The sequence below is a fragment of the Ictidomys tridecemlineatus genome, chromosome 3 (genome assembly GCF_052094955.1).
Source record: "Ictidomys tridecemlineatus isolate mIctTri1 chromosome 3, mIctTri1.hap1, whole genome shotgun sequence".
In the NCBI taxonomy this organism is placed as follows: Eukaryota; Metazoa; Chordata; class Mammalia; order Rodentia; family Sciuridae; genus Ictidomys; species Ictidomys tridecemlineatus.
In genome coordinates this window covers 72343559-72415647 of record NC_135479.1, presented here as the reverse complement: position 1 = coordinate 72415647, position 72089 = coordinate 72343559, and the positions used below count along the sequence as shown (strand labels likewise).

General features: G+C 36.8%; 1 long non-coding RNA gene and 1 other non-coding gene across 3 annotated transcripts; one reads left to right on the top strand and one right to left on the bottom strand.

Annotated features, from left to right (window-relative positions):
• The first annotated feature begins 29629 nt into the window (after positions 1 to 29629).
• Positions 29630 to 71889, top strand: LOC120884853 (uncharacterized). Of its 2 annotated transcripts, XR_013436471.1 has the most exons (5): positions 29630 to 29821; positions 60191 to 60312; positions 62308 to 62389; positions 70408 to 70620; positions 71150 to 71889. It is a non-coding gene; the product is annotated as an uncharacterized LOC120884853 (transcript). The 2 variants fall into 2 exon arrangements; XR_013436470.1 differs by lacking the exon at positions 60191 to 60312.
• LOC144375839 (uncharacterized) lies at positions 35573 to 47651 on the bottom strand. The gene is made up of 2 exons (XR_013435693.1): positions 45381 to 47651; positions 35573 to 36190 (listed from the first exon to the last, which is right to left on the bottom strand). It is a non-coding gene; the product is annotated as an uncharacterized LOC144375839 (long non-coding RNA).
• Positions 71890 to 72089: the final 200 nt, after the last annotated feature.

Genomic DNA, 72089 nt, shown 5'->3' with positions numbered 1-72089 from the left:
CACTCCCTGGGACTGCTGCGTCGGAAATGGTTGTGAGTCCAGGCTCAAGCTTGCAATAAAGACTCTTGTGTGATTGCATTGGATTTGGCTCCTCAAGGTCTATTGGGGTCCCATGAATATGGCATTACAGTAGAATATTAAAATTTGTAGGAAAGTCAGGACTGCTAATGAAACTGTATAGGTGTTTGGAGATTATATGACATAGCCAGGCATGGTGGCACAGGCCTGTAATCCAAGCGGCTCCAGAGGCTGAGGCAGAAGGATCAGGAGTACAAATGGAGCCTCAGCAATTGCGAGACACTAAGCAATTCAGACTCAGTGAGACCCAGTGTCTAAATAAATTACAAAATAGGGCTGAGGATGTGGCCCAGTGGTTGAATGCCTCTGAGTTCAATCCCCAGTATCAAAAATAAATAAGTAGAAAAAGATAGATAGATAGATAGATAGATAGATAGATAGATAGAATTAAAAACTGAAGATTATATAACATAAAATTACTTTAAAAAGAGTTAAAAATTGGACATTGCCAGGCGTGGTGGCAAATGCCTGTAATCCCAGATGCTCAGAAGGCTGAGATGGGAGGATTTCAAATTCAAAGCAGCCTCAGCAACTTGGTGAGGCCCTAAGGAACTTATTGAGACTCTGTCTCAAATATTCAATAAAAATAATGGGGATGTGGCTTAGTGGTTAAGGGCCCCTGGGTTCAATCCCTAGTACAAAAAAAGAAAAAAAAAAGAAAACAAAGTCAGCTTAAAGATTATTTGCATAATGCTTTTAACAAAAATTAATTTGTTCTAACTTTGCAATCTTGTTTATAGTAATGAATGGCTCTCAGCAGTATGTTATCGACAGGCACATATATATGTGTGTGTGTATATATATATATAAAATATATATATTATATATATATATATATATATATATTCTTTATGTAGATATATCATTTTATAAGCAATTGAGAAAAAAGTTGCTTTTTCTAAGAGTCTTGTAGAGTAAAAGAAGACATAAAAAATGTATATTTAAAATGTTACTACCACCATTAAATTTTTGTTGCCATAATAATTATTTCAATTTTATAGAAAATATTTTCATCTTTAGCCAAGTTTAAAAAATTGGAAACTATAACTGAAAGGGTAAAGTTTCTAAGCTGGAAGGCTTGAATTAAAATGTAAAAGATTAGGTATTATTGAGTTCCTCTGTTACACCCAGATTCCTGAGATAGTTAAGACAACACCCTACTAGCCATTTAGCCTAGGGCCCTGTGCAGTTTGTCACAGGGCCCGAACCAATCATTTGAATGTGTAACCCGCTTAGGAATGACCAATCATCTCCGCCCGACCTGTTCCCGCCAATGAATGTGCCAATCACGTCTCAGAGTTGTTGTTCAATTTCCCCGTGCCTCATGATGATTTGTTTTGATGTATGCAAAGCCCACCGCCCTCTCCAAAAAGTGTACTTAAGCTCTGCTTGACCTTTGCTCTGGGCTCTGGGCTGCTCTCCCTCCTTGAGTGAGCACAGAGTCCCAGCGCGCTGGAATGGATCCCCAATAAATCCACTTTTGCCAATTGCATGGAGTCAGTCTCTTGGGTGGTCTCTCCCTCTGACGTTTCGCCAGACCCTTACATAACATGTTATTTTGCAAATGAAGAATTTCAGAAATTTCTTTTTAACCAATTTTCTAAAGTTATTTAAATCCAACATCTTTCAATTAATTTGCTAAAACAATTGATTGACATTGGAGAAGACAAATGTTTTATCTAAGCTTCAATAAAAACCCTTGCATTGTTGATGAGCATAGTTTGAAAAACACACATCATGATTTAGTAAGGGCCTCAATGAAAGTTTTCTGAAATTGTGAAATGGCAATTTTGTTTATGCAACTTTGTGAAATATCTTTTCTAGCTCTACTATCCATTAGAAGCAAAACTTGAAGTTCAATTTAGAACAAAATAGTTTTAGTTCTTATTTAATTAATTTAGAATTACTCTAGCCTTCACAAAAATATTTTATTTACAGGGCTCTCACAGAAATCTGATATTAACTGGTATTTTAATGAGAAGAAAATATTTGGTATTGTTCGTAAATTGAGCAAAATGAAAAATAATAATTCTTTCTAAATTTTCTAAATTTTTTAATGTTTGATAAGTTATAAACTTGCTATTGTGCATACAGATTGTATAAGGAGTTTTAACTCATTTTAACTCTTTGGAATGTGTGCTTAGGAAAATATGTTGTAAGACCAATACCTTTGACACTGTTGCTGCCTTCTACATTCTCTCTGAGACTAATCATATGCTGGAACTCCACACCAATGTGAAGAGGGGGCAAACAAGGACTCCTCACCACAAACTCAAAACTTAAAGCTAGGCCATTAACACAAACACACAAATATTCTCACATTGAACAAGTGCAAAAGAAGTTCTATTGACAATAATATTGAATCTAGGTGTTACTGAAAGCTCTGTTGTGGTCCCTGATGCCAATCTAGCTTTGAGAAAAAGAAAAAGGAAGGTTTGTTGATTTGCAATCCAAGGAGAAACAAGGGATCTCCTGTCCCTGAGGCTGTGGTTCACCCCATCAGCAGGAACCTGAGGCTTTTAAAAGTGTTCTCCATCTGAGTTGTAATTCACTTGTTAATTTGAGAGAAAATCATTTCTGAGATCTTCTGGTACCATCACCCAAGTACTTTTATCCAGTGGTAGGTGTGTGCTCAAGAGAAATCTGCCTAGGATGGGGAAGAAAGGTAATCCTATTTCCCCAGAGATTAGGGAGGGGGGAAGATTAGGGAGGAGCAGGGAGATAGGAAGAAAAAGAAATATGTCCATTTTAAAATAACTGTCAGGGGCAGAGCTGCAAAGGCTATATTTGAAGCATAAAGTAGACCAACATTACACACACACACACACACACACACACACACACACACTAATTACACTGTAGTGTAATTACAGTACACTAATTACAACTACAGCACCAGCAGAGTATTCACTAAGTAAGAAATGTTTTAAAATTTCTGTTTGGGGCTGGGAATGTGGCTCAGGTGGTAGCGCGCTCGTCTGGCATGCGTGCGGCCCGGGTTCGATTCTCAGCACCACATACCAACAAAAATGTTGTGTCCGCCGAGAACTAAGAAATAAATATTAAAAAATTCTCTCTCTCTCTCTCTCTCCCCCCCTCTCTCCCCTCTCTCACTCTCTCTTAAAAAAAAATTCACTAAAAAAAAATAATTCACTAAAGTTTCTGTTTTACTATAAGTTTCTCTCTTTTACTATGACTTAGTTTTAATACAGTAGCTATTCTAACATGAAATTTATTCATGGTAGATATATTCTCTAGTTTCTATTCTTATTCATTTTATTCTAATATTTTCTTTATCATATTGTATACAGGAGCCCAGATTTTTTTTTTAAATGAAAGACTCAAAAGGGTTGATGTTGAATGAAAAAATAAAAAAGATGCTGAATACTGGTTCACCATGGGAACCATCCGGAACACAAAAATGTACACAGATTTTCAAAATACCCTTTCAAATCTTCAGTGCCATTAAAGGTGAATTTCATAGGTTTTCCCTCTTTGTACATATGCATAAACTGAGAATAGAAGCTATTCCCAGTAAGGATGCTTTTATACATATATCAAAGGATTTTGATGACATTATAGTAACCAGTAGAGTGGAGCTGGGGCAGTATATGATGATTTTAAAATCTCCAGACACTTACTTTCTATTATAAAATATTAATGAAACAGCTGACATGCTAACAAATAATAAAGGAGCATATCTTATAGGAAAGAAATTTTTTAGCAACGATTTCTACTCCAAATTGGGTTTTATGAAATCATAGTTATGGATATACCTATGTCGGCTTTTTGTTAGTTGAGTATTTAATTAAGAGATGCAAGGCTTTCATTGACAGACATCAATGTAGCCTCTTTCGAAAAGAAGGAAAAGAAAATAATATTATAATATTTTCTTTTCCTTCTTTTCTTTTTTTTTGGAAGCAGGGATAAAATGCTGGGGCACTTAACCACTGAGCCACACACCCCCTTTTTATTTTTTATTATGAGACAAGTTCTTACTAAGTTGCCGAGGGCCTTTCTAAATTGCTGAGGTTGGCTTTGAACATGCGATTTTCTGCTTCAGCCTCCAGAGTTTGGGGGATCACAGGTAAGCGCCACCACAACCAGCTTTACTTGAAATTTTTTTTTAAGTCCATCCCAAAGGAATTTTTTTTTTTAGAGTGAGAGAGGGGAGAGAGAGAGAGAGAGAGAGAGAGAGAGAGAGAGAGAGAGAGAGAGAGAGAGAGAATTTTTTAATATTTATTTTTTAGTTCTCGGCGGACACAACATCTTTGTTGGTATGTGGTGCTGAGGATCGAACCCGGGCCGCACGCATGCCAGACATGGCGCGCTACCGCTTGAGCCACATCCCCAGCCCCCAGCTTGAAATTCTTGATTGAAGAAGGAAATGCAGGGTATGGTATTTTTTATCAGGAATGGAAAATAAAAATACCTGATTGTGATCAGAAACAGTTTTATCCACACAGGGTGCAGTAGCACAAATTTCAAGAAGTTGACTCCTAAGTAATGGGAGCTACAAAGGGCTGGAAAAAGTACTGCCACAGAGGGTTTTTTTTTCCTTTCTTTCTTTCTTTCCCTTTTGTTCTTCATGTCACTCTTTGCCCTTTGCCAGAGCTCCAGGAATGGGGATGATGAGCTGAGTATTAAAAGTCGCCTACTGTCTGCTGTATACCAGGAAAGGACAACTTATCTCAGGTATATTCAAAACTATTCTGGATACTAATTCAGCACAGTTTCATCTATGCCCTGGTTGCTGTTGTTCCTCCTCCTCTTCCTCCTCCTCCTCTTCCTTCTCCTCCTCCTCCTCCTCCTCCTCTTCCTCCTCCTCCTCCTCCTCCTCTTCTTCTTCTTTTTCTTCTTCTTCTTCTTCTTCTTCTTCTTCTTCTTCTTCTTCTTCTTCTTCTTCTTCTTCTTCTTCTTCTTCTTCTTCTTCTTCTTCTTCTTCTTCTTTGTGTGTATGTGTATAAACAGGGAAATAAATACCAGTAATTTTCACAGGGTTTCCTTTGTGGTGCTGGGTCTTGCCTAAGTTAGTTAGAATATTTTTTCTTTGTAAACAGGATGTGCATCTGAAAACAAAAAGGCAGAGGCATAAGTCTGGAGAACTCCCATTACACAGAGGCACATGTGTCCAAAAAATTATGTTTATATGAATCCAAATTGTTTTCTAAGGTTTGACTTCAAAGTTGACTTCATTAGCACAATGATCTGAGAACCAGAATTAAGTACGCACATATATTAAATAATAATATCTCCAGTGATCTTTGAAGGCGTTTTGATGGAGAAAAAATGGTTTCAACAAAAAGTGCTAGAACAATTAGATATGAACATACAAATAAATAAATACACCTAAACCTTATGCTTTTTACAAAACTTAATTCAAAATATGTCATGGAACAGAATGTAAAATACAAAATTGTAAAACATCAGAAAAAAAACATGGAGGATATGTATGTGAATTTGATGATGAAGTTTTAGCTACAACACAAAGAACAGAACCCAAAAAGAAGAAGAATTAAAAAAAAAAAGCAGTGCCAGGCTTGGTGGTACACACCTGCAATCCCAGCAACTCTGTTGGATAAAGCAGAAGAATCTCAAGTTCAAAACCAGCCTGAACAATTCAGCGAGGCCATAAGGAACTTAGCAAGATCTCAAAATAAGAAATAAAAAAGAGCTGAAGATGTGGCTCAGTGGCTAAGCACCCCTGGATTCAATCCCTAGTACAAAAAAAAAGAAAAGAAACAGGGAGTTAGAATTAATTAAATGTAAAATTTCTGCTCTGAGAATGATTCTATTAAGAAGACAAAAGTCAAGTCACAGAGTAGGAAACACTATATGCAAAACACACATGAGATAAGGACTTACACTCAAAGTATGTAGAAAAAACAATCTTAAAACTCAACGAGAAAAAAAAGAAAATTGAACAAAAGATTTGCATCAACTTAACAGTTAGTCAAAGATCACATAGAGATGGCAAATAAGCATATAAAAGTGTTCAGCATCACTTGTCATTATGAAAATGCAAATTTAAAAAATGAGATACCAGGACACAACTATTTTGATGCCTAAAACCCAGAAAAACTGACAGTACCAATGCTGGCAAAGATGCAAAATACATAGGGATTTTCATTCATGACTGGAGCAAATGTAAAATTATACAGAATTCTTGAAAGACAGTTGGGCAGTGTCTTACAAAGAGAAAAAGTACTTTTGCCATATGGTCCGACAATAGCATTTCTAAGTATTTACCCAAATGAGTTGAAAATTTATGTTCAGACAATAATAAAATATTTATAGCAGTGTTATTTATTCACAATTGCCACAAATTAAGTAATGGAAATGCCATTCAACAGATGAATAAAGAAACAGTGTTGCATTCTTACAATGGAATATTATTCAGCAATAAAAAGGAAAGTTTCAAACCAAGAGAATATATGGATGAAATGTAAATGCATATTGCTCAGTGAATGAAGCCAGTGTGAATAAGTTAAATACCATATGATTCCAATTATAGAACATTCTGAAAAAGGGAAAAGTATAAAGACTGTAAACAGATAACTAACTTGTTGTCAGGGATCTGGGGAGGGACTGGTTTGAATTATATGAGGCATAGTGGATTTTTAGGGCAGTGAAACTATTAGGTATGATATTACATTGACGGATATATAACAGTATAGAACATCGATGAAGAACGCAAACTGTGACAAAGGGATTGACCACATCCTTGAAGGGATAGAGGGAAACATTGTTGACCTAGTTGACTTTTTTTTTTTAAATCTAATTAACTTTGAAAATGAGTGGAATTTATAAGACTAAAAAAAAAAATCTATACATAAGGACTGTGGTCTACTATTTCACTTGTTTTCCCCCCCTCCCCCTTATGGATATTATTTAACAATTCTGGCATAACTATGGGGGAATAATGGACTTGAACAATTAGGTAATTAGATAGAAGACAATGGAAGCCATTCATTTTATTGTTTTAAGAAAAGTTTACAAAGAAGCAAGGAGAGGAAACTAGAAGGATCTACTTGATAATGAATCAGAATTAGAGACATTACTGAGAGCTCATTTTTTTACTTAGTAAAAATTCAGATTGTACTTTCCAAAATATGAATAAGTATCTGAATGTATAGCACGGATTTTTCCCCAGAAAAAAAAATATTTCTGGCAGAAAAAAACATTTAGCACAGATAAACTGAGCCAGGCACATACCTGAGTGTCTGACAAGCAGTGATGGGCCAGAATATTGTGAGCAGGGTGGGTTATGGGAAATGAGATTAGACAGAGAAGAAGTATTCAGACTTGGCAGGTCTTGTAGGATATCTTAAGGATTTTGACTTTTCTTTGGAAATGAATTTGGGTCAAAAAGATAAAGATGTCCCTCAAGTCTGAAGGAGAAAAGAAAAAGACAACTCTAAATGTTCTGGCCTGAATAAACTGATAGAGACATCATATACTGAGAAATTAGAAGACTGGGTACAGTTGTGTGTGTGTGTGTGTGTGTGTGTTTTTAAAGAGAGAATGAGAGGAGAGAGAGAGAGAGAGAGAGAGAGAGAGAGAGAGAGAGAGAGAGAATTTTTTAATATTTATTTTTTAGTTCTCGGCGGACACAACATCTTTGTTGGTATGTGGTGCTGAGGATCGAACCCGGGCCGCAAGCATGCCAGGCGAGCGCGCTACCGCTTGAGCCACATCCCCAGCCCCTCCTGGAGCATCTTATACAGAAGTGCTCAAAAAATAAATAACAAAAACAAAATACAACGACAGAGACACAATAGTCATTCAAAGGAGTCCTTAATCACCCAAACTGGAAAACTGAACTACCAAAATCAATAATATTTTTTTGGATTGTACAAAGTATAAGAGAAATATCCATGACTCCATAGAGATATTAATAATTTACTGAACAAAGACAACAGGAGAATAACACATTTCTCAGGCAGAAGAAAACAAAAAATTTATGTACGTCCTGCACTTCTCAAGTGTTGCTATAAGTAGTGACTCTCTTCCAGAAAGTTCAGTGTGGAAAGAGATGGAAGGAAAAGAACTTTACCAAGGGGAAACCTGACAAACACGACCTGAAGGCTTACATCGGCAGTGATAAACCTTGCTCACAGTATGTACTATTGATGTCACATGATAAAAAATGGCAACTGGTCTTCCTCCCCAAAGCCATAATCTCATTCTAGTCATGATAAAACTATGAGACAGATGCCAAGAGAGGGACATCCTACAAAATAATTGAAAATGCCACTGACCAGTACTCTTCAAAACTGAAAGTCACCCAAAACAAAGAAAATCTGAGAAACTGTCACAACCCAGGGACAGACATGAAAGAGCTACAGTAACGCTATGTCATACAGGATACTTTATGGAATCCAGGGACAAAAAAAATGGACATTGACTATAAAACAATGGTAATATGGACAAAGTAAGCACTTTAGTAAATAACAATTTGTCCGTATTAACTAATCAATGTGACAAACACACCACAACAAGGTAAGATTAATTATGTGAGACTCTGGATTACGGTAACTGAGAACACTGTATATCTTTGTATATTTTCTATAAATTGAAAACTATTCTAGAATGTAAATTTTATTAAATAATAATTATCTCAAAGTTTCTAAGGAAATCAAAGACATGCTAGATTTGTTTTTCTTTTTTTTTGTTTTTTTTTTTTTTTTTTGCTTTTTTATTTTGGATTTGTTTTTCTAAGTAAATACAATTATTCACACACAAGAAGAAAACAAAGAGTATCCTTTTACAAATATTAGTGGTAAAAATGTTAATAATATAACTCAAGCTTTTTATGTAGCATCAATATTTAGAAAGAATGATACACATAAAAATACAAAGCTTTATTTTCACTCTTTAGCAAAAGTTAACTAATTTATAATAGAAGAAATGTATACTGTTGTGGCATGGTGCGCTTTCTTTGAGTAGGTGAAACTCAGCGACTTTGACTCATATTGCCTAAGGTTTCATCTCAGCATTGTTATTTGCAAGTTGTGTGACATTCTGTAACTTACTTCATCCTCAGCCTAGGTTCTTCATTGGTACAAAAGAAGTAATAATGGTCCATAACTCATAAATGTTTTAGTTAATTCTTCTTTTCCACATTTTCATAGGTGCATTGTGGTTGGACATGTTAACGGGATTTGTTATTATGTATTCATACACAAACACAATATAACAATATAATTGGATAAATATCTCTCCCCAGCTCTTCCCCTTCACTTTATGCTTCCCACCCTTTGTTCCCTTTCTACTACTGATCTCTCTTTGATTTTTAGGAGGTTCACCCAACTTCAGTTTCTCCTTTTTCTTTTCTAGCTTCCACATATGAGAGGAAACATAGGACTTTCTACTTATAATATTTTTATAGGTAACAAGTAAACAAAGTATCAATGCTATAATAAGTTATTAATAAATGTTAGTTATTTTGAAAATTAGCAAAACCTGAGGAACCACCCATTTCTACCTAATTGTTGTCCTTAAAATGAACAAATATTTCACTTTTTTGATACATAAAAGCAAGTCAATATAATTTCTTAATGTAAGAAACAGCCTTGCAAATTTAAAAGGTAGAAAATTCCTATTGATCATTCAGATATTGCAAGGGACAAGTCCAATTGCATCTCTTCTTTCCTTCACTCCTTTCTTTTTCACCTGTTCCTTTTCTATTCCTGCTCCATTTAAAGGTAGGAATGACAGGGATTATAAAAAAAATACAAGGATAAATGGAGGGATCACAGTGGAGTGTCCTGGCTTGAGATGGTTGAACTCAATTGGACTAGAGTGAGAATTATATTAGCTCGAGAGGTGGTATATAATCAATTATTTCTAACCAAATGTAATGCTGTTCAGAGATACGTTGTCTAAGCAAACTAAGTGAGTACAATAAATGCTGTCCTTGCTGCTTAGAAATGCATGTATTAGTTCATTTGACATTGACAGACACCTAGTGGGCACCATGTCCTGGGTTAATTACAGTAATGCAGTGCTGCCAAAAAAAGACATAGTTCCCTTCCTTAGAAAGTAACCAGTCAGTAGGGATCATACTGAGGGATGATTATTAAACAAAAGGGACATTTGAAGAAATAATGAATGAATGGACAAAGAAAATGTGGTATATACACACAATGGTACATTACTCAGCCATAGAGAAGAATGAAATTATGGCATTTGCCAGAAAATGGGTGGAACTGGAGAATATCATGCTAAGTGAAATAAGCCAATCCTCAAAACCCAAAGGCCAAATGTTTTCTCAGCTATGTGGAGCTAATTCACAATAAGAAAGGGGAAATTAGAGAAGAATAGAAGTACTTGAATCAGACAAAGGGGAATGAAGGAAAGGGAGAGGGAATGAGACTAAGAAAGATAGTAGAATGAATGGGACATTACTCTCCTATGTGCATATATGATTACACGACCAGTGTAACTCTATATCATGTACAACTGGAAGAATGAGAAGTTATACACCATATATGTATTATACACCAAAATACATTCTGCTATCATGCATAACTAATTAGAACAGATTTAAATTTTTTTAAAAGAAATAATGGATAAAGCATTTCCAAGTGAGAAGACAGTGAAAGCATGGGGACTGGGTAAGGATGGCTTATTAGAAACTTCATCCTCCCCTATTTGGGATAGAAATTGATAAGCTTGTTGAGAACCACGGCCAAGTGGGAATGGCCTTTTGCCAGAAGTAATGGTTGAGAGGCAAGCCATTAAGATAATGCTGGATTGATTCAATTGTATATAGACCCCTGCTGCCTGCCTCAGGTGCCAGCTACTTTGGAGTTTTAGCGGAATTTCCTGGGGAGTTCATGTTGGTTGGTGAAGTTCCAGAGGAGAGAGTTCCAGTTGGTGTGGTGTGCTAGAGAGGGACTGCGTGGGTGGCATTCAGGAGAGTTCCTGGGGAGTGTGCGTGGAGTGCTGTTGGAGTTCAGGCAATAAAGTTTCCTGTTTGAACATACAAGTGCTTTGTGGCAGCTGGGTGATTTGTGCCCAGCCAGACTGCGGCAAAGCTAATTTCAACCTTTATATGAAATTCAATTAAAACTGAATAGCTGTAGCAATTACGAAAAGAAGGAGGAGGAGGAGGAGGAGGAGGAGGAGGAGAAGGAGGAGGAGAGAAAAGGAAGAAGAAAGTTGGAGATTTTACTCTAGATGTTTTCAAAATTTGGAATATGCTACAGTAGTCAGAACAGGACAATATTGGTATAAGGACAAACAACATGTATCAATTAATAGTACAGAAAAGGTCATATAATCATATTTGTGCCAAGATGTTTCAATAGGGGAAAGGATAACCTCTACAACAAAGGTTTTGGAAAACAACTGCATATTCATATATCAGAAAAGTTAAAACTGATATTTTTATCTCACATGGTCAACAAAATCCATGCCATAATTCAAAATTAATCATATACATAAATTTAATAGCTGAAACTAGAATGCTTCTAGAAGAAAGCATAAGGTAAATATATGGCCTTAATTTAGGCAAAGTTTTCTTAAATATGATACTATCAGTGTATGTCACAGAAGAAAAATTGATAATTAGGTTTTATCAAAATTGCAATATTGGTCTCCAAAAGATACCATTAAGAAAATTTAAAAAGCCATAGGCTGAGGGGACTATCTATAAATTTTATATCTAATAAAAATCTTATGTTTAAAATATACCAAGAATTCTTAAAAATAAATATTAGGAAGAAAGATGACACACACAAAAAATAGGTAAATGTTTTCAATACAAATTTCACCAAAAAATATGGTGCAAATTTGGGAACATACGCCTAAAATAAAATGAATCAATTTGAAAACCTACATATAAATTTAACATAAGATATGATAATTTTACTTGAGACTATTTACCAAGAAAAATGAAAATGTGCTGGTGAAATTAATGTTTTATTTTTTATGAAAGTCAAACCTGAGGGGCTGGGGATGTGGCTCAAGTGGTAGTGCACTCGCCTGGCATGCGTGCGGCCCAGGTTCGATCCTCAGCCCCACATGCAAACAAAGATGTTGTGTCTGCCAAAAACTAAAAAATAAATATTAAAAAAAGAAAGTCAAACCTGAAATGTAACACACAGACATGTTTAATTTAACTTAAATTTCATGATGTATAATAAAGACATTTTAAGTTAGGAAACCAAGTGGTCAAAATGTGGCCATTTTTAAACTCAGTAACAGGTATCCAATCATAACTGCAGGTCTTTCTTGTGCTCTCCCCCACCTTTTTTTTTTTTGGTACTATGGGAATTGAACACAGGGACACTGAGCCACATCCCCAACTCTATTTTGTATTTTATTTAGAAACAGAGTTACTTAGCACCTCATTTTTGCTGAGGCTGTCTTTGAACTTGCCATCTTCCTGCCTCAGCTTCCCAAGCTGCTGGGATTACAGGCATGTGTCACCATGACTGACTGACTTCCTCAATTTTAAAGCAGCTAATCATGTAGATTGTAACACCCAAACTGTTCCTATCTGAGCAAAGAACAGTACTACCTTAGCAATAAAAGCAGGTGGACTACCAGCCCAGGTGTGCTTGCTGGCTGGATTCTTTGGGTGGCACACCCTTCTGTAGAAGTAAAGTTTGCCTTGCTGACTGAATTCTGAGCACATGTTTGGTTCCTTATGGCACCTGGGTACTTCCAACATGTCCACAACAAGGATTTACACCTGTGTTCTTAGCATTGTTTATAATAGCCCCAAACTGGAAATATTCTAAATGTTCTTCCACATTGATGAATAAATAACATGTTGTATATTCATAAGACTGGTTACGACTTAGAAATAAAAAAAACAACAAATTACTGATGCATGCAATAAAACAGACACATGTAAAATAGAATATGCTACATTAAAGAAGCTTGACATAAATCTTATACATTGTGTAATTCCACGCCCTTGGAGGTGGGAGGTCTGTTATAATTTAGGTATGAGGTATCCCCAAAAAACTCATGTGTGAGATGGTGCAAGAATGTTCAGAGGTGAAATGATCAGATTATGAGAACCTTAACCTAATCAGTGAATTAACTGAGCACTAACTATAGGCAGGTAGGGTAAGGTAAGAAATGGAAGTCACTAGGGTGTGCCTTTGGAGTTTATATTTTGTCCTTGGTGAATGGAGCCTTCTCTGTGCTTCCTGATTGCCAGGTCCTGAGCTGCTTTCCCCTGCCAAGAACTTCTGCCATGATGTACTGGCTCAGCTTGGCCCCAGAGCTATGGTGTCAGCACACCATGGACTGAACTTCTGAAACTGTGAGCCCAAACAAATTTTTTCTCCTCTAAGTTGTTCTTGTCAGTGTTTTTGGTCACAGACATGCAAAAGCTAACTAAAACAAGCTTCAAACAGACTGGGGATTCTATTGGGGGATGATGAAATGCTTGTAAAATCAGATTATTTTTGTACAAATGTACAAATTCACAAAAATAAAAACATTAAAGTATGTAGATACAGTTTCTAAATTAGTGGCATACAAATAGCACAAATTTAAAAATTCTAGTAACACTGATGAAAATTATGGAATTCAGAGAAATGAGACAGAATAAATAATCTTTCATATATAATACAAACTGAATTTGCTATAAAAAACCTTCACACATACACACAGACACACAATTACAATTACACTTCTACATAGTTTCAACAGTGAACTCTAAAGAAATAATACTAATTGCAGGGTGTGGTGGCACATTCCTGTAATCCTACTAACTCAGAATGCTGAGGCAGGAGGATCAAAAGTTTGAGACAAGCCTCAGCAATTTAGCAAGACCCTGTCTGAAAATGAAAAATAAAATAACTGGGGATGTAGCATAATGATAAAGCAACCCTGGGTTCAACTCCCAGTACCAAAGGGGGAGAAACAAAAAAATAAATAATACTAATTCAACAAAAATTCTTTCAGCATTTGGAATACAAAGGAGGAACAAACTTTCCAACTCATTTTATGAATTTACTGATGCATGACATATATATCTCAAAGATACTGAAAGAAAATTAAAAATAAATATTTTTAAAAATATTTATTTATTTTAGTTGTACACGATACTTTTGTTTTTATTTATTTATTTTTTTTATGTGGTGCTGAGGATGGAACCCAGGGCTTTGCACACACTAGGCAAGCGCTCTACCACTGAGCCACAACCCCAGCCCCTCCAAAATCAATATTTTTAAAAAACTTTCTTTTAGTTGTAGATGGATACAATCAATGACTTTATTTATTTATTTATTTATTGGTGCTGGTGATTGAACCTGGGCCTTGTGCATGCAAGGCAAGTACTCTACCAACTGAGATATATCCCCAACCCAATACCTTTTGTAAAAAATATTTATTTTATATGGTGCTAAGGATCAAACCCACAGCCTCACATGTGCTAGGCAAGTGCTCTACCACTTAGTTCAACTCCAGCAAAAATATCAATATTCATCCTGAGCATAAAGACAAAATTCATTAACAGAATACTAGAAAAACGAATCCAGCAACATATAACAACATACTTAAAACAACCACATGGGATTTATTGTAGAAATAGTTTTAAATTCAATGTGAAACACTATGTTAGCGGAAAATGGAGAAAAATCTTATGATATTCTCAAAGATGCAGAAAACCTTTTAATAAAATGTAAAGCCTACTTATGGGAGGTGAGGGGGAAGAACTGTTAGCTTTCTAGGAAAAGAAGAGAACATTCCTCAATCGGATAAATGGCATCTGCAAAAGTCATACAGCTAACATGATACCTAAGAGAAATATGTATCTCTTTAAGATTTGAAAACTGGATAAGTGTATTTCCTCTATCACTTGTATTCAGAATTATTTCAGATGTTCCAGCCAATGTAACAAAGCAAGAAAAAGAAATAAAATGCATTAACTCAGAAAATATAACATTGTTTATAAGCAATAAAATTATAAATACAGAAATTTTATAGTAATACTAATAAGTAAATTTGTCAGTTACTGTATACAAAATTGATATTTAAAAATCAATTTTTTTCTATGCATTATTAGACAAAATCCAAAAATCAAATCAAAATAATATTCCAAACAGCAAATAAGATATCAAGATGGGAGTAAATATAGCAAATATGTCTAAAAGTTCTATATTAAAATTTAAACACACACTAAGAAAAGTCAAATAAGTTACCCCCAAACAAATTCAACTTTATGGATATAACACTTTCAATACTGTCAATATACCCTTCATTTAAATTAGTCTATCTATTCAGTGTCATCCTTATAAAAATGTCTGATTCTTTGTATGGAAATGCAAGTATCTAGCAAATCTATAATGGACTTGAGAACTAACAAGAAAGTTTCAGGATTAACATACCTAATTTCAGGATTGCTATAAATCTGCAGTAATCAAGACTGTTTGTTATTGTTGTACATTTAGCCAAAGAGGTAAGTAGAATAAAATCAAAAGATGAGAAACAGAATCACACATGTGTGGTCAGTTGATATTTGAGCACATTTCCAATTCATTTCAGATAGTAAATGATAATAATAAATTACATAAAAATTTGGATCATTATCTTATTCTATATATAAAATTACTTGTAGTTAAATCATAGACAAAAATATAAAACCTAGAACATAAAGCTTCTAAAAAAAGTAGGAGAAGTCTTCTTGATATTAGGTAGTTAAGGATTTATTAGACTACCTGAAAGCCTTAATCATAAAATAAAACATATATATAAAATGGACTTCATTAAATGTACCAGACATCATTACAAAAATGAATAGGCAAAGTACTGATGGGAAAAAAATAATAATTTACTCATTTATGGTGATGGAAGTCTAGAAGTGCTTGTTTCTATAGGGGGTAAGTAATGACTGGAAATGACTGGAGATGACCTAAGGAAAGGTTCTGGAAACGTTCTGCACCTTGTTTTGAATGATAGTTATTAGGGTACATAAAATTATCCAAAGTCACCAAACTGAACACTTGAGACCTATGCATTTAATTTTAATTATACCCCAAGTAAAAAAAAAATAAACTTTTTTTTAAGAAATCTTACCAACATGAAAAACTCCTTGCCTGAATAGAGAACTCAGCAATAAGCCCATGAATAGCAAAGGGTGGAGGTAAAGTGGGCAGATAGTCTTATTAAATGAAAATTAACTGGATGATTATGGGTTAGGTAGGAAAGTTGTGATCAAGATATTTTGTATCTTTCTCCAGTGTTAATCACCTCTTGGTCTGAAAAAGGGGAGCATCCCCAGAGAAAAGAATTTTCTACTAAAAAATGCGCATTTATCAAAATTCTTATCAGCAACTCAATCCAGGTATTGTTAAAAGGCATGATTCATTATTTTGACATTGAAATGTCATAACTATCTTTGATTCTTTTCCTTGGGGATACCTTGCCTAAACGTGATAGAGTGGTAGAAAGTCAGGGGGAGTGGGTGAACAAAAATCTCTTTTTTCTGGATCTTTCTATCATCACACACAAAAATAAATAATGAGCACTCTATCCCCACCGGTAGCTTCACTGGGGCTAATCCTGGACAGATTTCAGACCCTGAAGGTCATTGTTGCTTTTTTTTTCCCAAAATATAGTCCTGCTACCTTTCCTCCCTGATAAGTGGAAACTACTGGAGGGGTAGGGGATAGAAATTCCTGCATCCCCCTCTCTACTTGCTTTTCTCTTGTCACATAAGCCAGTGGACAATTGGAAGACATTTCCTTGGCCAAAATGGGCTCCTAAGAGATCTTATAGTTATTCCTGCTATTTAGTTAATCCATCACATCACTCCATGGTTACTGGAAGTGTGTTGCCTAAGATGATCAGCTGTGTCCTCTGCAATAAAACTTAACAGGAAAGCAATAAGAATTCTTCAGTTACAAAAGAAGCCCTCATCTCCCCATCATTTCAATCTGTTCTTGTAAATGTTACAGAATAGCATTGTATCTTCTTTTGAGCTTTAAAGGCTATGTGTAGAATGAAAAAGTTACTGTACAACTTAAAAATTGTAGCAACTTGAAAAATTTCTGGAATAAATTACTTGTTTGTAATTCCTCTGAAAATTCTTTTGGGGCTGCCTTAATCACAAAACGTACCCTTTTGGTAAACATGTTGGAAGCAGAATATCCGTAACATGCCTAAGACTCCACTGGATTATAGTGTTTGAGACAGTGGTGGTAATCAGAATTCTAGTCTTTTTTCACGAACTAAGAACATTCTTTTCACATAAAGATGAATTTAGCAGCATGTAATTTTCCTTCTTATCCACTAAATGTGGGATTGAATTAGAGTTTACCTAGAGAAATCTAATTTGTAGTTTTGAAAATAAGCAAAAAGCTGTTCCACTGCAATGTTGAAATTCTGATCACATTACATATGCATAAGAAGATAGTGTCAAGCAAAGCTTTATTTACATTTCCTAAGTGTTTTTTTTTTTTCATTTTGTATAAACTAATGAGTGGTGCTGTTAGGGAATATGTGTATCCTTCTTTGTGTAATGGATTAAGTGTGAGTCCTTTTAAACACTAGGCCATAAATCACACTGTGTTCTCTATGCCTAATTAAGGGTTTAAAGGGGGAAAAGGTAAATTCTTGAATGAAGGGTTCTACTAAGAAGCTCAGTTGGTTATTGCACTGAGGAAGTAGAGAGATAAAGCAGGAAAAAAAGAGCAATTTAAGCAAGTGAATAAGAAGTAAACCATGAAAATATTTTTAGCTAATTTATTCTGTTTCTCCTCTGTTTTTCCTTTAGCTGCTATGAGTCTGGATATATCATCAAAATTTCATTAGTGCAATGATATGTAATAAAAATTAAAATTAACCAGAGAAATATAAGGAAATCTTAAAATATTTCTAATTAGGTAAAAAAGAAAAATGATGTGCATTGACGATATAAATAAAATAATCTACAGAAAAGTTTTGAAGGAAATGAAAATGTGTTTTTTTCTTAGCTACACATGTATATAACTAAAGTGCATTAAAATTAGACTGTTAAAATTTTGGAGAAAAAAATAGAATGATCACAGTTAAGTCACTTGTTTCCTAGTGGAAGAAGTGTCTGAAATTTAGATGAAGTTAGTGTCAGATAATAATCTATTACCTCTGTGTGTTCCCAGAGTGCAACAAATGTTTATAATAGCATAAACTGACTTTAAGTGGATACTTTGAAAAACTTTAAAGTACGTTCCATAGAATATGTACAGTGATAACAGGATATGTACAGTGATAACAGGACAAGTCAAAGGCCTTCAAAGAGCATTACCCACTAGTGTCTGAGTATACATAATAACACTGATATTTGGCTTTATTCCACTTCATTTCAATAGTATGCCTGAGAGGAAGATGGCCGCTGCGTACAGGGGTTGCTGAAGTGCTGAGCGTGGGGCTCTGAGCAGTGGCTTTAATCGAGATTTCAGATTTCATGCAGCGTGCTAGAGCCCCTATCACCATTAATCTGTAGTGGACCACCTTGCCAAGCAGAAGAAATAACAAAGAGATTGAAAGAGAGACGCTTTTCTGCCCAGACCCGCGGGCGCTCTGCACCCATCTGCTGCCTCTTTCACTTGGCTACCGGCAGAGAAGCTGAATACGTAAACAACAGCGGATTGTAAGTACCTGACAAAGAAAGCTCAGTACACCACCTTTTTTTTTTTCTGAATATTTTCTATACAAGGAGAGTTAGTGGATTGGGATTGTTGGCTGGGCTGTGGTTTCGAGGCCGAAAATCCACTCCGCGGGAGCCGCCATTTGCTTCCTGCATGCTGTCTTAATGGCTCTGTCTACATGGTCCTGCTGCCGCACCTAGAGACAGGAACTGGGCTGCGTGCCAAGTCCTATCCTCTGAAGGCGGGACCACGACCCCGAACGCAGCGGTTGCTTGTTCCCTGCTGCACCTTTGGGCAGAAACTGTTCTGGAGTTGTTTTGTTTGGAGAGCTGCGGCGGCAGCCGCTTGGGGAGCCAGGCACCTAGCCGAGGAGCCACGGAGGTCCCGGCGTCGCTGCTAAGGCCACGGACAAGCACGGCGCCCGAGCACAGGATCACTAGGCAAAGCTGAGCTGACGTGGAGCTAAGGCGTGCAGCCTGGGCCCCTCAGAAAACACACACTGAGCACAAATCAGCTGCATGCAAGCTCTGGTTCGCCTGCTTCTCGTGTCTCAGCACTAACGATCCCACTGAAGTAACTAGTCCCACCTGAACTCACAGAGGTAAAAACCAACTGAGCTTCATAGCCAGTCCCAGGGAATCAGGAGGGACGTGGGACCTGCAGCGCAGAACTCCCGGCTATTGATTCCACCAGTGCTGACAACAGAGGTCCCTTGCACCAGATACCAGGGGAGTTACTACCTGAGGGCAAACAAGTTCACTGGGGCCCTCAGCCCCAAGCCATACAAACTTGGGGTCTGAGGGAGGCAAACAGAAAGGGTGTGGCCAGGCATCCATGAAAACAGAGCTCCCAGGAGCAGCAGACCCAGCGTGTAGCCAGTATTGTGGTAAGCGTCACAGGTGAGCGGGGCCTGGATTGAGGAACCACAAGAGAAGGCCCTAAGCACTCAGGATTGGAGACCCGCACAGTCTGGGAAGAAGAGCTGAGACACAGTCATTGGTTCCCACCTATCAAGAAGAGAAGCCTGGCCCAGTGGGCATAGCTCCACCTACTGGAAGAGAAGTTAATCGAGCTTTATGACTGCATTTATTATTATTATTATTTTTCAATGATTATTAATAGTACTTCTTTTTTACTTTTTTATTTATCTATTTTTTTTAATTTTTTAATTTTTATTTTTTTAATTTAATTTTATTTATTTTTTTTTACTTTTTGATGTTGATTTAGTTGTTGTTCTTTAACTTTCTTATTAATGGTTTCAATTTTTTAAATTATTTTTATTCTATTATGGTTACTATTATTTCTTAAACTTTAATTTTCATTTTTTATTATCACTATAATTTTTTTTTGTTTTAAATTTTTAATTTTTCGTTCTTTTCTTTCTTTCTTTTCACTTTTTTCTTCTGTCTTTTCATTTCTTTTCAATTTTCTTACTTCCCCTTTCCTGAATTCTACCTGCCTACACTCATTCTCTTTAGTGACTTCTTCCCTTCCCTTCTAATATCTCTCCTTCCAAGCACCAAATAAATTTATAAGAGTAAACAGTAACTCAGCAGTCAAACAGATCAAGAAGTAACATGAGCATAAAAAAGCAAGGAAGAAAAGGAGTACAAACAATGAAGGACAGCCTAAATATTCAGGAGGACTTAGAGTCATCAGAAAAATGGCCATATAAAGAACTCAAGGAACACCTTAGACAGATGGAAAAGAACCTTAAAGATCACATTGAAAGTGAATTACAGAAACAGATAAAAGAAGGAATTAAGCATCTTTATCAGGAAATAGAGATTATTAAAAAAAATCAAAGTGTAATCCTAGAAATGAAGGAAACGATAAACCAAATTAAAAACTCAATCGAGAGTATCACCAACAGAGTGGAGCAAGTAGAAGCCAGAACGTCAGATAATGAAGAAAAAATATATCATCTTGAAAGGAGTCTAGCCAACTCAGATACGCTGGTAAAAAACCATGAGAAAAACATCCAAGAGATTTGGGATAATATAAAAAAACCAAATTTACGAGTCATCGGGATAGAAGAAGGCACAGAGATTAATACCAAGGGAATGAGTAACCTGCTGAATGAAATAATTACAGAAAACATTCCAGAAATAAAAAAGGAAACAGATATACAAATTGCAGATGCATACAGGACACCGAGCACACAAAATCACAGTAGACCAACGCCAAGACACATTGTTATTAAGATATACAACATACAGAACAAAGAGAAAATATTAAAAGCTACAAGAGAAAAGAGGCAGATTACATTTAGGGGTAAACCAATAAGGTTAACAACGGATTTTTTATCACAGACGCTGAAAGCGAGAAGATCCTGGAACAACGTATTTCAAACATTGAAAGACAATGGTTGCCAACCAAGAATCTTGTATCCAGCAAAATTAAGCTTCAGGTACGACAACGAATAAAAATCTTTCAGGATAAACAAAAGCTAAAAGAATTCGTAGCCAGAAAACCAGCATTGCAAAGCATCTTGAGCAAAACATTACATGAGGAAGAAATGAAAAACAATAACCAAAACCATCAGTGGGAAGAGCCTCTATAAAGCCAGAGGGTGGGGGGAAAGCTAATCTAGGAGAAACAAACTAAAAGAAGATAAATAATAAAACATGGCTGGAAGTACAAACCATACATCAATAGTAACTCTAAACGTTAATGGCTTAAACTCTCCATAAAGCGACATAGGCTGGTAACATGGATTATAAAAACAAACCCAACAATATGCTGCCTCCAGGAGACGCATCTGATTGGAAAAGACATACACAGGCTGAAGGTGAAAGGTTGGGAAAAAATATACCAAGCACACAGTCCTCACAAGCAGGCAGGAGTGGCCATCCTCATATCGAATAAAATCGACTTCAAGACTAAATTAATCAAAAGGGATAAGGAAGGTCATTATATACTGTTAAAAGGAACCATTCACCAACAAGACATAACAATTATCAATATTTATGCACCAAATAATGGGGCTGTGACGTTCATAAAACAAATTCTCCTCAAGTTCAAGAATCAAATAGACCACAATACAATAATTATGGGTGACTTCAACACACCTCTCTCACCATTGGACAGATCTTCCAAACAAAAGTTGAATAAAGAAACTATAGAACTCAATATCACAATCAACAACCTAAACTTAACTGACATATATAGAATATATCATCCAACATCAAGTGGCTATACTTTTTTTTCAACAGCACATGGATCCTTCTCAAAAATAGACCATATATTATGTCATAGGGCATCCCTCAGTAAATATACAGGGGTGGAGATAATACCATGCATTTTATCTGATCATAATGCAATGAAAATGGAAATCAATGATGAAAGAAGGAAGGAAAAATCCTACATCACATGGAAAATGAACAATATGTTACTGAATGATCAATGGGTTACAGAAGACATAAAGGAGGAAATCAAAAAATTCTTAGAGATAAATGAAAACACAGACACAACATATCAGAATCTATGGGACACAATGAAAGCAGTTTTAAGAGGGAAATTCATCGCCTGGAGGTCATACCTCAAAAAAAGGAAAAACCAACAAATAAATGAGCTCACACTCCATCTCAAAGACCTAGAAAAGGAAGAGCAAAACAACAGCAAATGTAGCAGAAGGCAAGAAATAATTAAAATCAGAGCGGAAATCAACAAAATTGAAACAAAAGAAACTATTGAAAAAATTAACAAAACTAAAAGTTGGTTCTTTGAAAAAATAAATAAGATCGACAGACCCCTAGCCATGCTAACGAAGAGAAGAAGAGAGAGAACTCAAATTACTAACACGGGATGAAAAAGGCAATATTACAACAGACACAACAGAAATACAGAAGACAATTAGAAATTATTTTGAAAACCTATATTCCAATAAAATAGAGGATAGTGAAGACATCGATAAATTCCTTAAGTCATATGATTTGCCCAGACTGAGTCAGGAGGATATCCACAATTTAAACAGACCAATATCAATAGATGAAATAGAAGAAGCAATCAAAAGACTTCCAACCAAGAAAAGCCCAGGACTGGATGGGTATACAGCGGAGTTTTACAAAACCTTTAAAGAAGAATTAATACCAATACTTTAAAAGTTATTTCAGGAGATAGAAAAAGAGGGAGCTCTGCCAAATTCATTCTATGAGGCCAACATCACCCTGATTTCGAAACCAGACAAAGACACCTCAAAGAAAGAAAACTACAGACCAATATCTCTGATTAACCTAGATGCAAAAATCCTCAATAAAATTCTGGCGAATTGGATACAAAGGCACATCAAAAAAATTGTACACCATGATCAAGTAGGATTCATCCCTGGGATGCAAGGATGGTTCAATATACGGAAATCAATAAATGTTATTCACCACATCAATTGACTTAAAGATAAGAACCATATGATCATCTCAATAGACGCAGAAAAAGCTTTCGACAAAGTACAGCATCCCTTTATGTTCAAAACACTAGAAAAACTAGGGATAACAGGATCTTACCTCGACATTGTAAAAGCTATTTATGCCAAGCCTCAGGCTAGCATCATTCTCAATGGAGAAAAATTAGAGGCATTCCCCCTAAGATCTGGAACAAGACAGGGATGCCCTCTATCACCACTTCTATTCAATATAGTTCTCGAAACACTGGCCAGAGCAATTAGACAGACGAAAGAAATTAAAGGCATAAAAATAGGAAAAGAAGAACTTAAATTATCACTATTTGTAGATGACATGATTCTATACCTAGAAGAACCAAAAGGGTCCACAAAAAAAACTACTAGAACTAATAAATGAATTCAGCAAAGTGGCAGGATATAAAATTAACATGCATAAATCAAAGGCATTTCTGTATATCAGCGACAAAACTTCTGAAATGGAAATGAGGAAAAACACTCCATTCACAATATCCTCAAAAAAAATAAAATACTTGGGAATCAACCTAACAAAAGAGGTGAAAGATCTATACAATGAAAATTACAAAACCCTAAAGAGAGAAGTAGAAGAAGATCTTAGAAGATGGAAAAATATACCCTGTTCATGGATAGGCAGAACTAACATCATCAAAATGGCGATATTACCAAAAGTTCTCTATAGGTTTAATGCAATCCCAATCAAAATCCCAACGGCATTTCTTGAAGAAATAGATAAAGCAACCATGAAATTCATATGGAAAAATAAAAGACCCAGAATAGCAAAAACAATTCGAAGCAGGAAGCGTGAATCAGGCGGTATAGCAATACCAGATTTCAAACTATATTACAGAGCAATAGTAACAAAGACAGCATGGTACTGGTACCAAAACAGGTGGGTGGACCAATGGTACAGAATAGAGGACACAGAGACTAATCCACAAAGCTACAACTATCTTATATTTGATAAAGGAGCTAAAAGCATGCAATGGAGGAAGGATAGCATCTTCAACAAATGGTGCTGGGAAAACTGGAAATCCATTTGCAACAAAATGAATCTGAATCCCCTCCTCTCGCCATGCACAAAAGTTAACTCAAAGTGGATCAAGGAGCTAGATGTCAAATCAGAGACTCTGCGCCTGATAGAAGAAAAAGTTGGCTCCGATCTACATATTGTGGGGTCAGGTTCCAAATTCCTTAACAGGACACCCATAGCACAAGAGTTAATAACAACAATCAATAAATGGGACTTACTTAAACTGAAAAGTTTTTTCTCAGCAAGAGAAACAATAAGAGAGGTAAATAGGGAGCCTACATCATGGGAACAAATTTTTACTCCTCACACTTCAGATAGAGCCCTAATATCCAGAGTATACAAAGAACTCAAAAAATTAAACAATAAGAAAACAAATAACCCAATCAACAAATGGGCCAAAGACCTAAACAGACACTTCTCAGAGGAGGACATACAATCAATCAACAAATATATGAAAAAATGCTCACCTTCTCTAGCAGTCAGAGAAATGCAAATCAAAACCACCCTAAGATACCATCTCACTCCAGTAAGATTGGCAGCCATTATGAACTCAAACAACAACAAGTGCTGGCGAGGATGTGGGGAAAAGGGTAGTCTTGTACATTGCTGGTGGGACTGCAAACTAGTGCAGCCAATTTGGAAAGCAGTATGGAGATTCCTGGGAAAGCTGGGAATGGAACCACCATTTGACCCAGCTATTGCCCTTCTCGGACTATTCCCTGAAGACCTTAAAAGAGCTTACTACAGGGATACTGCCACATCGATGTTCATAGCGACACAATTCACAATTGCTAGACTGTGGAACCAACCCAGATGCCCTTCAATAGATGAATGGATTAAAAAAATGTGGCATTTATACACCATGGAATATTACGCAGCACTAAAAAATGACAAAATCATGGATTTTGCAGGGAAATGGATGGCACTAGAGCAGATTATGCTTAGTGAAGCTAGCCAATCCCTAAAAAACAAATACCAAATGTCTTCTTTGATATAATGAGAATAACCAGGATCAGAGCAGGGAGGAAGAGCAGGAAGGAAAGATCAACATTAAACAGATACAATAGATGGGAGGGAAAGAGAGAGAATAGATGGGAATGGAGGGAGACGCTCATTGTTATACTAAATCACACATAAGAGGTTGCGAGGGGAATGGGTAAATAAACAAGGAGAGAAGTGAAATACAGTAGATGGGGTAGAGAGACAAGATGGGAGGGGGGGAGGGGGGATAGTAGAGGATAGGAAAGGGAGCAGAATACAACAGTTACTAATAGGGCATTATGTAAAAATGTGGATGTGTAACCGATGTGATTCTGCAATCTGTATTTGGGGTAAAAATGGGAGTTCATAACCAACTTGAATCTAATGTATGAAACATGATATGTCAAAAGCTTTGTAATGTTTTGAACAACCAATAAAAAAAAAGAAAAAAAATCAATAGTATGCCTGAATTATTCTGTAAAAATATGGGAAGAAAAAATGGTATCAAGGGGAAAATATGAAAATACATTTTGATTCACTGAATTTTACTGTACCACAATAAAAGGGTTAAGTCTACTATATTTCCAATGATTTTTTTTTGGCCAGTAAATACTGAATCCTAGATTATGACAAGTAGTTTGGTTAGAGCTAGAGATTTAGTGAACGTAGCAGTAGACCAAGGAGACAAGTTGACCTCCTTCATGGATTTTCCAGACTTTTGAGATCCTAAGTGATTATTATCCAAAGATTTTTAGGGATAACAAGATTACTGGATGTTCTTATAACATTCAGAGATTCCCAACTTGTGCCCAATTAACATATTTCAGAAACAAAACCCATGTTGAATGGTCAAGACCATCTAAGACCTCTTCACACCTCCTTGAAACCCTTGCCTCCATCTTCTCCCCTCTTCTTTTATTATTCCCTCCCTGCAGGACCTTCCCTTTCCCCTTGGTATGCTGCCTGCTAGGGGGGCATGTGTGTGGAAGGAATGGGAGAGATTTCTATTCATTTTAGGTTGTGTAGTGGGCACCTACAGGGCTAGCAGATATGTACACAAGGGGTTTGAATGCCAGAACAATTGCAGCCTGGTTCTCTTCTGAAACACCTAAACTTCCATATTTCCTGAACTCTTTGATTAGGATCCATGGTAAAACCTTGTCTCTCCTGAGGGACCACAGACATGACACACTAATTTCTGTTCCCAATTTTTTTTTTGTACCAAGGATTGAATGCAGGGGTGCTTAACTACTGAGCTACAACCCCAGCTCTTATTCATTCATTCATTCATTCATTCATTCATTCATTCATTTTGAGACAGGGTCTGTCTCACTGTGCCTAGCTGTCTCAACATCTTTAAGTCTTTGTTCTCTTGGTTTTGGAGTCTCAAATGAACTTTAACCCTTTTCCAGCATACCATCACCTCTATTTTGTCTTTTGTAAATTGACATTTATTACTGCTAGGGTTTAGCATCCATCAATTCTTAGAACATGTTGCAAAACTTAAAAAAAAAAGCATTGTAAGAGATGTAAAATCTGTTGTGATTGATGAGGGAAGATATGCACAAAAGAAATTTGAATTGTTGAATTCAGAACTAACAGCAGAAAAGGAACTGAAGAAAGCAGGGGAATTCATAAAAGTTGTTGCATTGCAACATGCCAATTGAACTCCGGAGCGATCACAATTGCCCTATAATTGGGAAAGGGATTCAGAGAAGAATTTATAGGCAGTTCTAACTGGAACTTGTGCTTTGAATTATTATTATTCCTCTCTCCTTGTTTAAAGGAAAGTTTCATGAGATCTGCTATAAACTTAATGTTAAAAGCACTGGGTAGATGTCACGTATTTCTTAGAATATTTGTCTAGTTTTTAGTTTTCTTAACTGACTTAAATGCATTTGTGTTTGGAAGGATTTTTCACCATTCTTACAAACATAAATGTTCAAATCCTACCCAATCTTCAAATCCCATTCCAAAGGGCCTCTCTTTTACCAACAGCTTCTTTAATTTCCCCAGCAGAGAGCTATTTCTCTTCCCAAATTCACATGATTTTACTTGGACACTTTTTTGTGAAATTTATCACATTCTGTTTAAAACATTCCTAGGATTTACCAAACTAAAAAGTTCTATAATTGAACATAGATCTTTCCTCCTTCCTTCCATAAACATCTACTGAGAGAATGAGTGAGTTCTAAAGGAAAGTAATAGCTGAATGTACTTAGGTAAAGATAGAAGAAAGGAATGTAACAGTGGCCCCTCTGGAATGGTATCCTATTTCTATTCTGCTCTATCTCTAAAATAAGTCATTATGACACTGAATATTCACCAATTCTTTAACCAGATGTACATTCCATGGACTATTTATATTCAAGTACCTAAAAGCAGAGGAAGAAACCAAGAGTCAGTTATAATATTGGTTATTTATGCTCAGCTCAATCTCAGAGAATGGGTACATGAGCAACAGCTTTTTTTTTTTAAATCAAATTACATCTGCTTAAACGGGATGATATGTTTTCTCTTCTTTAATAACCAGAATTGGCCTTTCTGTGAATAACTGATTATGTATGTTTTTCTTTTACTGGCTCCAAAACTTCTTATTAAGCACTATTTCACAGAAAAATAACAAATTATATGTTATGGTCTGATTGCTTAAAATAGGTATTTCTAAGTAGAAGAAAAAACATTACAATGAAAATACTTTGAAAATATGTCAATTACGTTAGTCATAAAGAGTATTCTTGAGAATAAAAGCAGATGTGAGCATGACTCAAATTCAATATATTTGAAATGTAAAGTAAAAATATAATACACCCGGATAGAGTTATGCAAATTGCATGGATAAAATTCTTCCCTAGGGACAACTTCAGTGTATTCTCTAAATCCTTTTTTTTAAAGAACAAAAAGTGGAGATGATCTTTATTTCCTTAAACAGATGCATCGCTTCTTCTTATTTTAATGAATAAAAACAAATATTTAAAAATAATTAGTACTCAGCTCTTTATGATTATTAATTGTCTATGCTTAATTTTTGGCAATCAAACACTTTTATTATTTCAGTCACTTGTCAGGGTTCTCAAAGGAATCACCTTATCACAATCAACTTAATTCGTAGGCACATGTCTTACCTAGATTTAAGTGTTCACTTCTTAGACTTGGGCATTTAGCTTTAAGCACAGTAGTACGGGTGAGTACACACAATGTGGAATTAGGGTCAAAAGACTTGAGTTCAGGTCTTAAAAATGATTTAGCAGAACTTGGATACAATGTAATGCTTTGACTGTCCTCCTTTGGCACAAAAGGGGAAAATATGTTTAACTGCCTGTTTAGAGAATCAGATGAGATAATGTATCAGAAAAAAACACAAAGTATTATTTACATATCATTATAATATTCAGGAAATAACTTTAGGTAAATAATCTCTTAGGAGTGACCTTTTTCTCCTTTGTTTTTAGGTACTTAAGACATATATACACATAATTAAAGTATGGGTCAAAGCGTCATTTGTTTCTTTGTTTAACAAAACTTTATTGACCTAAACAATTTACCAGAAATGTTAATAAGTTGGAAAGGTTACAATCAACTTTTTATAAATCTTGACATATTTTTATTGTAGTTCACAAATAACCAATCTCTGTGCCTCCCAAGCCTGAAGATTATAAATAATTTAGAAAGATTCTCAAGTGTTAACTGTTCAGTCTTTTGCACAAGCCATGTTTTACACTATGAATGACGCCTGCATACCATTTAAAAATAATTAGCGCTAAGGGATGGCTTTGCATAGATCCCTGAAATGGCTCTTTGGTCTTGCATTGTTTAAGATGATGTAGGTGGCTCAATGTTGTGTCAAGTTGCACGTTCCGTGTTAGTTCTCTTTCAGAAGAGGCTGGCTCAGTTCAACAAGGCTCTGGGAATCCACCCAGTCATGCAGTAACAGGGTTAAGAAAGTCCAGTAGAGGGGAGTAGTACAGCGTGTGTGTGTGTGTGTGTGTGTGTGTGTGTGTGTGTGTGTGTGTCAGAGAGAGGACAGAGAGAGCGCGAGCAAGCGCACAGGACACAGCTCCAAGTTGTGGAGCTGACTCCCACATAAGTTCCAAAGGCCACCGCGTCCGCGGTTTTCGGCCCTAGCGGGACAGCGGGACCTAGGTGGAACGGCCTGCCCAGAGTGGGCTGGGTTGGAAGGAGAGGGGTCTCGAGAGGGTTTCAGGGCGTGCCTGGAGTAGGGGGCGCGCGGTGAGTGTGCGCGGGTGTGCGCGCGCGGAGGGCGAGTGTGAGCGAGGCGAGTGTGCAGCCGCTTCGCCATTCCGAGTGACGTCAGAGTGTATTGTTGTGAGCGGGCAGAGCAGAGCATCCCCGGAGCTGTCACCGCGGCGCACGAAAGCGAGCCCGGCCGGCACCGCCCCCGCCGCTGGCCCGGGCCCGCCGCCTCAGCTGCCGCCGCCCCCGCCCCCGGCCCGCCCGCCGCGCGCCCCCACCCACCTACCCCACCCCCTCGCTCCATCCCTCCCACCCGCCGCCGCCACCGCCGCCGCAGCCGCCGCCGCCCGCGCACCTCCCGCCCGCGGATCGAGTGCGGGTCACCGGGTCACTGGGTCATTGTCTCGGCGCCCGAACCCGAGCACCCCGTGGAATCCCCCACGTCATCATCAGAACCATCAATGAGATGCAAACATGAAAGACAAGAGGAAGAAGGACCGCACCTGGGCCGAGGCTGCCAGCCTGGTACATACCGTCCCCCGCCCGCCGCCCGCGCGTCTTGCCGGCCCCGCCGCTCGCCCCGCGCTGGCCCGCGGCGGTGGAGATGGCCACTTCCAGCCCGAGCCGCCGCCCGCTCGCCGGGCTCCTGCTCTTTGTTATTCTGCGGGAGTGGGCTCTCCCAGGGTCTCCTGTGTGTGTGCGTGTGCGCGCGGAGGGGAGCTGCGATTAACTCCGGGAGCCCCGCGGCCGCCGCGCCCGGGACTGCCTGGCACACTTCTCCCGGTACTTCGCCCACGGGGCTCTGCTGTGCTGCTTCCACCGGTGAATTTCCGAGCGCTCGGCTCCGCTCCACTTCCCTCTCTGCCGCTCCGGAGACCTTTGTGTGGCAATTACCACTCCCTCCTGGCCCCTCCACCCCCCGGAATTTCATCAATAACTCTGTGCACGGTCTGTGTGTATGTTCGGCGTTTGTGAGTTCAAACATTTTACACGTGCATGCACGCTGTGTGTCCGACACGGACTTGTGGGGCGTGTGCTTGTGGGCTAGGTTGTTGCGTGTCTGTGTGCGGTGTGTGCATTATGTATGCACACTGATACGTGCATGTTTTGTGTGGATCCAGTTCGCTGTGTTTGTAGGTATTGTGTTCCGCTTGATGTTTGTGTGTACATTATGTGCACGTGTGTGCAATTCGTGAGTGTGTGTGTCGGTGTGTGTGTGTTTGGTGAAGTTGGGTCAGTGTCATTTGTCGTGGGAGGTTAAGAGTGTACAGCTAGGTGTGTTTTTACTGCTGGCTTTCTGGGCGGTGTTACTTGGCTGCTTTTCCTTTTCTTTAACCTTTCTGAGCTTACGTTTTAATCTCGAAAGAATGTCTCTATAGAAATGCTGGTTGGCAGAGGGGCGTCAGCGTCTTTGGTTTGATGCATGTATATATGTTGGTTTTTCTTTTTTTTCCCCCCTCCCTATCTTCTTTTAAAGGACAACTGTAAACGGGGTTTTCAAAAAGGATATTTCTGAACAGTGCATCTCACGGGAATGCGAGGCATTACATTTGAAGCTGAACCTTTCAGGGTTTTGGCTACAGAAATTAAATATTTATTCACCAACTTACTATCTTTATAAATTGGCCAAAAGATAGCTGGCTGCATGCAGCAGGGTGGGGGTGGGGGATCCAGGACATGTTATTGGGTTGACTTTGTAAAGATTGTTTTACTATAACTGGAGTCATTTTTAAAAGCTATTGAGTAACTACATTATGCTCAAGGAGAACATTTGTCAAAAGTAATTATCTGAGTTTCCTTGAAGGGCCTTGCTCCTGTGTCTCTGGATTCTAGCAGAGGGTTTTAGATAATTGGCCCTATTGCCCTGCGAAGAAGTGACAAAAGTCCTTTTTAATTGCAATCTAGTTATTGGTAGCCGGAGTGGCCAGGCTCTTTTACTTATTCATCTCTTAATTTGGTACTGGTGTATGTTATCATTTCTCCCCTTGTCCGTGACTGTTAATCACTAAATCACTCTCTCTGCGGATGAATGGGCAGGTGATAGCCATTCTCTAATGAACTGCTTCTGGAAGGGGATACTTAGTTGTGGGGAATATGTGAGAAGTAAGCAGTAAGTGTTAAGTGGATGCCAGATTGATGTTATCACTGAGTTTTGCCAGAGCACAGTACATTACTTGTTGTTTGCTCGGCCATTAATTCAGAATTGTGTGGGGGGTGTACAAGGCTTCTGAAAATGCATTATTCAGGTTCCTTGGAGTGGCAATCAAGTACTATTACAGAGCTTCAGTGTATATATTTTAAACAAGTGAACAATGAGTTGATTTATAAATATTTAAAAATAATGATTCATGAATTAGCCATATCTGCCTGCAGAGAATTATTTAATAGATAACATTATTCTAATGGAATTTAAAGCTTAGCCGTTTGTATTCAATCAGTGTGTGTTACTATTCTCAAAAAATGAGCTTTATTTGATTGAATCATGATATATATGTATTGATAGATCCTGCAATAGATTTCTAAGTCACAGTTTTTTGTTGAAAGTTAAATTTTCTTCTTGCAAAGTTCATTAATAGGAAAAGACACACTAGGAGACATCAACACAAAAGAATTAATGATAGACCAGATGTCTCTATTTTAACCAGACATATTGAACTAGTAGTTATGGTAATTTTTCAATTTGGTTCAAGTTATTTTTCCCCTGGTAGTTGTACAAATGTGTATGTGTTCAAAATGTGACAGTTGAAATAAAATACTGAATGAAATAGCAAGTGATTGTGCTGGAAATATCATTTTCAGAGATTTGTGATTTTTAAAGTGAATTATGATAATTCTTAACTTATGAGAAAAGGAGAAATTGGTCCATTTGGGTAATGGTAACATTTCTTATGCTCTCTTTATGATTACATGACTGCATATGGACTTGAACTCTGTTTCAAACTTGTAAGATAGAATATTTTTGCTTTTTAAATTGTTAGTATTAATGTATACTCAATGAAAAAGGGATTTTTTTAGTCTTTCTGTGATATAGATATTATCTTTTAATATACTGCTGATTTTGCTAATGTTCAGGACTTTTAGCCTTTTCTTCACAAAATATTAAACCAGGTATCAGATTTTAATAGTAAAAATGATTAAGAATGGAGGGTAAATGTGCAACTCAATATGTGGCTCTGCTAATATGTGAACTAAAGAAGGAGTACTCAAATTAACAGTAAAACAACAGTCTTCCAATTCATACTGTGTGTGTATAAACTCTTATTGGAGAGTGTGTGTGTGTGTTTTGTGTGTGTGTGAGAGAGATTTTCTTAAAAAGGAGGATGGATACAAGGGGAGAGGAAATGCAAGATAGATATTTTGAACTGTGACCAAGAGCTAAATGTAGCTTTGTCTTCATTTTAAGAAAAACATAACTAGAAGAAGAATAATTCTTCCTAGAGTAAGTAAGAATTTTGTTCCATTCAACAACAAATTTTTGTTTTCTTTCTTTGTAAGAAAAGTATATAGTGTGCAAATCTGTAAACTCCTGAGTGACAACTCCTGGGATTTTTGTTTTAGCTGTAGGTACAGCTACCAAGCCCTACCCTGTCCTTCAGAGAGTATGCAATACTTGTATGTGGTGGGCTTTCTCAGCTTTTGAAAGAAGGAGTGGTGGAATAATTTGCCTGCATTTTCAGGAATGCAGTGATTATTAATAGGCTGCCATCTTAAAACAGTAATGCCACATTTCCCCCTTTTTATTCCTTTCTGCCCTGCATCAGTTGCAGAATTTCAGCCTTTAGCCTCCTCCCCTCCCCCACGGCCTTCTGCAGTTGTAGTCATTACTTTGCACATTGCCATTTAATATGGAGGCTGCTCCCAAACCAGATGCATTTTCATCTGTTTTATCTGCTCTTCTAAGGTTGTAGAGTCTCAGAGGACCTCACAATCAAATGGAAGTATCTTCTGTCTTAATATTTGTAGACCACAATAAGAATAAAAATCAAAACCATAACTCATGTTGAGCTGGGGCTTTGACTTTAATCCTTTTGACTTTTATCTCAAGTCTTCACTCTGTTACTATAAATACAGTTTAAACCATTGTGAAAGGATCTTCATGCTTCTTTGTAAAAAATGGGGATTTGACAGGACTTTGTTTTACTGCACTAAGGGGTTTCTTTGTTACTGGCTTAACACAGAACATACTGTTATTTATATATTTCTTCTAGGTTAATTCTTCTTTTGACATGCAAAAATGTTGCTTTGAGCTGTGCTTTTTGATAGTTTCATCACTTTGTTCTATATGGAATGCAGCTTTTAAGATAATGATTCAATGTATTAATTTGCTCCCTGATTTCATTCGATTTTTTAAATTTTTTAAATTTTTTATTTTTTACAATCTTTGTTTAGTCTCGGTGGCACCTGAAAACCTGGAAATAAATCTTAGCAATTTCAATAGCTTTGTGCTTTGTAACATAGCTGATTTATTTACTCATAGCTTAGATATATTCATACAGATAATAAATATCAGTTTGTTGGTAGGGTTTTTTTTTGGGGGGGTAGTTCAAGGTGACCTTTGGGGGGAATTTTTTTTTAATATAGCAAATTTATCTCATTGTTGGAAGAAAACAGACATATATCCCTGTATGCCAAAGCAGGATTACTGAAGGTTTTATGTAAATTGAAGTTTGCTAAGCCATGTTCTATTAAAAATTAAGTAGTTGGGTTTATTAATTAAAGGAAATCTGTGTGCATCTTTTGCGAAGTAAATATTCTTTTGAATAATGCATTACATCCCAAATGAACTGTTAGTGTTTCTATAAAATAAAGTTGAATGCTGTTGGTAGCTGTTAAAATACAAAATACTTCCTAATTGTTAATTGACTGCTTGCTTTGCCTTTTGTCTTTGTATTTTATAAATAAATATAATTTTTCAGGATGATAAGCAAGGAGATTGAGAAGGATATTGGAACTGTTTTTGCAATCTTTTCATTGTGTTTAAATTCTATGTTATGATCATTCCTCTTTAACAGTAAAGAGAATTTTGAATTGTGATTTGGGGTCACCCCAAAAGGTGCACCTGAGCATAATTGTGGAAATTCTTATTGAATCCTGAGCCTGACAAATCTATTTCTGCAAATGGAGTTTATTTTCAATCACTCACATTTCACTCAGTTTGATTCAGCTGTTTTCTCTGATCCACACATAGCATCATTTCTTTATGTCTCTATCTCATCATCTCCTCTTTCAGCTGTGGAACTTAAATTTCCATTTTGCAATTTGAAAGATAGGGAAGAGTTTAGTGATCTGTATGCCTATTTAGAAAGAAAATGAGTTTTAAGTTTGGAAAAAATGTATTTGAAATTATGAGTAATGTTAAGTTAGGCCTACTGTTTAGCTAGCAAATTTTTACCCCAGCTGACATGACAGTGAATTTTAAGAATTTAGTGTTTTTAAAGTCTTTCTCTTCTTTGACAAATGCTTTCCTAGCACATGATTCTTTGGCTGTCAGACATGAACTACATTTTGGTAGACCGATAGTCATACCTGTAAAGGAATTTCATTACAGAAAAGTTAACCAGTAAAGGAGTTAAACTCAATATTTAATAATGAAATCATCGTAAAACTTTACTGAAATGCTTGGAAATGTGAAATATGGTTCAAATGCTGGGGAAGATGCAAAGATATATCCTAGAGGAGTATAAAGTTCAGAAGGAGAGGGAGCAAGAAGTGGAGGATGACTGAGCAGACACTATCTGTAGGTGACATATGAATGATCAAGCAGGTGCAGATTTACAGAGTTGCAGAAGGGAGAAGCTGTGTGGTTTCTGGCAATTGTGGAATGCTTGGTGGATTAGGTGAAGCTGGGTTTGGTCTTGAAATAGGAGTAATTTTAAACAGTAGACAGTGAGGGGAACATTCTAAGAGAAGAACCGCATGGGCAAAGGTGTAATGTAGGGTGAGAGGGTGGATTCTGGTGCCATTGAGCAGATGAGTCTAGAAAAATGGGAAGACTGAAGGAGTAGGCTCTTCGATATAATTGAAAGTTAAATTGTGATCAGGTTGGAAAGAGTTTTGAAAATCATTTTAAGGCAGTTAGTTGTAAGCATGGGACTCATCGGAGAGGTGATAGTAGTAAGAGAATTTAAAAACACTCCACTTGTCAACACTCATGAAGAAGCACAAAACAGACTATCCCTTATATGTATTTTGTACAGTGTGAGAGGGGGTATATCATTGAGTGCTCCCATCAATTGGCACTAAACAGTCTGAAAACAGTTAAACAACACGACTCTATTCTGTCCTATGTTCTTTACTAAGTGAGGCAAAATAGAAATCTATAAATAATATACATCACATTTGTAGAAGGCTTTATACAGAGTGCTCTAGTTGTTCCTTAAAATACCCTCTTGAGATCAGTAGATAGGTGGGATCATCTCAGTGACTGTCTATGAGTGTCCAATATCCTCACTGTTTCCATAAGGAATAGGGCTGAGCAGGACTTTTTTCCCCAGCTGTGCTGCCTCCAGTTTTTAAAAACAGTATGGGCATTTTGACTGTTGGAATTTTTAACTGATTTTGTTGCTTGTAGGTATAGGGAGGATCTAAGTCTACATCAGATTTATTCCTTGGCTTTATTCCCCACCCACCCCCTTTCTCTCTCCTTTCTTCTCTCTCTGCCATAAAATCATGCATAAATTGTTACTATTGTTATTGTACATCCTCAACTTTCCCCCTAAGGCTTGGAAGTAGCAGCTCCTGGCTCCTTCCTGATGGGGCTGGGAGGAGGGGTGTCCTTGTGGAACCACTTTCAGCTCTTTGCCAACACTGAGTGCCTTGATTGTTCTGCTTTTGTCCCTGCACAGTTGGTAGCTGCCGAAATCTAGCCCCGAATGAAACTTTCCTTGAAGAGCCCTTGGGGAACAAATAGAAACATTATATGATTAGCCACATTGTTTTCATTATTAAACAAATCTACATAAAAGGGTGGCAATTAACAGCTTTATGGGCCTGGATTTAAGACACCTTCCTCTCCTCTTCCCTCAGTATTTCCACTTGAAGTGGTTACAATTAACTGTTGCTGGTTTTAATGTCAGCAACTGACAACTGCTAAATTGGGAATGGGCACTTCTCCTAGTTGATTGACATATAGCCCTCTGACACATTCTTATGTGGGTTTAAGACAAATTCATGCCCTGGGGTTAGAGCCAAAGGGCTTGTCAGAACATTGACTTTAATAGCTGAAATATATAACTTAAATGACATTCAAGACCTTTGCTTTGGAGGAACTTTTAGAACCTGAGAAATTCTCCAAGGTGGCGCAATTTATAATTCATGGACAAGCTTAAAACTTGTAAGATTTTTCTAAAGATGTACATGTATAAATTTAATTTATGGTATAATTATTTGTCACCGGTTTACTTTGCATAACTCTAACATGGATTAGTTCAAGGAAAAAATAGATTATGATTTTAAAAATAATTCTAGAGTTGATATTTTTTTGGCAAGTGTTTCTTTATGTAACTATTATGCAACAGTTGGTTTTTGAATAAATTAGAAAATCAATAACAAATCAGTTATCTATGACCTAAAGAAGGTTGGACCCTGTTCACTTTAGTCACAAGATAGATGGTTTTTCTTTTTGTGCTGAAAAGTGAACCTGGGGCCTTGAGCATGCTAGGCACATATTCTACCACTGAGCTGCACCCCACACTTTTTAATTTTATTTTGTCTTAATTTTAGTTTGAGACAGGATCTCACTAAGTTACCCACAGTGCCCTTAAACTTGTGATCTTCCTGCCTCAGACTTCCAGATTGCTGGAATTATAGGAATGTACCACCATGCCCAGCTGACAGATGGTATTTCTAAAATTTTATTAACTAAAATATATTAAACCTATTTTAGTAAAATTTCAATGAATTAGAAATTGAGATTGCATACTTGTTGTTTGTTTTCATGTGCGGTTTGAGAGGCTGAGACAGGAGGACTGCGAGTTCAAAGCCAGCATCAGTAAAAGCGAGGCACTAAGCAACTCAGTGAGACCCTGTCTCTTAAAAAAAAAAAAAAAAAAAAAAAAAAAAAAAAAAACAAAAGATGCTCAGTGGTCAAGTGCCCCTGAGTTCAATTTCCAGTTACCCTTCCCACCTCCCCCCCAAAATAAAAATGGTTACATATGTAATTTGTATATATATCAAATATTTTTGACATGGCCACTGAAATAAGGTATTCTCTGGAACATTAGGACTGTTTATGACCCTCCATACCCCCTCACCCACCCCACAACAGATAAATTCTCATTTAAAAAAAAATTTCTAAGAAAATTTCTGTTCTTTAAAAGTGTTCACTTTAAAATCTACTAGGCAGGATTTATCTTAATGTCTTTCCTAAAGACTGTCTATTTAATTTCATCTTTTTAAAGTCAAGTGTAGATATTTAATTATATATTTGTTATTATCTTTGATGCTTTCCTTGTTTTCTTCCCTTCTGTCATCTTATTCTTTCCTGCCCACTTGAGTTTCCTGTTCTCTCCTTTGCCCCTTAAGTACAAACATGTTTCATGGTTCTGCCTGTTCCCCACTTTTTTTCCTCACTGCCCTCCTCCCCCAGGGCAGTCTCACCTATACTCTTGGTGAATCTCCCATGATAAGGAGTACAGCCAGATGTCCCTGAATTTCAGACTTATATTAACGGTTCCAATGGTTTATCTCTAGGTACTGTAGATGTTTCAAATGAAATTTATCAAGTTCATGTAAACGTTTATTGAACACTTCCCATAAATATGTCATGCACATTGGGTGCCCAAAGAGAATGTGACAGCATTCTTCTCTGAAGGGACTTATCTCTGTGTACCTAAATACTTGAGTACCTGGGGAGTGGTGAATTCTGTCTTCTGAATATGGCTCCCATTTAGAGCCTCTTCTTTTCATTCACTTCATTTTACTGAGTTCTGACTTTCCAAATCGTTTTTGTCTCTAATCTCTTTTCTAGTTCTTATTGAAAGTGTATGGATATGTCTAGGACAGAACTGATCTCACTGAGTCATTCTTCTGCCAAAACACTTTTATAGACCAGCAGGCCATGAGAATCCTTTTTCAATATTGGCAACACTTTTTTAAAAAAATTGATAAGTGTTTTCCCTAATAATCTGTGAAATTGAGGGTGTTATGTCCATTTGTTATAACAACCCTCTCATTTTGTGGTACTTTCTGCAGGCTTAAATTTATTTTGTATTCTTTTAAAACACAAGAGACTGGTTATTTTAACATGAATTAATTAATTAAGCTTATCAGCATATTTTATCAGCTTTGGTGCTCAACTTGAGTCATTGTGTTGTACTTTCCCTTCTTTCTAAATTGCCTCCTTTAACATCTTTTTTTATTTCTTACATACATGACAATAGTGGAATGCATTACAGTCATAACCTTTAACATCTTTAATTTTGTGAAGGCCTCTGGGTCTAAACACTTATTGTTTGCACATCTAAAATGTGATTTCACTTTTTATACTGTTTTGAAACATAGACTCACGTGATGTTATAGGAATTAGAAAAGTACCAGTAGCACATCTTTTATTTTAAAAATGGAGAAACTTACAGGAAAAAAACTAAGAGACCCTATATTTCCCTTAATTCATAATGATAATTTAGCTAGTTACAAAAGCCTCAGTTAACTATCCATAGTGTTTTAGAAATGTTTCTTCTTTGTGTTCATTCATCCTTGAATGTGAGACTTGGTCTAATGTTATTCTTTTTTTTGTATTTTATTTAGAGGCAGTGTCTCACTGAGTCTCTTAGTACCTTGCTGAGTTGCTGAGGCTGGTTTTGAACTTGTGGTCCTCCTGCCTCAGCCTCCTGAGCCCCTGGGATTACAGGCGTGGGCACCCTGCCTCAATTGTTATTCTTGAGGAGGAAATATTCTTTTTGTATCTTATATTTGTTACACATTCTCTGAAGTTTTTTGCAGGCTCCTCCTCTACCCCCATACCAGGGCTGAGAACGGAGCTCAGGGCCTTGCATGTGCTAGGCAAGTGCTCTGCCACTGAGCTAAATCCCCAATCCCAGTTTTTTAAATACTCTGTCTTAATGTTGATGGATGGGTTTGTCTTTATTTTACTTGGTACTTAGAGCATATTTTATTGTCACCATTTTCTTTCTTTCTTTCTTTCTTTTTTTTAACCAGGGATTGCACTCAGGGACATTGGACCACTGAGACAGATCCCCTGCCCTATTTTGTATTTTATTTAGAGACTGAGTTGCTAAGTACTTTGTTTTTGCTGAGACTGACTTTGAACTTGCAATCAATCTTCCTGCCTCAGACTCCCAAGCTGCTGGGGGATTACCAGCCTATGACCCCACCCCCACCCCAATTGTCACCATTTGGATACTTTAAAATGTGAATCATATTGTATATAACTTGCTTATTGCATTGTATCCCTTCCAGACTGAATTATTTGAACTCTTAAAAAGAGTCCTCTTAACATCTAGTAAATATAGCATCTCTAGCTTATGGGTTAGAAATTGTACGAGAGCCATGGGGAAAGGACTCCTTCCTCATTCAGTTGACTTTGTCAGGATTATGGGCTTCAACCAACACTGAATAACTGATAATTTGGGGAAGAAATAGAAGGCTTTTTGTTTGTTTGTGCTGTGAAGTAGTTTATATAAACCATCAGGAGGAATATGGAGAATCAAGCTTGAATTATTTTCAGGAGTCAGTTGGGGCTAGGCAGGAAAAACACACAGTTCAGGTCATGCCACAAGATTAGGCCAATTGGGATGCTGCTACAGGCACCACTCAGACCAGTGATGGTCACTGCTGTGACTCAGTGGGTCACAGCAGTGCTGCCAGTGTATCATGCATGTGTCATAGTCTGCTGTGTTTGTATCCCATGTTCAAGATTCGTGTTCACAGGCAGAAGCATCAAATTGGCAGAATCTAGGTTTCTTCTATGTTCCTTGGCGGCCAGGGAAAGGTGAGAAGGTATATGTGGCTCCTGTAAATCCTGAAGTAGAAACATATCCATTTGCATTTTCATTGCACATAAGGTCTACGAGATTAAAGCTGCATGTCTTTTCTCTTCCCCATCTCCTCTTCTCAGCAACTCTTCCCCCCTTTCTTTCATTTTTCAGTGAAAGCCACCCCCAGCTTCACAGTTGTTCCAGCTGCAAACCCTGTTGTTATCACTAATACCTTCTTCTGTTTTTCCTTTTATCCAGAAATTACTGATTTCTACTATTTTTGTCTCTTTTTCTTCAACTCTTTTCAATCCTATCTTTAAATTTGGTTGTAATTTACCTTTAATTCAGTCACTATGAAGGTTATGAAGACAGAATGAATTCATGATAGATTTAAAAGGAAGACCTGTTGGTCTTTGAATAAAAATTCAGCCCCTTGGGCAAGGTATTTAACAGCTCTTCATTTTAGTTGCATTGTCTATTAAAGAAGGAATAACGTTAATATCTACTTTGAAGAGTAGCTTGAGTATTTAAATAAGATATTATTCTTATTTAAACATATATAGTAGAGGGTCTGAAGTTATAAGATGCCAGTTAATATTCCTATGTGGCCACCTTCATCTTCTAGTTAAGTTGCTACAGCCAGTATGTTACTTGTTTCACTGACTCCACTTGTCTCCTCTGGGATCCTCCTCCTTGAATCTGTAACCTCTGTAAAACTAGCTGTGGTTACTTCCCTTGAGTCTGACTTAGTCCCTCATGGAAACAGATGGCATTATCTTAATGGGGGTGATTAAGAAAGTTAGGGCATAGTAAAAGAAAATCACAAGGGAAACCAGGCAAACCTGTGAGGCAAACCAAGGCTTGTAACATTAGAAAGTGGTTACAGTCCTTAGAGTTGGAGGACTAAGAGTGGAGTGGCTGTTTGACATGAGGTGGGCAGAGATGGTCGCAGAAAGCTTTCTGACAGAAGCTATGGCATTTCCAGGAGGGGCAGAGCCTTAATCCCTGCATGAAGGAATGCCCAGTTCATATTCTGAAATCGTTCTCCTGTTCTCTGATCTCTATAATTGATGCCTCCTCCTATCAGCCAAATCATCCAGAAGCCAAAGGACAGGTGATTGCACTGAGGAAATTCATAGACATTGTCTTACTGAGACATAGGACTAGGTGAACATGGGTAGATGGTGGATCTGGAGGTGAGACTGTTCAACATACCTATTGCAGTGTTTTCTAATAGCTTTCTATTATTCCAGGAGTCTCATTCCCAGATGAAAACCTGCAAAACCCAATGGTCTTTTCCATATTCCTCTGGTCTCATTGCTGGACTTTCCTGCTACTGGCGTTCCATACTCCATAGTAAAGTGCTCTCAGGTCTTTGTACAGGTCCTGCTGTTTGTAATTTGCCTGAACTTTGTATGTCTTGTTTTTTTTTTTTTTTTTTGGGGGGGGGGGTTGAACCTGGGCGCTGAACCACTGAGCCATATCCCCATCCCTATTTTGTATTTTATTTAGAGACAGGGTCTCACTGAGTTGCTCAGCACCTTGCTTTTGCTGAGGCTGCCTTTGAACTTGCCTTCTTCCTGCCTCAGCCTCCCAAGCCACTGGGATTATAGGCATGTGCCACCACACACGTCTTTCCCTTCTTTTTAATCTGGTAAAATTTTAGGCTTGCTTCAGATTTTAACTCCCATTGAGATGCATTTGTGTGCTCCCAAAGCACTTTGTAGTTGTGATGGTATAATTTTCTGCTTACTTTCTTGTTTATACTTTTTGCACTACTTAAGTTGGTTTAGATTATAGTTGAATTCAGTGAATAAACCATAGGAGACTGATAGATCCAGGTCTTCAGAAGTTTTCAAAAGATCTGTAAAAATGGAGGAGGATTTTTCCCACAAAACTTATGGTTGATTGATTGATTTCTGTGTCATTGGTACTGGACAGTGTAAAGGGATCAAATTTTCCAAGATTCAGTCAGATAACTTATGAATTTTGAAAGTCTGTATCTACTTTCAACCCACCTTTTATTTCATTGGGATTATAATTTAATAGTCATTATAATTAATAGCACTGGAAAAATATTCAGTTCCTGCCATTAATATGTTAGGCATGATGTGAATGAAATAAGATATGGACCTTGACCTTTGGGTAATTAACTTAAAAGAAAAAAAAGAAAAAATATTTAGGGCTCAAATAAGATTTATCTCTGTAAATTTAGAGTTATGCAATGTAGAAATTCAGTGACCTAAAAGTAATTTTATGTGTTTGATTTTTAATAAGCTACGGTGATGATCTATAAAGGCTTGTTTTGATTTCCAAATCAAAAGAAGAATTATCCGGTACACTGATTACAACACATTTTAGATATGTTTGCAAAGTTAATCATTTTTGTATAAGTAAATAAAATATTCATAAACTTATGTTGTTTCATCCTTTTGAGAACATAGGAATTTGACATGATCTAGCTTTAGTGTATGAATTATATAAAATATTAGTGTCACTAAATATAGCTCTGTAGTTTAGATCTGGAATGTCCTCCAAGGTTCCTGTGTTAAAGGCTTGGTCCCCAACCTGTGGCACTCTTGGGAGGTAGTAGAATGTTTTTAAGGAGTGAGTACTATCAGGAGGTCTTATATTACTGGGGCTGTGCCCTCTATGGGGATTCTGGAATTCTGGTCTCCTCTTCACTTTTTAAAAAAACAATAATTAATTTATTTTAATTAGGTATGTGTGTGTGTATATATATATATATATATATATATATATATATATATATATATATGTGGTCTCCTCTTTGCTTTTGTTCTGGCTGTGAGGCTAATGGTTTTTCCCTTCGTCACTACCCACCATGGTATGCTGCCTTGACCCAGGCCCCAAAGCAATGGGGGTCAGCTAGTCATGGGTTGAAACCTCCAAAACTGTTAGCCAAAATAAACCTTTTATCTTCATAAGTGGATTATTTCAGGTATTTGTTATGGAGAGCTGTATAATAAAAAGCTGAATAATGACTTTACCACTAACTAATAAAAACTAGTAATTTTGGGGTACTTATATGCCGTACACTGAAGAAAACTTTGTATATGTCTTAAATTGCCTAATCCTGTGAATAAATGTAGGAGTTATTTTGCACTATTGTCCATGTTTTTTTTAATGAAGAAATTGAGATGTAGACATTTTGTTAATTGACTTTTTCTCAGTTGCAAGCAAAATAAGTGTAGCTCTAACTAGTTTAAGGGAAAAAGGCTCACGTAACTGAGAAACGGACTTCAGTTGTAAGTGGATATAGAGATCAGAGAATATCATGCAGGTATTTGCTTTCTCAGACTTTTTTTTTTTCTCATGGTGTCACACTGCAGACAGGGTTCTATCCAAGTCTTGGAGAAGATGGTCAAGGACACTACAGACTTGCCTCCTCTAAGCTTAGCCATGCCAGTTTAAAGAGACTCCACCTCAGCCTCCATCCTTGTCCCCTGTCACTTTCAAAGTACCAATCCCAGGGAAGATTTTTACCTTTTCCTTGCTTGGCTGACATGCCTATTCTTGCACCAGCAATAGTGCAGGATCAGGTATTACAACTGATTGACATACAAGGATCATGTGGAACAGAGGGAAATTACACAGAAGCACTAGTAAAAGGCAGATGGAAATATGCTTGAAAAATAAATTAGAACTGCCATTTCCTTTGCTACAGAAAGGGTGAGTTAACTTGCTCAGCTGGTAAGTGGGAGATGAATGAGAAAACCTACATCTGAATGACTTCAGCGCTCTGGACCTATATTCTCATATAGGTGCTTTTTCATTATTTCTGGTGTTTTATTTATTTTTATTTATTTTTTTAGTATTTTTAAAGTTGACAAGAGGCCTTTATTTATTTATGTGCAGTGCTGAGGATTGAACCCTGTACCTCACAAATGCTAGGCAAGTGCTCTGCCACTGAGTCACAATCCCAGCTCTTCTGGTGTTATTTTTAATGATAATTATTTTACACTAAAAAACATGTTGAAGCCAAGGCAGTCATTAGAACAATCCTAAATATTTCTTTGGTCTGTTTCCACTTAAACAGACTTTCCTAATTTAGAGCCTAGAAGTTACCATGGATGATGGTAACTAGTTTCTAGTTTCTAGTTCTAGTTTCCCCATACACACTACTTTCTTAGAGTTATATATCAATAGCCTTATGTAATACTTGTGACTTGGTTTAATACAATTCAGAATCTGATCTGTTTAGGTCTTAGCACACCGAAATGCATATGTCTGCATGAAGCTTCCAGATAGTTTCTGGATGTAAGTAAATATTTTTATTCACTGACTAAAATGCCAAGTTTCTGAGTAGATCATCACCCTTAGAGGATGCTAACTTTGTCAAAGAGAACACGCTTTCCTTCTATCTGGAGTGAATCCCCACTCCTCCTTGTCTGAGTGCTGAGGTTGGCTAAATCGGATGATGACTCCTTGTTTCACATAGAAGGCTGTAGACTCCATGGTGTAATTACTGCCACATCCTGATATTTAATGGCACTCTTCTTCTAGATCCCAGGAGAAGCAGACACAGCACATCAGAAAACTCTTATTCTCTCTTCTTAATTCCCACCCTGCTCAGCTTTGTGAAAATTTTCTCATATTTTTCAGCTTGGAAGGAGGTGGATATGCTGAGGGTTGATATTGATTCATACTCAGCTCTAGGTAGAGGTGCCCACTATGCACAGAGAGTCAAATGTGCCTGTAATCCCAGAGGCTTTGGAGGCTGAGGCAGGAGGATTTCGAGTTCAAAGCCAGCCTCAATCACTTAGCCAGGCCCTAAGCAATTCAGTGAGATCCTGTAAATAAAATACAAAAAAAGGGCTGGGGATGTGACTAAGTGGTTAAGCACTCCTGGGTTCACTGCCTGAACCCCTGCCCCTACCACCAAAAAAAAAAAAAAAGTAAAACACATTTATTCTAGACCCACCAGAATCTTTCAGGAGAAAAATGAACAAAAGACACTATTCAACATAAACAAAAATGTTTTCTCCTTATTCTCAGTCCTTTTCCAATTTTTGTGTGCGTGTGTCTCATCACTTTTACTAATGTAGCCTTCTTCACTAAATTACAGGAACTAAACAGGGATAGTTGGATTGTAAGAAAGAAAAAGAAAAATCAATGGTAAATACCGATATTGCATTTCCTTTTAATCTTCTAATGACTCCACTTTTTTTTCAGAATTCATTATTCACTGAGCTCAACTTCATAGCACAAAATGCATTCCTGAAAGTTAAACACATTTTTTATTTGTTAAAAGCTTCTTGGAGATTGAAGCTTTTTCTTAGCTGACTCCACCCACTTCATCTTTTTATGAAATTTTTATCTCTGTTCTCTCAGTGTTATGTGCTAGTGGGAGGCAGTTTTAGTGCAAAAAACAACTTGTAAGCACATGAAAGATATGATCTAAAAATATGAATGATGGATAAACAAACAGTAGTACTTAATAAAAGTTACTGTTTTGTTTTAATGCTTTCCATGTGTGCTTGTGCATATATCTTTATGCTGATGAAGAACATCTATGAAGAACAAAAAGATTGTCTTCTATTAAGTTCTTAAAAATCTTTCTTTCTTTCATACATAGGCAATGAGATATTTTCTTACAGTCAGTAGGTTGGTGCACAATTCTTTCACATTTTCTCCCCAGGGACATGTAGTAGGATTGTACTCCTTTGCTGCCTTGAAGTTAGGCCAGGAGCATATGGATCATTTTGTTACCTTTGTCTTGAAGCTTTTCAGGACAATGTTTGAATCTCCTTATTTCTTTCTTAGCTTCATTCATCACAGAAACCAGTGGAAACTTGGGACCAGGTTAATCTGTTTTGTAGTTAGACATACAGCTGTGAGTGAGAAGTATCTGTTGTACTGCACTGTGATTTGGGTTTGATCTTGCATCTCTCTGCCTTTCCCAACAGATACAGTACTTACAGCAAACCTGATATTTTATTCCAGGCAACTTTTTTTTTTCCTTTATGAGATGCTAAATGTATAATTACATGCTCAGAGGTAGATTAGACAAATAAGGTTAAGCCCCCCTTTTTCCCCATCTGTATTACATTAAATTGATTTATAAAATTTTCCTCTCCACTATTTGTGCTCTGGTATGTTGTTACACCAGTAAACAATAAAGAATTTTTATTAGCAAGAAAGTTCTTTTTATATTTTATATTTCATTTTAGATACTTGTTTATATTTTTGCCTTATGAAATAATTGCTTTCCCTCCCATCTGCATCTGGAGGGAGGAACATTTTCTGACCAGAAAGAATGGAACAATTACTGTTAACAGGTATTAAATTCTACGATAGTTGAAGAGATAGAAAAAGGGCACCTGAATATTTTAAATGTGTTCAGGTTTCCAAGTCCAGACAAATTGTGTTTCACTGACAAGGGGTGGGAACAGGACAGCAGACCCTGTCTCAGTACTGCTTTCTTCCTTTCTTTCCTTTCTCACACTCCCACTGGCTACCTCTTTGGCAGAGGGGAGTACTAATCCAGAAGCACCCCAAAGAACAGATTCCATTTCCCTGCCATTCTGTCTCAGAGAGCCCTGGCTATGTTTCCAACCCACAGAGGGCTCAGCCACCCTGGGGCTGTTTCCCACCAATCCCCACTCTTCCCTAAATATAGTATACAGCAACTCCTGACAGCTCACAGACTCCCAATTGAGCCTTACCCCTTCATGTAGGAACAGGAAAGAAAAATGAAGAAATCCAGGCTTGGAAGCCTGCAGACTTTCATTCCATGAGGAATGTGTTGACCACATGCATCCTAAACCAGATGAACCATGTTTGTCCAACTCTTCAGTCCCAATAGCCAGCCATTTCTGTTCTGTGTAGCAAACCCCAAACTCAAAACCAGAAAGTTTCCTGAAATTTTCTCCTTTTTCTTTTTCTTTTTAATATTTATTATTTTTTTTTTTAGTTGTCGTTGGGCACAGTACCTTTGTTTATTTATTTTTATGTGGTGCTGAGGATCGAACCCAGGGCCTTGCACATGCTAGGAGGGCAATCCACTGCTGAGCCACAACCCCAGCCCTCTCCTTTCTCTTTTGTGTTAACATCTATTAGTAATACAAATTAACATATATCACTGTGACATTACTATGCATGTATACATCTTCATTGATCATGTTCACTTTCCTTTTTTTTCCTGGAATTTTCTGCCAATCCTGTCCTCAAATGATGAAAGGAATTGTAAATACACAATCTCTGACTTTTTCTTTTCTTTGTTAGTATTACTTTATTTTTTTAACCATTTAAAAAATTTATTCTAATTAGTTATACCTGACAGTAGAATGCATCTTGACATACTGACAAATGGAGCACAACTTCTCATTCTTCTGGCTGTACACGGTGCAGAGTCACACCAGTACTGTAATCATACGGTAATAATATCTGTCTGATTCTACTGTCCTTCCGATCCCAACAGCCCCCACCCACCCCCTCTCTCCCCTTTATACAAATGAAATTTCCTTCATTCTCCCCATCCCCCCACCTCTCTGTGGATCAGCATCCACTTATCAGAGAAAACATTCAGCTTTTGGTTTTTTGGAATTGGCTTATTTCACTTAGCATGATATTCTCTAGTTCTGTTCATATGCCATAATTTCATTCTTCTTTAAGGCTGAATAATATTCCATTGTGTATATGTATCACATTTTCTTTATCCTTTCATCTGTTGAAGGGCATCTAGGTTGGTTCTATAGTTTAGCTATTATGAATTAAGCTGCTGTAAACAATCACCATACCTAACTTGTAGATTGTAGTTCTTTTTTTTTTTTAAACTCTGGAATGATTTATCTGCAGAAGGAATGGATTTTCACAGTGAATTCCTTATCTATGAAAATTTTGACCTTTCTTGGGGATATAGCCATTTAATTATTATAGGTAAGGCCACCTATAAATTGGTTGGGTCATAAAACAGAATTTCATCTTCTCACTTTAATATCCCACCATACAGTGCTGATATGTTTTATCTTTACTTCCTGTACTAGAATATATACAGATTATCCACATGCTCATCATCTAATGTGTTCTCCGCACCTGATGGCAGGTGTTTTCATACCTAAAACCTGAAACCACCGTATTTCATGTTGGTTAACAGTCCTCTCCAGATTTCCTGTAGTTTGCTTTCATTGGGAAGACTGATTCTTTGTGAGCTTAAGGCCTACCCTCTGTGGTTGAGTGAATGTAAAAGAACAACATCTGGTCTAATTTATCTTCAGGCATAATTTAATAATGCTGAATGGTAACCTCCGGGAACAATCGAAGTAAGAGTTTATGTTTAGGGTTGGGTAATAGGTAACTCTTTCTTGGTGTTCTTTGCAAAAGATAGAAATTTTGATCACATCAGAGTTGATCATTTTTCTTTATTCTGATATCAAAATGTGGTATCATAGAGTAGTGAGCTCTCAGCCTGGTGGAAAGTAGAACTCAGCTTCTAAAATCAGAACTGTGGAAGGCGAGGAATCAATAGGGACTCTCTGATTTCATAAAGAATCTTTGGTTGGCAAAAGTAAGTTTTAATATTTCATTGCCTCTTTAACTCTTTAAGACCTAGCCTGTATTTCAAATCAACAAATACTGACTGATTGAAACCAGTTCTGCTTGCTGTGCATCCTAATGAATGTGGCCTTCAATCTTATTATACATAGCTTAAAATGCAGGACCAGAGAGAGAGGTAGGAGGGAAATAGGGTTGGAAAACTTGGTTATTAAGATGGTATAGTATATCAACTAGCATATGAAAATAGCTAATCCAAGAATTTATTCTGCATATATCTTAATGTGGATATTTCAGTGTATCATAATTACTTGAGTATAGTAAACCAGGGTGAGAGATCTTTGAGTTCATATTTATATAAAGTAGGATGGTATTTTTTTTTTTTGCATGACTCTTATTAGAAATAGGGATGCAGTATTGCATAAGCCTACTTGTCTGGAGAGAGGCCTCTGGGTCATATTTCTAAAATCTTAGGCTACCTGCTCATATTTTAAAAATGGTAGTACTCTGTCTGAAGCCTGTCTGTGATCAGGAATTCTTTCACTGTTACTCATCGAATTTAAGTTTGAGATGAAGAACTTTTACTATTGGAATTATTTATAGCTTTTCCCAGTAAGGTCTCAATATTATAAAATTGTTTAATTTTTAAGATATCATCCTTGGATGAATCAAAGTGCATATTTAACAAAGGGATACACTTTGCCTTTCCAGCATTTTAGTTTATTATGAGTTTGAATTGCCAGCGATGATGAGGTTTTAGTAGTGGTTTCTCTTCAAGCCATCATAAAAATTAGCATCTGACTTACAAGCATTTATTATGTTTTGTACTTTTAAATTTTATTATTATTATTGTTTGTGGTGCTTGAGATCAAACTCCAGGCCTTTATTTGATATCCTGTGTAAGGAACCAACTATGAGCTTAATAATTAGTGTAACAGACATGTGGTAGCATTTCTTATCTAACCAATTTAATGAAAAGAACATGTCAAGAAAGCTCTCAACTCTACTACTTTCTGCACAGTGATTTATTTTCTGAGTTTGGATTCTTCTACACAGCCAGGAATATGGTTTCTAGCAAATCAGGGCCACATCCCATGGTGTCATTATCAGAAAGCTGGTGAGATTTTTTTTTTTTTGCCAGATGATCAGTGACTGCCTCTCTTGTGTACCAACCCCAGACATCCCCCTATCCCATTGTTGGTTGTCAGGTTTTTAGCATCTATGGCAACATGACACCTCCCATTGAAACTAAAAAATGGCAAAGAAGAGAGTAGGGAGTTGTGCACAAAATCTAGTAAATTGAGTGCTTCAGTAACTCTTTGTCATTTGTTCATCATTGTTCATCATGTTTTTATTCATCAGTTTTTATTAAGTACCTACCATATGCTGTGCAAACACACAAACACAGATACCATGATAATCACACTTGCACGCAGTCAGAATTATAATATTGCTGCTAGAAACAGGAAAGGCAGAGGTTATTTCTATGTAGACTAGATTAGCATTTTGAATAAATATGAAAGAAGACATGGTTTAGTGTCCTTTCATTTTAAATCTATTTCTAAGTAAATTAGATTCTTGCTTCCCTCCCCTTCCCCACTAGAGTAAGCCAGAGAATACGTGTCTCTGGAGAATAGTGATGGCTTGTTTTATTGTATTTCATTTTGGAGAATGTGTGTGCTTGGCAAATATTTGTTAAATCAATGAATTATTGAGGAGGTGATGCTGTTGCCCAACTATAGTCAGGATAAAAGGTTTACTATTAACTGTGACAAAATGAGCATCATTATCTTTGTCATTCTTCACCATTTAAGTGGGCAGAATGGAATAATTCCATATAGCAATGTAATTTTATACAGTTATCTAAGAATATATTTAGCAACTAATTCCTTCTGGCAGATACATCTGGATGCTGTGTCATTTCAGTCTAGTTTGTGGGAATAAGACTGAAGATTTTTCCTGACTCAGATTGAACGATTAATATTTGCTTTAGAAAAAAATTGGTCTACCTATATTATATTTTCTCCACTGTGCTTTACAGTATAAGTCTTATAACTGTTTTGTTGTGTGAGTGTTCATTTTTGGTTCTTTTTGGAGCAGATTTTTCAATTAGTTAATAACCATTTTCATAACATGCATAATTAGTATAATTTATATAATATAGATATTGCATAAGTGTGCAATTTAAAGATTATGAAAATCATTAGTGATTTTACATACAAAAGCATAACAGAGTATAAAATTACCTTCTTTGACTTTTTTCTTCTTTTTTTTTTTTACTTTATAGGGTAACAGTTGTTGACTGAATGTTTTTATATGATTTGCATTTATATGAATGGGGATTTGTGGGTGTGTGTATGTGAATACCACATACACTCAACTGTATACTTTTCTCATACGTATTTTGGAGGATGTGTGTGTTGGCAAATATTTTTACTCATTTTTTTTACTGACATCCTTTCATGTCAGTAAATATTTCTTACCCTATTTTTTCTAATGACTATATATTATTTTGTGACATTTGTGTATCTTCATTTAACTATTTCTTTTAGAATTGGATCTTTTTGTTAAAATTTCATATAGTGCTTTATTAAAGATGTGGCATGGGTTGTAGATTCCTGTAAGGAAAATACCTAAAAGTGCACTAGGTTCCATAAATGGTACTGCCTATTTTTATATTTTAATAGTACTGCTAAATTACCCTCCAAGTAAATTTGCACCATTTGATCCAAGAGAGTATATTGTGATGGCAAAACACTTGGTGTAGGAAGCATGGGTTTGAATTCCAGCTCTGCTTCTGACTTGGGAATAGATTGGTATCTTGGTTCTATGATGTACAGAAAGCAGTAATACCTAACTTAATGGGTGATTATGGAATTAAATGTGTTAACATAAGTCAATTCTTAGAAAAGTGCCTGGTCTATTTCTATCACAAAGTGCTTCTATTACAAAGTGCTTTCTAGCATTATGTAACTATTAGTTGCTATTATTAACACCAGAACCTTGTAAGGCTTCCCAAGGTCTCTAGTGATTGCTGCTTCAGATTGTCACCCTGCAAGCAGGCATGGTGGTGCATGCCTGTAATTCCAGTGATTTGGGAGGCTGAGGCAGGAAAATCATAAGTTCAAGGCCAGGCTCCGCAAGTTAGTAATGTCCTCAGTGTCCTAAGCAACTTAATGAGACCTTGTCTCAAAAAAAAAAAAAAAAAAAAAAAAAAAGGCCTGGGATGGTAAAATATCCCTGGGCTCAACTTAATTTCTAGTATAAAAAAAAAATCATCCTGCAGAATGATGCTGATTTTGACCATCAATATTCTGTTGTCTATTTTCACACGGACATCATTTTTCTCTCCATATGTAAGAAAAAGTACACATGAAGCACCATAATTTGATGATACTGCATTAGTCCCACCATTGGCAAATCTGTTTTTCTGAGTTACCTATTTATCCATAGTTACTAACAAAATATAAATAAATTCTAGTTTTGCCAGGCATGTTGGTTCACGCCTGTAATCTCAGCGGCTCTGGAGGCTGAGACAGGAGGATCATCAGTTCAAAGCCAGCCTCAGCAATGGTGAGGGGCTAAGCAACTCAGTAAAGACTCTGACTCTAAATAAAAATACAAACTAGGGCTTGGGATGTGGCTCAGTGGATGAATTCCTCTGAGTTTAATCCCAAGTAACAAACAAACAAAAAATAATACCCAAATTCTAAGTTGGTAGAACATATGATCTTGATTTAATCATATTAGCCTGTGGGAAAATTATTTACCTGGATTATTTCACCTAATATTCTCAATTATTTTTTAATGATATATATAAATGGGAGTTTCTACAGCACAATATATATTTTCTCTGTTTGCTTTTGCAAAAACCTCAGTGAAGTGATTGTCCTTTACTATCAAGGACTATGAATTTGATAACAGACAATTCCTTTAGTTTAGAAATAGAAAAAGCATTTATCTGCTTTGACAAACTTTTGTTTCTTTCACTCAACTAATGTGAATTAACAAATTCTACTTTTGAACTGCCATGAAGAAGAAAAAAAGAAAAAAATAAGAAGAAAAAAAGAAAAAAAGAAGAAAAAAGAAAAAAAAAGAACTGCCATGAAATTAGGACATGTTCTAGATCAGACACAGCAACTTTATCATCATTTAGTTTTGAAACATTTCATTATATTTGTCTCTTTTTTAATTATCATGTTTCTTTTTAGAAGGTGTCATAAGAAAGTTATATTGACTACAGTTGGGATAAGTAATGATCAAACATCTGCTTAATGACAGGACACAGAAATAGTACAGAGGGGACCTGAGAGCACTGCTGATAACCATGGGAAGGACCACGAGAACAGGAGAACAGTTGTCCAGATGAACTAGATTCAAATCTTGTGCTGTCTCTTTCTAGTTATAGAACTCTGAGAAAATTAAGTTAACACTGCTGTGCCTTAGTTGTTCCTCTGTGGTTTTTTAAATGAGGCTGATAACAGGCCCGACATCATAGAGTTGTTATTAGCATTGAATGAGATTATATGCATCACAGAATAAGGCCTGCTTCAGAATAACTATTATGTAAATATTACCAGAGATATGAAAACTTGTGCTCTATATATGTAATAAGAATTTTAATGCATTCTGCTGTCATATATAAATTAAAAAATGTTTTAAAAAGGAAGGACAAAGTTTTCAAAATCATAGCTTTATCTCAACTCTCAGTAAAAATTCTGGAGTCTATTATTAAACATATAACTATGAACATTTAGAAATTAAAGTAAAGATCCATGAAAGGCATTATGGATTCTCTCAGTTAATTTATGTCAAACTAAATTAATCTATGTTTGATAGGATTATCAAACTTATAAATCAGTAAGATGTGACTATTAGAGCTATGCTTCAGCTAGTTATTTGACATTAGTCTACTTGAAACTCTTTTAGAAGTGATGGACAATAATGATCTGAGTGATAGCATTAGTAAATGGATTTGTAGCAGATTGAACACCTATAGGCAAAAAATATTGATTGAGTAATCAGTATCAGTCTACAGGAAGATTCTAGTAGCCACAAGTTTGTTTTCCACTGCCTTGTGTGACTCTGCCATGGATCACTTGAAGTCATACATCAAAATCCTGCCAGTCAAGGGTGTGGGTATTACAGAATAAAAAAGGAACTTGTTATGGTTTGGATGTGAGGTGTCCCCCTAAAACTCACGTATGAGACAACGCAAGAAGGTTTGGAGGAGAAATGATTGGGCTATAGCCTTAATCTATTCTTTTTTTTTTAAATATTTTATTAATCACCGATGGGCCTTTGTTTATTTATATGTGGTGCTGGGAATTGAACCCAGTGCCTCACACATGCTAGGCAAGTGCTTTACCACTGAACCACCACCCCAGCCCCCCAATCTTGAATTAAGTGCTGATGGGATTAACTGAGTGATAACTGATGCAGATGGGGTGTGGCTGGAGGCAGTGGTTCATTGGGGACATGGCTATGGGGTATATATTTTGTATCTGGAGCAGGAAGTCTCTCTCTCTCTCTCTCTACTTTCTGATCATCATGTGAGCTTGTGAGCTGCTTTCCTCTACCACAGGCTCTGCCTTACCTTGAGCCCTAAGGATTGAGACCTCTGAAACTGTGAGCCTCCAAATAAAATTTTCCTCCTAAAATTATTCTAGTCAGATCTTCTAGTCCTAGCAGGAAAACCCCCCACACACACACACAAAAACCAGTTGATTAAAACAGAACACGTGAGCAACTGGCCAACAGAGTACTTTATAAGCTTAAACAAATAGCCTGCAGCTTAAAGATAAAATTTACTCAAGTTAACAGTGTCCTTTTTTTTATAGGCCTTTTTTCTGGGCATGTAGAAATCTGGGGGAGATTTCTTGGATGAATTGACCTTGGATAATCAAATACTTGTGACTAATAATATTTTAGAGGCTGCAAAAATGGATTGAAACAAACACAAGTGCAAACAAAGATCTGTTTGGCAAGCTTGGAAAATGCACCACAGAATTGTGGATGTGATTTCAGAAGCAAATATTGAAAGATTCAGAAGTTTTCATTGCCTGACAGTGTGAGATGGTTGCTAAAAAGAGAAAGCGTTACATTAGGTTACATTAATGTACTTATAGGAGATAGAAAAATGGATTTAAGGGTTACACAATATTGTATTTTGATTAAACTGTAAAGTATTTATTATTGGTATTTGGCTAATTTATTGTAATGAGTATAATTCTCAAAGACAAAGCTGTGTTTTAAAAGTGAATTGGGAAACTGAAGAATATTCAAAGGAGGGTGATATTGATGGCATTGTTGCAAACTGTTTCACTTGAGGACTGATGAAAGAAACTGAAGCTCCATTAACCTGGAAAAATAGGGAGACTTGGCTCCTACTAGTGTTAAAAACATGTGGCAATATGTCATTAGTAACAAACCTTTTTTTAACAGTTGCCTTTTAAACTTATATGTAAGGACAGTGCTTATAATTTAATATTAAATAGTCATTGTTATATCCAAAGGCAAAAATTAGGATTACTCAGTAGAAATAAAAGGGAAGTAGAATTTTTTTGATGCATGTAAAAGACTTAATAATTTTAACAATTATTATTTACTTTTTTAGAACATTGGGTGAGCTCTGGGTATCTCTTGCTTTCCATTTTTCTGTGTACCCAAGTAATGTCAACTGTGCCATGAAATTGGGCACTTTGTGGTGCAGATTTTCCTGTGAATCTATTGTGGAATATGTTTGGCCTTGGCCAGGAGATGAGGAATAGGAATGTGTGACCTGATTTGTACAAACTGGTGTAGTTTACTCAGAAGATCTCAAAGACCACTTCTAATGTCCTTCATTTTCTTATAGCTATATTATGGGTTTTGACAAGTTCTGTTTCTAGACTAAATAAAGGGTCTTTATTTATTTTTTATGATAGTGCTAGCTAATGTTTACTAACTCTAACTAGTGTAGGTAGTCATTTGACTCATTGGAATAATAAGTACTTGACATTCATTATCTCATTTAGTCTTTCACAATGTTTTTATGAATGACAGAATGAAAAAACTGAGACCCAAGGAGGTTAAACATCTAACATCAGTCAGTTAATGAGTAGGGGCTCCTGGTTCACCTGATTGTGCCTTCAGTATTCTATAACATTCCAAATATTGGATGAATCAGTATATCCCACCAAATTACCTTGATCTTTATTTATTAGAGCCTATTTAGCAGTGCTATAGTCTGAAGATATAGATGTGAATGAGAACTAAGACCCTTGGTCTCATGAGGTTTGCAGTGTAGCAGGAAGAACATCATTAAACAGGTTATACTAATTAATGACAGTTTTGACAGGTGCTATCGAGGGAACATATAGTTTAAACCATTATCTGAGAATTCAAGAAAATGTCTGATTGTTCTTAAGAGTGAGATTGTTGTAGTGGGGTTTTGAAATAGATCCTCTGTATAATATCTTGATTAGAGGATCTCCATTTCTGTAAAAGCCCTGTGCTCATGATGAGGAGCAGTTTAACTTGTTAAAAAGAGCAGAACGGGCTAGTTCTCTCACTTACTAGCTGTACCATCTTGCAGCATATTACCTTCTCAGAGGGTTCAATTTTTGGGTGTAGTAGGGCTGATTCTCTGGGCTATTATAATGCTATTTTACCTGCCAAGTCACATAAACATGAATACTTTTATAGCATACATTTTTTTTCATAAAACGCATTAAACTCAAATGGAAAATTGTAAGTATCATCTTTAACTCCTTAATTAGTAACCACATACACTGTCAGTGGAGGAAAACCTAAATGAACTGTAAATACCAGGCAGCTGGCAAGGTGCTATAACTTTTTATGTGATTTATTTTTTTTATCTGAAGACTACCAGTGATCCAAATTCACGTTTCATCAAAATGACATGGACCTTTGAGATTTTTCAAGAGTAATAGAAATAGGAAATGTTACCTGTGGGAATTCTGGAGTCTATTATAATAATGAGAAGCTCCTAATGAGGTCCTCTCACATAAAAGTTGTCTAATAAAATATTAGCTGCTCTTATTACATTTAAACATTTCCATCATCAATAACATCATGTAGATAGGTCCTCTTCACCCACTTACTAGCTTTATGGCCTTGTTCAACTCTGTTCATCACACAGAGTGTTAATGATACTGTTTTTTATGCATCTCATGGCATTGTGAGGATCAAATAAAATAATATGTTGTGGGAAAGCAAATGAAATACTATATGTTGTTTGAAAGCACTCTGCAATTGTGGAGAGCTATATAATGGCTTATTGTTGTTATAACCCCATAATCATTTACCCAGGACACAGGCCTTAAACATCTAAACACTTTAATGAACTGCCACTGTGGATTAGAGGAAGAACACAGTAAGTTAGAAAAAGGGTGACACTGGTCACTGATATCCATTTAGCATTTTACAGTTGTAAACACTGAAATAATTTTTAAATTGTACAGAGTTTTTTTTTCTTTTTTTGCAATCACATAAGTAAACTCTCTGAAACTTTAATTTAGGACCCAGAAGGCCAAAATTTTGACCTTTATGTGAACACTGTTCTAGTGTGTTTATCTTATAGACACTTAAAGTGAGTTTTCTGTTTGAAAGGCACTAAGGAATTTTTGAGTAAGCCTTAAAATGTCTGAGCCAATGTTCCTGAATCAGAAAAGTACTTAAGAGAGTGAACTTAATGCATAGAAAGACACATTCTTCACATGGCCTGTGTCCTAAATGGTTTGGCATACCAGCCCTGCTCTTCCTGTAGCTAAGATTGTGGATAATGGGGGAAGGAAATATCTGGGACGAGTCTGTCTTGCTTCAGTTGCATGAATTTAGATGTTTTTGACATGGGCTCTGATACAGTAAGTCAGAAACCTGAAATCCAGTGGTGTATCTGTACATTTATTTGTTCACTTCCTGGGGAAAAATAAAAGACCGGTCTCTAGGAAGGTAGCTGATGATATGTATCCTTTGTGTCCCTGGCCACAGGGGAGTTCCCATTTTTGGAGACCAGTGTGGAATTTGAAACTTTTCCTACAGGAGCAATGCTGTAAAAAGAAAGTAGGTAAGAACTGAAAGGATTTGAGAGTTGCAAGGTAACTCCTGGAGAGTGAGAATGAACAAGAATCACAGATATGGCTCTCCCACAGGAGAGAAGTCACTCTACAAAGAAAGAAAGGGCATTTCATGTAAAGATTGATCACTGGTACAGACTAATTTGTGAAGAGACAGTGATATGTCTGACCAGTGTTTTCTAATTACACTCTTCTCTTGGCAGTGCTTATTCTAATAATTCTGGCTAAAGCTTATCCTTAGCAAAATGCTGCAGTTTTAGGGGCCTGTTTTTGAGGAAGCAAATGATAAGTTAGCTCAAATTTTTAGCAAGTTTTTTGAAATGAGTTACAAAAGATAAATTTTCAGCCAAAGTATGTAGGAAAGAGAAACAAAACAGATACTAGAAAGAAGATACAATTCATATCATTTGTTAAAAAATTCCAATTCTTTGGTACAGTTAGAACTATTAAGAATTCAATTAACTATTTCATATAGATAATAATTATCAATTCTATGGCTTTTGTGTGCATTTGCAGTAAAATGTGAAAATATTATATTAAAAAGTTTATTCATGGTTGCAACTCAAAATACAAAACAATAAGGTGGTTATTATGGATTTTAAAATTAAATTTAAATGAAATACTGTGTTGGAAGTTTCTAATAAATATTACTCAGCAATAAAAGAGAATAAAATCATGGCATTTGCAGGTAAACGGATGGAGTTAGAGAAGATAATGCTAAGTGACGTTTAGTTAATCCCCCCAAAACAAATACTGAATGTTTTCTTTGATATAAGGAGGCTGATTTATAGTGGGAGCATGAGAGGCAAAGACGAACTCTAGATAGGGCAGAAGGGTGGGAGGGGAAGGGAGGGGGCATGGGATTAGCAATGATAGTGGAATGTGATGATCATTATTATCCAAAATACATGTATGAAGACACGAATTGATATGAATATACTGTGTATACAACCAGAGATATGAAAAATTGTGTTCTGTATGTGTAATAAGAATTGTAATGCATTCGCTGTCATATATAAATAAAAAAATTAAATTAAAATAAGTGATATAAAGGTACTATGTCCAACTACAACTAAGAAAAAAATCCCAATGGATTAAAAATAATTTTTTAAAGAAAAAATAATAGTAAAATAAAGGTATCATCCATATACAACTAAAACAGTAGACATTAAAAAAAATGAAGGAATAATAAGAGCATCATCCTGTTCAGAGCGCAGCGCACTCTAGTGTGATATCAGTTACAACAGTTTAGTCAGAGTCCTGACAATGATTATCTGAAAGATTAGAGAGACCCAGAGGGATCCTTGCATAAGCCACAAGGACAGTACTTTGCAGTTTTGAAACCCTCAGGATTCCCAGATGCACCTTTGGCCATAAGTATGGGGACTTGTACCTTCCTCATATCCAGTTCAACAAAAACAGCTCTGTTTGTATGTTTTACATATTGAGTCCCCACATTATATATAGATTTCATATTTTGAAAGCTTTTCATCATCCTGGTATTTATATAGGGCAGAGGATGCTTCACTTGCCAGTGGAACACATACCATCGGGGAAATGTGGCTTTTAATAGGAAATGGGGGTTTATCTTCGTATTCACCTTTGCATAAAATGTAAATTTCAGAAGAATTAAAAAGTATATAAAAATGTTTGATGGGGTTGGGATTGTGGCTCAGTGGTAGAGTGCTCGCCTAGCATGGGCGGGACTCAGGTTCAATCCTCAGCACCACATAAAAATAAAGGCATTGTGTTGTGTCCATCTCTACCTAAAAAATAAATATTTTAAGAAATGAGAGAAACATTTGCAGATATTTGCATGCTCACTGGGTAAAAGAAATTTCTATGCATTTAAACAGTAGAAGCCAGTGGAAAAGACCAATGGACTTGCTTGCATAAATATAGAAAACTTTGCACATATAGGTAAAATATCTAAAACAGGTGAAAAAGAAGGCCGAGGTATACCCCATAGCTACAGGTTTACTGGTACAGTGGGTGGTACTCAATCTAGTATTTGCACCTGAGAGCTTAGGATGCTCTTATACTTGACTGGGGCTTTTCCTCACTTCAGTGTTTTAGAGTATGACTGCTTGTGAGTCTGTTCATGTCTTTGCTGTGTGTCACATTATTTTGATGGTATCCATGTTTTGTTCTGTGAAGGTAATTTCTTTTGTTCCCCTCATGTGTACACAACTAGAGCTCAGTACAGCTTGCTCACACCCAGGAACATGCCCTCCTCTGTCTTCTTTCTCTGTCTTGCAGGAACTGAGGGTGGCTTCTGGTGTCTGTGTGGCTTCATCATTTCCTTCCTGCCTCTCTTCCACTTCATGATGTAATTCTTGGCACTTTTACTTCTTTTATAGAGTAGGATGTGATGTCATAGAGAAGGGGACAGGGCTATCCAAATTCTCTCAATTGCTGGGAGGAGCTGCCCAGGTGTGCTGAGGGGCCTATTCTCAGGAAGAGAAACAGGGAATCCTCCACAGTGAGTAACCCCACTTTCAAGTGCACCCAAATTTCTGTTAAAATATTGTCCAGTACACTGGAGTTTCTTCCTTGGCCCTTTCTAGACGGAATCATTTTGCCTTTAGACATTCCCAGTTCAGCTCAATTTTCCTCCTCCTTACCCTTCTCCCTTCTTCCCCTTCTTTCCACCATCCTGTTCCTCTCCCCTCGCTTCCCCTCATCCTTGCTTGGTGTGTGTCTGTGTCTGTGTCTGCTGACCTTCTACCTATATCTTTTATGAGAGACCATCCGTGTTCCCAGCATTGCCTCTCACTGGGGTGATGCCGACCCTATATGTAGTACCTGTGACCACAGCATCTCCTTTCAGTGATTCATAATTATACACCGTTCTTCTTACAATTCCTCTTTTTTTTGAAAATTCTGTCAGCTTTTTTTTGTTTCCATGTCTATTTATTTCTCCCTTTCTATGTGATAAAATCTTTTCCCCTTTTTAGCCTTATTATGCAGTTTCCTTATTGCCTTTTTTCCAAGATTTTTATCCTTCAGTCCTCTTCCTGATGCCTGTTTCTTTTATCGCCTTTCCCAGTTTTCAGTGCACCTCCTCTCGGTGTCCTCCTCGGGGAGGACCGTTTTCCTTCTTTCCTGTGGACATACCAGTTGCCAGGCTCTCCTTCTAGTGTGGCTCATATGTCTGTATCCTGTAAAGCACTTACCAGCAATGAGTCAAGGAATGAGTGAGATTGGGCAAGAGGGGGGGATTGCCTGGGAACAGGGAGGACAAGGGAAGCAACCTGAACACGAAGCGGGGCAGGCTGTGTGTGACTCTTTGGAGTTTGGGGACCTCTCTGGACAGAGCCTTTGCTAGTAAACTAGTTGAAATTTGGCCAATGACAGTCAACGAGATCACAGAGCTGTTTTGAACGGATTGGGAAGCCTTTTAGGGTGACCCTGTTAATTCTTAATAACTATGATCCTTCTAGTAAATAATTATAAATGAGAACGCTAGTATCTTTAAGTTGCACGGGGCCATGATTTGTGCATGATGCTCCAGTGTAACATAGTTTGGTGTCATCTACCCTTGAAGGAGGTCATTATGAAGATTTGTGTAGACTTGGTTCTTGTGCCCATGTATGGTCCCTGGGGTCCACAGGGGTGAGCAACATGGGCTCTGCTACTTACCACTTCCACTGCATGGAGTTGAGTCCCTGGATCAGTAAGGGAACCTGATTAGGGCTGATGGTCTAATGCCTGTGAAAATAATGAGCTATGTTTCATGTATTTCTATGCCCTTTGTTTGAGGTTAAACCCCTTCCCAAAAGAATAAGTAGGGCAGAAGAGGAAAGAAAATGGGACTGAGGTCATGAAACTGAGATGGGCTGAATGGAAAGAGGAAAGGATTTACTTGAAATTAATTGGAAAAGGCAAAAGAAAGGAAACTAAGCTGAACTGGAAAACACATAGCACTGAGTGACTTTAGCTCTTATATGCTTATTTCAACATTTTAGCCATGAAGGTTTTATCTTCTTTCTCATTTTTAAAAAAATATAAACGAGATTGATCAAAATATGAATCCCATGATGATGTTTGTGACCAGCATCCTGTTCTCTGCTACTGGTAGCATTCAGGCTCCATGTTTCCAAGGTCCTGGGAACTTAGGAAACATTTTAACAGCTTGGGGACATGACTTTAACCGTGAAATATCAGCAATTTTTCACATAAAGGAAATTACATACATTTATTGACTTGTTTCGTTAGGTTTCATTTTTTTTTTCTTTTTTGGTGTGTATGCCTTTGTGACATTTTTTTCAAGAATAGACCCCCTATGTGTTGCAGAAATTGCCATTTTAAAAGTTCATAAAAAAATTTGGACATCTGAGCTGTGTGATGGGAACATAACGTTCACATAAAAGCCTCTTCCCCCTTAAAACTTTAAATAAAAACTGCATGATTTACATATATTTTCAGTTTTTATATTTCCATATAATAATATCGAAATTTTATGTTTATTTTTTAGGCACTAGAAAAACATCCCAACTCACCATGACAGCAAAGCAGATATTGGAAGTCATTCAGAAGGAAGGGTTAAAAGAAACAAGGTGAGTATTCACATTTAAAACATTTTCCTTTTTCATTGACTAATAATTGTCACTAGTTGTGCAAAATAGGCATACCTAGATTTTGACATTGTAGCTGATGGTGAATTAAGTACTACCTGCAATTTTTTTTTTCTGTGATTGCAGAATATTTGGATGACCTAAGATTTCCTTGGAACTGCCTGTTAATAAATTACATTAGATGGGTTCATATAGAATGTACTTTGTTAACAAAGAGAAGCACTGTGGGATTTAGCCCCTGATTGCAGTTAATCCTGTTTCTCTTTTTTGTTAAGTGGAGATTGTGTTTTTAAAATTAAGCAGTGAAAGTGAAACTTTTACAGGCTTAGTAGATAGATCCAGGATATAAAGATGAGCTGACACTGATAAAATTCAAGTGCCAATAAGTGTGGCTGGGAATTTAGTCTTCCTATATTGAAGAACTCTACTTGTAGTGTCTTTTATCATCTGTTGAGCCTTTAAAAAAATAACAGCTTTATTGAGAGTGAATTCACAGACTACAAAATATGCCCTTATAAAATGTACATTTTAGTGTTTCATATTATATTCACAGAGTTTTACAATATTACTGCTGTCTAACTTTAGAACATCACCCTAAAATGAAACTCTATACCTGTTAGAAGCTACTTCCCATTCCCCATTTCCCTTGCTTCTGGTAACCTCTAATCTTTAGTGTCTGTATGGATTTGCTATTCTGGACATTTTATCTAAATAGAATTCATATAAATGTAGCTTTTCAAAATTTGATGATTAACGTGTTTTCAGCATTGATCCATGTTTTAGCAAAATCAGAACATCATTTTTTTTTGTTGCCAAATAATATTACATTGTATGGATATACCACAATTTGTTTACTTTTAATGGTTCTTTGTTTTTATTTGTGTGTTAATTTCACAGTTTGGGTCTTAACCAGCAGGGTAGGGCTGTGTATATATTGCTTACAAACACACACACAAAAGGAGATTCATTATAGAAGGGAATGACTATAATTATATTAAGTGTAGGTCACTGACCACATTTATCAAGTACGTTATTTTGCATGAGTTGTCTGTTGCTGACTAGCAACATCATAGTGGCAGTGGTTGTAATTTGGTGAAATGTTTTGATCAATATGGAAATAGAACTGCTAAGAGAAATGAATATCTTCCTGAGCACCTATAACTCTTGTAACTTTAAAGTGTGGGTAGCATCAATCTCTAGCTGTTTGAAACATATCTTTTGCAAGTTAGACCCATCAGGTATAGGACACTGATGTACAAATTTTCATCTCTGTTTTGGAGACTTTTATGCCTGTTCTGAAGAAACAGGCTGAGATGATGTGACCACACCCATGCTTGCAGTAGTAGCTCCCCCAGGCAGTGGTGGCAGTGATACAGTTAGTTGCTATAGGAGCCCAATAGCTCTGTCAAAGTAGATGTTGTTCTCAACCTGGGGTTGGTGTGAAGAGGTAAGGAACAAAATGTGGAAAACTGGAAGTTAATTTTCTCCTGGCCACCTGTCAATACCCTGAAAATATTTATGACATTTAGCACCGAAAATGTATGTGCCACAGCCAAAAGAAAAGAGGGAGTAAATGTCTAAGGAGATGCACTCCTGTCGAATGTGAGCTCTGTGCCAGAGGAATCTGCCAGCTCAGACAAGCAGATGTTTGAAATTTGTTCATTAAGATAGTCTTCTCCACAGCAGTGACTCTGCTGCTATTTATTGTCGAGAACTGTGAGATCTAAAATTCCTGTACTGGCTCTTGGCAGCATTTTAATTACACTTATTATCATAACAGCACTATTTCATGTTTTTCAAAATGCTGTTCCTCCCTGAATGGCATTTGAAAGGGTTTTAAGTATACATAGTTAGTAGAAACAAGCAAACACCAAACAAAACAACTCCTTTTTTTTTCTTCTATTTTTCTTTTTACTTTCTTTCTTTTTAATTTTTTGTAGTACTGTGTATGGGTCAAACCCAGGGGTTCTCGACTACTGAACTACATTACCAGCTCTATTTATTTTTTTTTATTTCAAGACAGAGTCTCACTAAGTTGCCCAGGCTGACTCAAACTTAAGGTGCTCCTGCCTCAGCCACATTGCTGGGATTATAGGCGTGCACGACCACACCTGGCAAAACAATTTCTTTAAAGATTAAAGAACATTAAAGTGGGAAACATAAACTCATGCTCCTCTAAATGTACTTCCCACCCACTCTGTGTATTATTATTGTGTCCTGTAAGGGGGAAAATGTCCCTTATTTCTAATATTGATGGACCAGTATTGTGTTAAAGTAGTACCTACAAGCAGTTCCCAAGTTCAATAGGAAAGGAAAAAAAAAAGTAAGAGACCACTTTTCTTTTGAGTTCTCACCTTAAAATCAGTTCTGCATCAAGTATCCTCAGACTATGCATTTTGTGTTCTCATTTTTTGTCAGTTTCCTTAATTCCTCCCTCCTGTCATTTGTGACCTGTTATAAGTGGCTCATGTGTCTCTGCTTACTTTTCCCTGGTTTTCTAGTTACAGTTTCCTTATTAAACTTACCTCTAAAATAAACATATTTTGAGTGCATTTGGGACTGTCCCTATGTAGTTTTAGGAAGCAGATGCTGACATTTATTTTGCCTACTTAATGTACTGTTTTGCTACTTTTTACGTTCTTAAATGTTTTCCAAATATTTAAGGTAGCTGAGTAAATGAAGTGTAACTCTATGTATTTTTCTTAAATAAAGTTTAGAAATTCCATAATCAGAAGGTCAAACATGGCTGATTAATGCTAGGTATTTATTTAATGATGTACTTTTTCAAGAAATGCAGATTGGTGATATGCCCGATTATATAAGGAAAATTGATTGTGAAGTTACTGATGTGACCATAGCCCCTCTGGTCTCTGGGGATGACAGATAATGGTGATAGTCTTCACCCAAATCGTCCACCACTGTATTGGGTATTTCTAGGAAAGAGAAGACAGGGTGTTTATCTATCATCATTCCAACCTGTTAGGCCGCTGGTGTCAGATGCTACAGAGGGTCTTCATTCTTTGCTTTGACCTTCTAGGCTGTAATTTTGTCCTTGTGTGTCTTTCTTGATGTCCTTTAGAGCAGGCTACCTTAGCACTCTTAGCACTCTGCAGATACTCAATAAATAGCTGATGAGCAAGTTATCTTTCTTATGATGTTAATTTGCTGGCATTTAGTGATGACTTTGGCCTGCTTTCAGAGTTAAAAGCTTCAAATCAAAAGGAAACTGAACTTTTGGGGAATCCCTTTTAATATATGCATGCTGATAGTCTCTAGTAGATTATCTGTGAACAAGTAAAGTCCTTGTTCTGTTGCTTATTTTCAAACACTGTAAGAGCCACTGGTTTAAATTTGTAACTTAGAATTTTTTAAAAAAGAAAACTACGCTAGTAATTTTGGCAAAGCTAGTGCAAACAGATGAATATGTTCAGTATATATGATCTTGTTACTTTGAGATGAAATTCTTGACATTTTATGCAAACTTTTCAAGTGACACTTTAAATCACATTTTTAAAATTTAGATATGATAAAAAGAGGACAGTCTTTTATATCATATTCTGTGTATCATTTTCATGTTATTGATGAAATGTGTAATGTATGATTAAATTCTACTCGGAAAAGCCAGAATGGAATAAATATTTTTCATGTGGGTTTGAAAAGACATCTGAATATAATAAATTGTTAGATGCGGTTTTAAAGAAAAAGATTAATGGCATGGTAATAGCATGATTTTTCTAGACCCAGTTCTCTTTTTAGTGAAAATATATTTGGTAAAGTTTACTTCACCTTTACATAAAGGGATAGAGGAATTTATCAGTATAGTTTTATATTATAAAACATCTGGTCCACCTTTGCTTTTGCTTCACTGGTTATGAGGTTTTCAGGCTTCTGTTCCTTTATGTGTATCTGTTGTCAGCAATTGATCAGTCACAGTCGTTTGGAATGCTTTTCAGATGATCAGAATCTTATAATCCATCAAGTAGCTGTGCTGCTTGGAGAGAAAAGATTATGTGCATATTGCAGTCTGCTGCTTTTGCCGATGAATATTTGATATTCTTGTGGACCCCTTAGCTAAACATTCACACTTCCTCAGGGAGTTAGGCTGCTGTTGCAGGATATATTCTTGTCTGCAGTCAGGAACAATATTTATGTGGAAAAAGAAGAGTAACTTCAGTTAGCATGCTTTGGGTGATGGGGGCGGAGGGTTATCTCAGTGCTGCTTTTCTGTATTTGATTTACTTATTCAGAAGTTGTCATTTATTTATGAAGAGGAACTGAGGCATTTTTGATGCCTGGGGATGTTTTTCTCTGCTCTGTCTCCTGTAATATTTAAAGAGATTGTTATGGTTTGGATGTGAGGAGTCCCCCAAAAGTTCATGTGTGAGACAATGCAAGGAAGTTTAGAAGAGAAATTATTGGGATATAAGAATCTTAACCCAATCAGTGAATAATCTCCTGATAGGGATTAACTGGGTGGTAACTGTAGGCAGGTAGGGTGTGGCTGGAGGAGGTGGGTCCCTGAAGGCCTGCCTTTGGGGTTTATTTTGTCCTGGTGGGGCAGACTCTTTCTCTGTTTCCCTGGGCCACATTGCCAGCCAGCTGCTTTCCTCCACCACACTCTTGATGAAGCATGATCTCCACTTAGATCCCCAAGGAATGGAACCAGCTGTCTTTGGACTGAGACCTCTGAAATTGTGAGCCCCCAAGTAAACTTTTTCTCCCCTGTTTTAGTCAGTTTTTTTCAGTGCTGTGACCAAAAGACCTGACAAGAACAGAGATGCTTCCAAAGAAATGTGTGTTTGGTTATTGTCACATATCTAGGGGTTGCAGCTTGTGGAGTAAGGCTTGCCTCATTTACCTAGTGTGAGCAAAAAATCAGTATGAGCTAGATTTTATGTACTGGTCATACTTAAATACCTGTTACTAATGTGGCGTGAACTGTGATGTTAAGTGATAATAGATACATAGTTTCTAATGAGAAGAGGATTATAAAACAAAGGAGGAAAATACACAAACTATAGAAAGCAATAAAAAAAAATCTGTAAAGTTCAAAATAGGCAGTATTTATGAGGTACATTTTTGCAATATTACAGATGCCCTACCTACATAAGCATCTATTAGATTTCATCATCTGGTTACAAAGCAGTAGCCTGTAATCACATATCACAATAGGGACATTGAAAGACTTATATATACACAAACTTTATTGGACTTATGTCTATATTCTAGGTAACGCTATTTTAGATTTTGCAATGTGGAGAATATCCACTTGACAACTCAAGATTTTGTAATTATTCTAGTATGAAGGGTTTTTTTTTAATTCCTGCTGATAATTCTTATCATAAATTTGTTTTTACCTGCCAGTTTAAGGATTTTTATGTTTTCTGTTTTGCTCTTTCTGTAATGATGTGCTGTAATTGGGATCTCCATTTTGTACTATGGTTTATTAAAGATGTTGCATTTTTTTAGGCGAATAAAACATCAGAAATTCTATTTCTATGTATAGTGAAAAATCTGAGCCTATATACTTTTTCTTTCACATATTCTCCCTTGATCGCTTCAATCGGAAGAAATGAAATAAGGCAGAAGGATATAACAGACACATTCTAAGCTCAGCATGACATTATAGACAGCATAGAATTCAGAAAAGATGTCATAACCAAAGTGACCTCTGAGTGAGCAGGTCTTTAAAAATGGGTCAACCTACCTTAGAATTGCTCTGCTCTATCAACATTCTCACTTAAATATAAGGCCCCAGGATGATGGCTCACTGGTAGAATACTTATCTAGCATGTGGAAGGCCTTGGGTTTCATCTCTGGTACCACATACACACAAGTCCCAATTGAATATACTACTTAAAGTGTAGTCTAGCTAAAGAAAATATAGCACACAAAAGAACTCATTAGTTCCTAGAACTTAAGCAAACCACTTAACTAATGCAGCCTATGGTTCCTTTGTCTTTTTATAAAAAAAAGCATGTCAAAACATTGTCTTATTTTAAGGAAAGCATAGTCTGATAATTTTAATTTAATTTATAATATCAGCAAAGTTTATGACTCAGCATTGAAATTTATGAGACTAATTCCAGCTTCATCAACTATAATGTGAGGATAGCAATACTGCCTTCAGAAAGTAGTCATGAGAATTTAATGAAATAAGGTATATGAAGAATTAGGCATAATACCTGACTACTCCTTTTATTATTATTTTTATAATTAGTACATATACCTAAAATAAAATTCATGAAATGCCAAAAAAATAGCTTCTTAAATTCTAATTAGAGAAGACTGAGACATGAAAATGTAAGTGGCAATGAAAAACAAGGCACATATGGTGGCCAAATAGGCAGAATAGATGATGAGTACTTTGAAGAAAGGAGTTCAGGAAGCTTCTTGTGGAAGGTTCTGGAATAATGGAGAATTATAAATGCAAAAAAAGAAAAGAAAGAAAGAAAAGAAAGAAAGAAAGAAAGAGAAAGAAAGAAAGAATGAAAGGAAGAAAGAAAGCAATGAGAAATTACTTAACATTTGCAAGCATGTTCCCAACATAATATTTATTTTTATTCTTTTAAGAACATAACTATAGCCCTCACTCTCTGCCAGGCATTATTCTAATGCTTTATCGAGCTTAATATGTTTAATTTTCAAGTAGCTTTCAAGAATGTACTGTAGTTATCTCCACTTTATAGTAGAGAATCTAAGGCTCAAAAAATTAATAGACATGTCCATGTCAGACAGCTAGTAGGGTAAAAATGTAGGATTTAAAACTGGCAGATTGGTTCTGGAGTCTATGTTTGAACCAGTATACTATGTTTCCCTATCAGGCAAGCAAAATTTAAGAGAACTCAGCTGGTGAGGATATGATATATAGAGGGAGAAAAATGGGAGCGGAAGACCTACTAAAAAAGATAATGCAATAATCCAAGAAAGGGCGTTGATGGTTTTATATTAGATGTAGGTAACAGGAATGAAAAAAATTAAATAGAAGTATATTAGTTAGGTAAGAGTAAGACCAAGAAAGATAAGTTTGCTCATGTTCATATAATTTATCTCGTTTTCCTCATATTTCCAGAAACTGCACTTTCCACTTTCAGATTGTTTCACAGAACATGTTTTCATGAAATATACCAATTCATTTTCATTTGTTATTTGTTTTACTTCTCCTGCAGTTGGGTCTTACACCATCTAAATGTTGAAAGATTGAACTGAGAGTCTTAAAGAGAAAATAAAAAGCCATTAACACCTACAATAAAAAAACCCTCCCCACAGCTTTATTCTGGCTCTAATCCTTGTCGGAAACAAAATATTTTTTTTTCTTTTGCACATTGAAACAGATCTTCAGTAAACAGAGAAATAGTATATGAAAAGCTATATAAGGATCTTGAGTTCTGGCTCACTGGTAGAATACTGGCTGTCATGTATGAGGTCCTGGTTTTGATGATCAGCACCAAGTATAAAGTAATGATTAAGATTTATTTTGGTGGTGCAGGGGACTGAACCCAGGGCCTTTTACATTGGAGGCGAGAACTCTACCAACTGAGCTATATCTCCAGCCCATGCTTGATCAATGTGATTCTGCAACCTGTATACTCAGAAAAATGAGAAAATATATCCCATCTGATAAAAATGTATGATATGTTAAGATCATTGTACTGTCATGTGTAACTAAGTAAAAAAAAAAAGTAAATTAATAATTAATTTAATAATTTAAAAAGAAAATCTGTATGCTCAGAGACATAGATTTCTCACCTAATAGTCTTTTATATATCTATTCTTTAGGAATATCTATTAGTTCTCCGTGTTAATGCTTCACAACATTACTATAAGATCCTAAGGGTGTGAAGGCCCTTTCCTGGGGGCTGTTCTGTGAGTATCCCTTATGAAGTTGGAAACAGACAATTCTGTGTTGGGACCATTCTTTGAGGGAAGATAACAATGTTTATGACAGGTCACAAGATGGAGTCACTTCCTTCCATTAACTGTCACCCACTCTACAACAGCTGCTCCTGGAATTCCCAGTGCTCATAACCTGATGACCTCATCTTGAAGAAACAATGGGGCTGGAGCCTTCTGAGGACTCCCATTGGTGGAACGAGGAGTGGGTGAGTTCATTCTGGCCAGAGCCACAGTCCTGGTAACAAGCCTCGTGCGAATGGATTCCTCAAGCCTCAAAATGATGGATTCCCCAATGGAGGACCTGGACATTCCTGGTTGTAAGTGCCCCTCTCATCCTTAGAGAGTAGGGGAATAAGCTTTGTAGGCATGGGGTGGTGGTTGCCTCCATAAAGTGCTAAGCAGTTCATAGATAGACTCCACCAGAAAAGGGAGGACTCCTCGAAGACACAGACAACATTCTACCCAAATATAAAAGATACATGGGATTCTTTGTCAAGTGGGGAGCTTTGACGTCCTCAAGGACTTTGCCCTTAGTGAGACTTCTCAGTCTGAAGAATGGCATGGGTCCCGGACTGGGAGCTGGAAGTTCTGAAAGAGTCCACATAAGTCATGGCCCCTGTTACACCTAGTATTCCTCATCTGTCAAAGGCCAAAGTGGACTCTCAAGCTTCCTGCCAAAATAGCTTGAACTCTATCAGAAGACAATGTGGCAAGTCTTGAAAAAGGGAGGGAAAGAGTGAATGGATGACTGAGCCAAATCAAGGAGAGGAATTAGAATCAGTTCAGGTCTCAAGCTACAGCTGTCAGACAACTTATCTCTTTTCTTTTTTTTTTTTACTGCCTCAGTGTGGTTCCCATTGTACTTTGTATGGCTCGGGCTGGGCACTCTGATAATTGGTGGATGCATGATGTTTCTACACTGGAGGAAGAAGCTGCAGCGGGAGGAGCGTGCCCAGCAGTGGGTGGAGGTGATGAAATCTGCAACATTCACTTACAGCCCATTCTTGTACTGGGTCAACAAACAACGCAGATATGGCATGACTGCAGCCATCAAGACAGGCCCTCCCAGGGCTGTTGCCAATGCTGAGATTAAAGTCCACATTTCAGACATTATGTGGGAGCAGGAACTCCCATAAAGACAGATGTTATGCCTTCAGAGTTAGCAGCCCCAAGGCAGAGGACCCTTTTCTCTGCAACTTGCTTTGGTGGCCGCACAGCATCCCTTAGTTAACCTAATGCCAAATCAACAGACCACATCCCCATTCCAATGGTCTTTCTGGAGATACCCTCTGCCCCACCCCTCTGAATGTCAAACCAACCTCACATGCTGGATTACTCTGCCTCCTAACTCTTTCTTAAGTCTCCTGAAAGGCATATCCACTTTTAATCCCTTCAGACACTGTCCCATGGGGTGAACTATTTCAATGTGTCTCCTCTGGCTTCTCAGTTGTAACCACTTATCACTGAAGGAGGGAGCTTCAGCTACCAGAGGTAGTAGTAAAGGGAACTAACCTAGAGCATAAGATAATTACATAGAGGTCAGAGCCCATAGATTTGTTACATTATTAAAGATTTTTGAAAAGTGAGTCTTTTGTGTCTCATTTGCTGGTAGGAGGGCAATGTCCTTCCCCTGTTTGATGGGAAACAAGTCTCACTAATACAATGAGAACTGGAGGCTGACTTAGAAGAAACACATTGAACCAGTACTTGTAGATGAGCTAAATTCCCTCCATCAAGTGTTAAATGTGTTCAAGACCTTTGGCTAGGTCCCCAAAGGCATTGCTGT